This window comes from Pteropus medius, unplaced genomic scaffold (assembly GCF_902729225.1).
Source record: "Pteropus medius unplaced genomic scaffold, Ma_sr-lr_union100, whole genome shotgun sequence".
NCBI lineage: Eukaryota > Metazoa > Chordata > Mammalia > Chiroptera > Pteropodidae > Pteropus > Pteropus medius.
In genome coordinates, this window is record NW_024345601.1 from 487,643 (window position 1) to 559,731 (window position 72,089).

Consider the following 72,089-nt stretch of genomic DNA (forward strand, 5'->3'; position numbering starts at 1 on the left):
CTTTGAAAGTGAGAAGCTGAGAGGAAATGCGTCATCTCTAAGCCACACAGAGCAGCTTGGAACCTGGACACTTCCTGAGGGGGTGAATACACATCCCACCATGTGTCTCTCCCTTCAACATAACTGTTTGCCCACCTGAGCCCAGCCAGATGCCTCGTCTCCTACTGCTTTGTAGGAGGAACTGTGGACAGCTGTGCTCCAAATGAGGCCAGGAAGCACCTCGAAGTCCTCCAAGGTGGCTTTGCATCACAAGGGCCTCATTATTTCCTTGACTAGGAAGGCTGTGTTTGTCCCAGACCCCAGGGAGCTGATGAGGTGAAAATGTGGGAGCCCATTGGTGTTTCTGGGCTCTGCAGCAGAGCTCTGCCTGACAATGGCCTGAGAATGACTTGATGAATCTGGCTACATGGAAAGCAATTGCTGCTGGCCAAGATGATGTGTCATGCCGGTTCCTCTGAAACAGCACAGATTAGAGATCTGCCCTGAGCACCAAAGCCACAGGCAGTTCGTATGCCAGCAACTGTTTCCATGATGGACAATGTCTCTCTTTCTAAGTAGACCCAAGCGCTGCATGTGGCAGTGCAGCAAAGAATGCATGGGACTTGGGGCATCCTGGTGTGTCTGTCCCTGCAAGTCTTCTGCATAGGGCCCAATTCCTCTGTAAATGGAGGTGACAGCAGAGGAGAACCTGAAGTTTTCAAAACCATTCTAGAAATGATTGACAACAGAGAAGAAACTAGTACACTTGCCCAGATTATGTAAAACAAAACAAACTCACAAACACTAAAGGCAGGCTGCATTTTATGCTTTAAAATGGAAAAACTACTAAAGCTCAACATGGTGTGAGAGTGTTGCCCACAGTAAACATGAATGTTTCACAAGGAGGAACATGCCATGGTGCCAAGAGGAGGCAAGGTGTGGGCAGGCAGTCCTCAAGCAGAGCTGAGGCAGAACAGTTTCTTTGCCCTTCCCTTGCACTAACTGGTGGGTGGAGGAGCACACCAGGTGGTTCACTGAGACCCTAGGTGGCAATCCTGGGAGCCACCGTGTGCAAACCAACCTCTGTCATATTTTAAAATGCAACCCAGATGTGTAACATCTGTATCATAAAATGTACTTGGCCTGTATCTCAAAACCCCCCACAGCCACACTTCTGGAAAGTAGGGACATTCATTTTGCTTTTAACACTGGCTTATACATACAAGGAGCCCAATAATCATTTACTAAATTAAGAAATTCATAATATTGTTTTATCCAGAGCTAAATTTCAGCTTCCAAAATAATAGAAAAAAGTACAAATATTACCATACTCTGCAAGCAACCTTTTGCTGATTCTTTGATGATAGTTCCCGGGATTAGTTTATCTCATTCCTTAATATTTCAATATTTGAGACTCATTCAGACCTCAAAAACTAAGTTGTAAAAATACAAATCAGGGACTTTAAGAATTTTGGGTGGCTTTCCACAGACCCCCATGTGACTCCAAGGACTTCTGAGTGGCCTTCACTTCCATGGTGTTTCCCCAAAGCACTTTCAGAATGTCCATCACCACATGAATGAATAGTTACAGAAGCAGAAGTCTCTCAAATGGATTATTTGGTCAGATTTGTAAGATTAAAAATTTGATAATGGATGTGAGAACATGCTTTGAAAAAACCTGACAAAGCTCCATGTTTAAGGAAATATTTTAATATCTGATAACTTATGTCATGTATTCTTCACTTCCCCAAGGGTAACATTTCCTAGTATATTTTGTTGTGTTCTGTGATTTGGTGCCTAACAAGATCAGACCTGATGTAGCCACACTTTCTAATGGACCTGATCATTTGCTGATTGTCTCTAATTAGCAGCTCCTCTGGGAACCTCTTCAGAATCTTGATCTGCTCCCTAAGAGTTAATGATTTTTCACAAGAATGCTCAGAGAGGAGGCAGGGAGAGAGAAACCCCCGCTAATGGTTTTAGCATTATTGAGAATGAAGGCTTCTTTTAAGGTTGCATTTTTAGCAACTATTGAAAGGGGGAAATGTCATAAATTCTATAAAATTGTTAAGTAACTTTGCTAATCTACTTTAACAAAATGTTTACTTTAACTTGAAAAATAGAGCATAAAATATTTCATCAATGTAACATATATTTTTAAAATATACTTTAATTTATACTTTAATATTGGCATGATTTTGACAAATGGCAACATCTTAACCATTGTGCTAATAATTTAATGTCAGTGTTTATTTTCTAGTAGTACATTAATACTGGTGGGCTTTCCAGAATCTAGAGTATCCTAAATTCAATGGGATACATCTTGGGTAGGAAGCATAGTGTTTACTCAGCCCACTGGCCATGCTTGGTATGATTTCCCAGCTCTTGGGAATCATTCAAATTCTCTCCAAGAATCTTCTGCCCCCAGAAGGTTGGAGTATTACTACTTTGATGTATGCTATCATTTGTATTTTCTGAGTATAAAATGCAACAAAGTGAATAGTCTCACTTTCAGGCTGGGTATGTAAATCTGATAGTTTTTCATTAGTTAATGTGAAAAGCTCTGCAGTTTTCAGATTGGCTGTATTAGCACCAAGCATCTGAGCCTTTTCTTAAGTACTCAGCCCAACATTGCTCAGAATTGTCTTTCAGAGTTTCTCCCAATTCCCACAAGTGTGTAAGTTACTATTTAGAGGAATCGGTGGCCAAAATCTTCTGACAACCCACTGTGTATCTAGCACAATGTCAAAAAAAAGTACAAAACCTGCAAGTAAACTGTTTTTAAGAATTTGCAGTTCATTTGCAGTGAGAATGCATAGTAGGAAATATGTTAATGAAGAAAAGATCATTGACAGTTGTTGTGGGTAGTCATATAGCCTCAAATCAAATAGACTTGGGTGGGAATCCACAGCAGCATTTAGAAGCTGTGTTACCTTGGGCAAATGAGTTAACCTCTCTGAGATTCAGTTTCTTCATCTGTTAAGTGGAGACAATATTGCTTGTCTTGCTATATTCCTTGAAATATTAGATCAGATGAGAATAAAGCACCATATCTGGCTATGGTAGGCATTAGCAAAACATAATCACCTATTTCTGTTGCACTTGCTCTAATTAGTCCTTGAGTGGCTTTCCAAAAAACTAGCTGGAAAGTTCTGAAAGATATTTTCTGATTTTCCTGTCCAGTGCATTTTCTGATCTCAATAAATCCTTTCTAATCTTTACTACTATTGTCATACATAGCTCTAAGCCAGTTAGTACTGAGAAAACTCAACCAAGAATGACTTTAAGTGTCCCTCAGCACTGTCTTCCTTTGTCTGAGTTGGTTTTCACTTATTTTGTAATTGTCTCCAGCTGTCTTGGTACAGGTGTGAAATGTGACCCTTCAGAATGAGGTGGGGACAAAAAAGATTTTGTAGTTAGGGTTCATAGTCCTTTTATTTATCATCCTAGTAGATGTGTATCATCTTGAGTGCTGGTACCCAATCTTGTGGGCAGTTCACAGTACTTGTGTGGAGAGGACAGAACAGGAGAACATTCTCCAGGGAACAACAGAGCTACAAAATCCCGCCCATATACTCAACTGGTAGCAGATGAGCCCAGGGTGCTGATGCTTAAAATAAGGCCCTGAAATAACCAAGGAGGATGTGACATACTTCACCAGGAGTTGGAACTAATGCAATTATATTAGATGAGAGTGTCATGATCTTAAATGTTATTCACTTCTTTTAAAAAATAATGGAGAATTTCAGGTCACTGTTGATCACCAGCATATATAGGTTTTGTTTCCACAAAAGATAGGTTTTCTTTCATGTGATCCTGTCAAGTATCTACTTGGCTATAAGTCCTGATTCCTTTGTGAATTGGAGGAAAGCTGAGCTTGCAAAATGTGGGCTAGGACTCCTCCCCCACACACCTTAAAGGTGTAGGAAACCCATCCTCAGTGGGAAGCCTTGGTTTCCCCTCATCTAGTAAATAGATCTTAATACTGGCTGTACATCAAAATGACAGGGAAGAACTTCTTAAAAACCCATGTGTCCAGCCTTCTCCCCAAATCAGTTATATCAGAATTGCTGAGAAGGGAACTAGGCATCCGTAATTGTAATCATAATCCTCTGATGAAAGGATTTACCAAGATAAAACAGACCCTTCTCAGAACAGCTGCTGTTTATGAACCCACCTAAATGGTTCTTTTTCCTAGATGACTCTGTGGAAAAGGACAATGAACACCCAAGGCAGGGAAAGCAGCACCATTGGTTTGGCTATGGGGACCTGACATCTGTCTCCCAATTCCTGGGAGATTGGAAAGTTCTCTCTCTCTCCTCCAAGGGTCTTAAAGAAAGGAGAAATGGCTATACATTTTCAAAAGGTATTCCTTTCCTAATGTTAAGCTTTAAGAAATAAGCAGTACTTCTTCTCCCAAATACTATATTTGTATGTAAAGCTAGAACTATCAATATAGAAAAAAAGGAAATAAATATTTCTAGTTATGGTGGATCTTGACTTAATAAGTACTTCATTCATTCAATAGCACTCACAGCAATGCAGTCAACAGCTCTTACGTTTTACCAGAGGCAAGACATTGTCTAAATCTTGTGCTCCTTTACCGCCTTTAGGCATCCTCGTTCCTCCATGTGGAGGAATTGGTCTCTCAGTTGTTGAGGTGCATGTGTACCTGTTTGTGGGATTTCAGTTGAGTTGGAGAAATTCCTTGGATAATGTCCACTTGGAGAAATTCCACTTTCAGCCAACTCACCGACTTGTGCCTGATGGTCCACTGACACCAAGCCTATGGGATCTGTCTCTTTCTGGGTACCTACTTGAGAAACCCACTGAACACCAAAGGCTGCCCAGCTGAGCATGAGTTGAGAGCTAAGAGGTGCTGATGAAATAAGCTCACACATGTCCTCTGGATTTTGCTGTGAACTGCTTGTTCTCTCTGAGCCTTGGACAGAACTCAGAATCAGAGTTCAGGATTCCAGACCCCATTTACTAATTGTGTAGCTTTGGTGAAATAACTTTACTGATAAGGAAACTGAGACAAAAATGAACTGATAGACAATTCAACAAGAAATCTGTAGTTAGTAGGTCTTAAGAAAAACTATGAACACCAATGTTTACAGAAGCATATTCAAAACAGCTAATAGCTTGAAGCAACCCAAGTGTCCATCCACAGATGAATGGATAAACAAAATGTGGTATACACACAAGGAATAATATTCAGCTTTAAAAGTGAAAAACATGCTTACATATGCTATATAGCATGGATGAAACTCGAGGACATTACGTGAAGTGAAATGAGCCAGTCACAAAAGAACAAATATTGCATGATTCCACTTATAGAAGTGTCTAGAATAAAGACAAGTTAAATTCATAAAGACAGAAAATAGAATTATGTTGCCAAGAGCTAGGGGGAGGGACAAATGTTTAAGTGGTACAAAATTTCAGTTTTGTAACATGGTAAGTTTCTAGAAATGGATAGTGGTAATGTTTGCACAATAATGTGATTATTCTTAATGTCACTGAACAGTACACTTAAAAATGACTAAGATGGTAAATTTTATATTATGTGTAATTCATCACATACAAAAAAGACTGATTCTGGTTCAGCACTCCTTCTTTATAACTTTTTTTCAGTTTTACTCCCTACTCTAATTACATCGACACATATAGAAAGGTGTCTGGTTGTTCTAGAGAATGAGGGTTGGGACCCAGGGATCCAGAGAAGAAATTCAATGTCAATTGTTTATCAAACTTTAGTCATGTTATTTTATGGTTATATAAATAAGACTAAGAAGAATTATAAGAACATTATTAAAAATTATTGTGATATCCTGTGCTGTAACAATAACTTAAATGTCCAAAAATACATTTGTTTTCCATGTAATACGGGGAAAGGGCCCTGACTCACCATGTGTACCCAAAGCAATGTCAAAGCTCAGTGGACCTGAGCTGTATAGAGTCAGACTCATACCATATTTGCTAGACATACGTTTTTCAGGACAATTCCAGATCAAAGAAGAACAGGTAACTCACTCAAAAAGTTATTTCATACAATATTGACACTGCGTAAAAACACCTGGAAAGGAGGAAAGGATGCAGAGTGGTGACCAGTTTGCATAAGATAAACTTCAACTGACAAAATACAGGTAATCAAACAGGAAAATGCAAAATTGCTCATTAACTTCTGAAAGTCAATGAACCTGGTCATAAATATTCAACCAACTAAGGAGAATCCACCCTCAAGCCCCCACTTGGCCTCAAAAACACCAAAGAAGGCATTATCCTCCACAAATGACATAGGAAGGAGAAAGCAGCAAATGTTTCTCCACCCAAACTCCAATCAGTGTCAGCAGGCCCACAAAGGCAGCCCTACTCAAGCTGGACTCCCAGGGAGAAGTTGTCCACAGAACCGAAGATGACAAAATGTCTCCACACTTTCTAAAAATATTCTGAAGAACCAGAGACACTGCACTCATGTATCTGAGTGTGAGTTGTACACAGGTGAGTGTGTGTACTAATTGTGTGTGTCTATGAGTATATGTGAATGACAGTGTACGATTGTGTGTGAGGAAATGTATATGTGGGTGTGTGGCTGTTTATGAGTGAGTATGTGTGAGAACGTGTGTATGTATGACAGTTTATGTGAGTGTAAGTCTGTGAATTGAGCATAAGCATGTGTGTTCCCCAGTCTTGTTGAGTTGTCTATGTGAGAGTGTGCATGTGGAAATGTGTGTGAGAGTGTGTATACATTTGTACATGTCCACTGATGTGAACATATTTTTCTGTGTGTTTAGATTGTGTGCACATGTGTGAGAGTGTAGGTGTATAAATGTCTGTGGTTTTGTGTGCATATTTCTGTATATATATGAGTGAATTAGTGTGCTGTGTATGAATAAGTATTAATGTGTGTGCACAGTTATATGTGTATTTTTGTGTGTGTACATGCTGTATGTATGTATAGATTACTGTGTGTGTATGAATGTGAGCATGAATGTGTATGCATGATTTTGTGTGAATATCTGTGTGTGAGTGTGTGTATGTAACAGTAGATGTGCCCTGTGTATTCCTAGTTCTCTCTCAAGGCTGCCCTTGCAGTGACAAGAATGTGCAGGCACTGGATTCTGCCTCAGTAATTGTGAGCTCCCCTTACCATAGGCACATGTAAGACGCTTTTGTCCTCCTTTCTTTTCGGTCTGAAAGCAACTCTTGAAGTGTAACAGGGTTTGTTTGGAGAATGTCCTCTCCTTAGGTGAGTCCTGTTTGTTCTTGTGAGCAGCAGGCCGTGGACAAGATGTACAGCCCCTAGCTTTAAAATAGCTGTGCATATTTTCCTCTGTCCACCAGACACAAGAGAAGCCCTGTGGCCTCTCAGATTCATTCTCAGGTAAACACCCTGTGACAGGCTGCAAGCCAAAGACCAACCAGCGTGGTCGCAGCTGTGCCACACCATGGCGCCCGACACCAGGCCTGTGCAGGAATGTTTGCCGTCACCCCAGGCTGTGGGCAGCAAATATTTTCCATAGCTCCCTAGGGAGAAGGTTTCATAAGGAGTTTCGCATAGATCAATTCTGCTGGAATCTATGGCTGCCTTGTTCCAGAATTTATAAACCCCATGTAAGGATTCTCTTAAAAATATTAAATTGAATTCTTAATGCTCAATCTTACTTAATCTAAAGCTATAAACTTCTTAAATCTTGTAATACTCCTTCAATCTGAAAAAGCACTAATCCATTGCAGGATGAGGTCTTCAGGCTGGAAAGCAAACTGTGAGAGGAATCCAGATGTCCAACATCTGTTTACAGGCCATGACTCACACTCTGGGAAGGGGGGCCTTTTCCCTATGTACCTGGGGCACGAAAATACCTTGGCTTCAGCTCCAGGGAAATGAATTTGCTGTCTGAGCAAAACATTAAAGTGAAGCAAAGTTCATGACTGCTGAACCAAATGGTTAAGATTCCCCAGTAGATGGCATATGGAGAAAGAGTAGGAGTGGGCTTCTACCCATTTGGGAGGAGAAAGGAGTCCACCAACCTCTTTGCCATTTCTGTACCACTCGTCTGGAGAAGATCCAAGGGCTAAAGTTGGAAATAAACTTATATGGGGCTCTGCTTCTTCAAGGAAAATGTGCTGGCGATAGACAAGCTTGAACCTTTCTTCCAGGGAAACCTGCCTCCCCAGTCCTCTGATCTCCTGTGTGCTTTTGGCAATGGCTACAAGTCTCCCATCTATAAAACAGGGTTACTGATGGCATCCATAAAATGGGATACTGTGAGGAATGATGGACACTGAAGGAAAGCTGATGGTGTCATCTCTACCACTGAGTCCCATGAGGATGGACATTTTTGTTGCTTATTTTCTTTCTTCCAATAAACAATGTTAAAATAAAGTGAGAGGCAATGTGTTCATTCATTCCAAACACATACATAGATGTGCTATGTGCAGCATTAATTACACCAAATGCTGGAGATGAAGTAGTAATGAAGCACGTCTAGGTCTCAAGGAACAAAGAGGAGAAATGTCTTTCTGTTGTGCTGCATAGAATCCAACGTGGCACAGGGTTGCAGGTGGGAGCAGTTTCCTTAATCACCACAAAGGTGCATCCTACTACCCACCAGGGTTCCTGGGTAGTGTGGTCAGATGCATTTTCCAGAGATGGTGGCATTCTTGCATTTCCCATTCCCCATGCTGCCCTTCCAATGCAATCTCCCACTTCTCTGTGAGAGGTGGGGTATGAATTCCTGCCTCTATACCAGGCACACCCGTATAATTACTCTGCCAATAGAATGTGGTGGAAGTGATGAGGCTTTTCAGGCAAGATCATAAAAGGTAATATGATTCCATTACCTTTCTCTAGGGACCCGCAGCTTGAAAATCCTGAGACTTTGTGTAGGAAGACACCATGCTGTAAAAGCCTGTGAGACAGATGCACCAGGGGGCTTCTTGCTGTGTGCAGAATTGAATCCAAGTACCAGATGTGTAAGTGAGGAGTGTTCAATCTTCCATCTGAGGCCCCCACATCATGGAGCAAAGATGAGCCTTCTTCTCTTTGCTATGTCTGAATCCTGGACCCACAGGCTCTGTGAGCTTAATCTACATCATTGTTTTAAGCCATTGTTTTGGAGTGGCATGTTATACAACCACAGTAACAGGAACAGGCAACAGCATAAAACATTTTCTGAGGGAATGATTTCAACCTGGCTTCTGAGCAGTGAAAGATGTGGCAAAATTTAGAAGTCTGTTCTTTCCCATCAGACATTCTTTTATAAAAGCAAATGATATGGACCCCTTGTTACCTGGTTATGATATAGATCTGGAGAAATAAAAGGGAGAAAAAACATAACCTAAATCTAAAATTTTCCTACTGTATTCTACATAACATTGGTTCAATAGAATGTTAATAGGTGTTATAAAAAGAAGAAAAAAAGTGCACAAGAGAGAAAAAGAGCATTATATGATCAAATTTGAGAAATCCAGAGTGTAGCAGAGTTGGCAGTTCCTATCTACATCCCCAAAGCGACCATTTAGCCAATGCATGTTTTCAGCATCCTATTGCAGAAGCCTGAAAACCAGTGCACAGGGCAGGCAGGAAGTTATGTCACATGAGCATATGAAGTCAATGATGGATTAGAGCAGAGGAAAACCAGCACACTTTCCTCACCCACTGAGGTATCTACACCATCTACCAAAGGTCTTCAACTAGATTTGACCTTTCACAGGTAACCTGCTTAATAACACATGCTCCATCGGCTCTCCCTTCTCTGTCTCTCTTCCCTACTCCCTAACAATGCTTCCTGGCATCACCTCCTAATAACTACTTACAAGCGAAACCTTATATCTGGGTCTGCTTCTGGGGGAACCCAGACTCAGACACTAGTATTCTAGATTTTTTGTCCAATTCTTTAGAGATAGATATACTAAAGTTTATTGAGACTCTTTCCAAGGTGGACATTGAGAACTCAATGCTTCAGAAAACTATCTAACCATAAAAACCATTTTTTACTGAAATGGTTTTTGTGTTCCTATTCCTTGATACTAGCTTGGAGAAATATTGCCTTAAAATATTTCTTAAATAAGATTTCATTGGCTAAGTATTCTATGTGTCATAAATGATTTATTCAGTAACAATCTCCCAACTATTTTATGTTCTTTGAAACAGGAAAAAATTTTAAATCAGACTGGAAATTATGCTCGGTCACCTTCACACCAGGGAATTAGATCGCTATGTATAAATATGGGAGCTCCTTATATTTCCACACTTATGCTAATATTAAGCCTTCTTTAAAGGAATGACAACATTGTTTCTGAGAAAGGGAAGATGTGGATCTGAAACACCCATATAGTCTCAACTAAAACTGAAGAATTTTGACCCAGTGATACTATTGAGGTACATACTTCTCAAACTTGAATATGAACTGGCCCTCCAGGATCATGCAGTTAGAAAGTAGCAGAGCAATCCGGAAAAATGACCCCAGGGTCCATACTTTTAACTACCTTACTAATCAAACTACAATATCTATATCTATATCTATGTATACATCTTCCCAAGATTTTCACAAGTTTCCCAAGATTTTCACAAGTTTCTTTCCATAAAGGGAGAATACATGGAAGAGATGGGAATCCAACTGGAGATATAGGTATATAGATATAGATATAGATATAGATATACATATATCTCCAGGTGGATTCCCATCTCTTCCATGTATTCTCCCTTTATGGAAAGAAACTTGTGAAAATCTTGGGAAGCTTTGACTTAAATCTCTAGTATCAAAAGAAAGGCCCAGAGAACCAGAGAAATAGTATTCCATAATTTATTATAGTATTCCATAATTTATAGTATTTTTAGTATTTAGTAATTTAGTAATTATAGTATTTTAGTATTTAGTATTTAGTAATTATAGTATTCCATAATTTAACCAGGTTTGTGGTTAAATGAATCATGTCTTCTTTACACATATTAAACATTTTATATAAACTTTCTCTGTTGCCTCTACTCCAGGGAAATAGGATGGATGGATGTAGCTTTACCTGAGTAACACCTTTTTTATCCTGGTTCTTCTCTTGAAACTTTTTCCCTTTCTACTTGCCATAGTCTAGCAAAGACAAACAGGACAACTGTGTTGAAGAAAGCCACTAAAAGTTAAAAATTCTTAAATATACTGTGACAACCTGACCCTGCCTGGCCATTTTCTGCTCGAACAAATTCATTCCTAACTGACCTCCCACCCCGACCCCAGGACTCTCTGGCTGATGTCAGTTTTCTTATAGCTTGCCAACCAATGTTGTCCTTCCTTATATCTGTATCTGTGTAGGAATTCAGAAGTACAAAACTGTGTAAAACTGCCTGCTATGTTACAATCAGGAATCAGCCTTTGGATAAGAATCCACTGAGCCAGTGCCAGCATCAATAAACACTGCTTCCTGCTTATAGTCTTGGTGTCCCGTCTCTCTGTTTGAGAATTCTGCAACAATACAATTTTAAAAAATAAAGCCAATAGTTCTTTAAATATATTAATAGAATAGATAAATTGCTAAGAACAATAACCAAAAATAAAAGAATAAACAAATCTAATGTGAGAAATGAAAAAGAGGGTGTGACTGTAAACCCTAAAACCATTTAAAAGACAAGAAATTATAAACAACTTTAGCAACATATTTGACAATGTATACGAAATTGACAAATGTGGTTTTAAAAACTGATAGAAATAGAAATAAAAATAGAAAACTTGAGTAGTCCTATATTTTCCAAAGACCTTGTATCCATTAATAAAACCTTTCCATAAAGAACATCTCAAACCCACATTTTCACCAGTAAATTCTTCCACATTTTAAGGAATAAAAAACATTGATCTTAGAGCAACAATTCAAGAGAAAAGTGTAGTTAATGCTACTCAGTTTCAAACTAATTTAAATATCTAAACTATGCCTTTGATATATCTTCCTTCTCTACTTCCACGGAATCACCTTTTTACAGCTATGGTGTCTGGTATCTGTGGGTACTTCCTCTTCCACTCCCCTAACGTTCTCTCTTCAGCCTGGGTGGATCTTTTGTCTTTACTTTTAGTGATTCCTCCCTTTTCCTTAAATCCATGAATCCATCCCTGTTTCAGTCCTTATCACACCCTCTATCCAGCTCCTTGTTGAAATTAGGCCAAGTTTATAGCTACCCCAATAATAAGAACAATAAATGAAAGAAAAAAATACCATTATGATTCAACCTTTCTAATTAATAAAGCCTTAAAAATCTTCTTTCCTGTTATAATTTATAGGCATGCGTAAATTTCAATAGTTTTCACCACATTGTATATATAATTTTATAAAATATTATTTTATTCAAAAACAGGCTATAAATGTTCTTCCATGATGTCTAATAATTATAACTATTATTTTATCAGCTAGAATAAAATTCCAATCTGTGCCCCTCAGGTATATCCTCTTGAAAGCTCTCACTGTTCTCTAAGCATTTCTTTTGGAGGAAAAGAGAAGTAAGAGCCTTCTTCGCTCTCTAGCCATAACTTTCCCTTTCTTTAAATCATTTATAATATAAATTTATGACACATATTTACATACCAATTTTCTGAATTTGTACTACAGAAAACAACACAGATGTATATGAAAGTACATTTATTGCACTTTTTTATAGTTACCCAAAACCCATTGGCAATAAACCAAATTATTTAAATAAAGTATAGTATATTCTACACAATAAAATTTATTAGTAAGAATGAAGTCTAACACGATATGTCAACATGAAAATATGTCCATTTGTATATTTTAAGTTAAAACAGGATACAATTAGTTTATATAAAATGATCACATTTTTAATCTAGGAGCGTTACCAGTAAACAGTTATTTTTAGAAGATAACATTATAGGTCATTATTATACTTTATAAATTTCTGCAGTTTTCTTTTATTTTTACAACTAAAATATAATAACATAATCAGGGAAAATGTGAGGAAAAGGATACGGAGACATCATCATTCCACCATATTATAGGGATAGATGTCAAAATTAATAGTCGCTGGCAGGGAGCAAAGTATTTTGTTACCCCGGTTTATAACAAAGAATCATTTCTGAAATTCTGGGTGCATTCAATGATATGATAAATATTTATTGAGCTAATGTTATAACCAGGCACTGAAACAAGATTTCTAATCTCACATAGTTTACATTCTATATTGTGAAACAGATAATAAATTTGTGAACCAATAAGTAAATAAAATGATTGCAAGCCATGTTATTAGAAGTGAATTCTAAGAACAAAATACATATGATGATAATGTAGTGAGAAAGCAGAGACATAGTAAACTGGACAGTTCAAGAGGCCTCAACAAGGGTAATATATGAACTGAGATCTAGAGAGTAGGAGCGAGCCAGGCAGTAAAAGCCAGACAGGGACAGTACTAGACATGAAAGTAAAGGTCTTAAGGTGGGGGCGGTGCTTGGAGTATTTAAGCAACAACAAGAAATCAGAGTCACAAGAAAAATATAAAATTTGTGATTTGTAGGGCATACAATTTTTAGACCCATGTTTCTGAGAAAGAGAAGAGAGTTGTCCAAAGACCAGATGGCAAGAGAATTGAAAAATGGTCTCAGACCCCCATACAACACCAAACATCCTTGGTCAGTTTTGTTTTCTGGTCCAGCAGGAGTTCATGATTTATCTTTATACAAATAGCCTTTGCATTGATCTAAATACTATCTAAATACCATCTAACTAATCCTAACCTTTCTATAGTACTTTTTAGTTAAAAATTCTTATCATATTCCAATCTTCAGAGGTTAATGTGAAAAATTTTAAAAACTAGCATTCATTCGTTAACTATTTATTGCATACTTATGTATCAGGCACTGTTCTAGTTACTAAAAATACACAAAAGAACTAAATAGACCTAATAGCTATGACAAAGCTGGAATTCTTGTTAGAGAAACCAACAATAAGGTAAACCACCTGGTCTACAAGATGACAATAAATGCTATAGAGAAAAGTAGATTAGAGAAAAGAGGGAAATTGAGAGTTAGAATAGAACTACTACTTATTAATAAAAGTAATTGGCAGGAAATGTTCAGTGATAAGTAGCACAAACAAAGTCCTGAAGAAAAAGGGAGAGGGAGCCTATGAATGTCTAGGGCAAAGGTATTCCATTTAGGGGAAACAACAAGTGCAAAGGCCCTGGAGCACAGTCCACAATGAGTAGAAATGAGTTAATCAGGAATAACAGTAAATGAGGCCAGATGGGGAGGAAGTATAGATCTTATAGGGCCTTGTAAGCCATTATAAGCACTCCAGCTATTACTCTGAGACTGAAAAATTATGAAGTTGGTTATGAGATTCCTCTAAAGACTGAGACAGGAAGGAAAGGAAAGTCACAGTTTAGTTTTTATTTAACACATTCTATATAATTTAAAAGCTACTCTGAGTATCTATTTTGTAATTTATTAGATGGTGTTTAAAGAGACAACAGAAAGCAAGTTATGCATTATAAACATTCCCCCAAATATTCTGTGAAAGGACATGAGTGCTCCTGTTTGAATTTCAATTATTCAAATAATTTTTTATGTAGATAAATCATCATGCCTCCATCTTAAGTGCTAAATTAACAAGGATTTATCCATGGCCTCTCAAAATAAAATAAAGAAATAAGAAATATTTTTAATAAGAATATTATTAATTTCTTTAAATTCATAAAAAGAAATTTGTTCAGGACGCTTTAGGTCAAAAAGAACATTAAAACCTATAATTCTGCTCTTTTGATAAAAGTTAGTTCGGGGTGCTGATTGTGTTTTAAGCATCCCACATTACAATTAAGATGATTTAGATAATTAGAGGTCATGTAACCACCCTGGACCACATGGATAAGAACAAGGCAGAAACAGGGTTATCAGCCAACTTGACTCATTCCAAAACCTTCTTTTCCCATTGAACCAAGATGGCAGTTAATTCCTGTCTTCCCATTCTGAATGTTCCTTCTCTGTTACATGTGTATTGCCTCTCACTCTAAACTCCTTACCAGAAACTCCTATAATATTTCTTCTTCTACAACTCATATTTTTTACCAAGTAAAGAATTGATGTTCTCTGTTATTTGTCCATTGACAATCTTTCATTAATGTTTATACAAACAAGTATGAAACCCCAATACTACCAGATTCTTATGCTGGGTAGAATTGCTTATGCAGCACACTGAGCACCAACCCACCTTGAGAGGCAAATTAAAAAACATTCCTCATAGCTATTAGATGAGTTTGTCTCAATATATTAAATCATTAATTCACAGTCATATGACCATAAATACTAGGAAATCTTTCTGTTGTCACTTTGTTTTCTATTCAATTTTTTATTCAATCTTTCCATTTTTAAAAATGAAGAATAACATCACTTAAGCATGTATACCCTAAAGTGTTATTCATGTTCCATATTAGGCCTCTAAATTGTCCCAATCATTCTATTAGATAAGCATTATTACTATCCTCATTTTTTTGCAAGATGAGAAATTTCCAGATTTACTTGAAGACATTTGAGCATTTCTTCCCCCAAATGATCTGGTGTTTCTGATAGTAATTATGCCCAATAGTTGTATAATTTTTTCTTCCTTAAGCCTTGTTGATCCTGAATGACTTCCACAAATGAGCTGTCGGGCTCTGCTTTACCCACCTCTGCAGTTAGCCTCCCACTAATAAAAATCTTTGAATAAAAGATAATTGTCTGACAATGTGCTTTTAATTAAACAGGTTATAGAGTGATGTCAGCAAGAATGGTTGAGCAAGGTTAACTGAAAATTCTCTTGTCTACAAAAACAACAAGAACACTGGACAAAAATTATCAGAATAAACTTTTTCAGAACCATAAAGATTAAGCAAATGCTTGGGAAAAATCTGAGGAGCATTTATTAAAATAAAAAGGCTGATCTCTATAAAAACAGAGAGCTTTAAGGCATTTTAACTTGTCCTATTCTCATCTCCATCTTCTCAGATCTATGGTATCCTTGAAAACTATCAGCTCCACGATAGTGAAAACCAGCAGCCTAGCAAATACTTGAGAAAGCAGAATGGGGTTGGAACTCCTATGAAGCTTTATTCTGTGGAAATCATTATTTGAACTGTCTGGCAGTTCCCTTGAAAAGCATACTCACAAGCTCATCTTTATTCATCCCATCTCTAAAGTCTACCAATGCAAACAGACTTTTTGCTGGAGATATTTGTCAAAAACAATCAGTGACAATTTTTTTTAACATCATAAGTAGATGGGGCAATGAGAAAAGTTGAAGCAAACAACAAAACAACAACAATAATAACACCAGAGGGAGCTTCAAAAACTCCTACATATACTTAAAAATCTAGAAGGCATGTTCATGCTTCAGAGTGAGCACGTGTTCTGGGAAAACCTGAAAAGACTGTAAGCTCTCATATTTGACTGACCTTAAGGCTGTGCACAAGCTGGAAATGGAGGCTAAGCACAGTTGAAAACTGCCTATCTGAGCACTGAAATCACGCCCCAATACATATAGAAAACCTCTCACAAAGGCTGGGAAGCTTATTGGTTCCAAGTATTTAATGTTGGACTTATTAGACAAAGACTTTAAATCAGATATTTTATAGATGTTCAAAGACAATTTTAGGAAAGCATGTATGACTCATACTAAAGAAAAGGATGAGAATATTGTCACTAAATAAAGAATTTCAATAAAGAGATAGAATTTTAAAAAGAACAAAATAGAAACTCAAAAAGTTAAAATAATTGAAATGAAAAATTCATTAGAGAGGCTATAAAACAATTTTAAGCTGGCAGAATAAAGAAGTAAAAAGTTGTAGAACAGGTCAATTGAGATTATCTAATCAGAAGAATGTAAAGAAAAAGAATGATTTAAAATAAACAGTACCTCAGAGGCCTATGGAAATTCATCATGTATACCAAAATATGCATAATAATGGGAGTCACAGAAGATGAAGAAAGAAAGTATCAGAAGGAATATTTGGAAAAAATGTTTCTAAAATTTGATGAAAAATATTAATCTATATTTCCAAGAAGCTAATGAATATCAAGTAAAATAAACTCAAAGAGATCTTTACCTGGACATGCATAACTAATCTGTCAAAATCCATAGACAAAGAGAAACATTTTGAGCAGAAAAAAGAGAAGCTATGAATCATGTATAAGAACTCCTCATGAGATTAACAGCTGAAATTCATCAGAATCTATGAAGACTAGATGTAGATAGTGTGATGACATATTCAAAGTGCTGAAAGAAAAAAATTATCAACCAAAAATTCTATATCCAGAAAAACTATCTTTCAGAAATAAAGAATAAATAAGACATTCCTACATAAACAAAAACTTAATTTTTATTAACAGTATAAGAAATACTAAAGGGCATCCTTAAAACTGATATAACAGAATACGAATCAAATTCACATGAATAAACAAAGAGTACTAGAAAAGGTAATACATGAGTAAGTATAAAAGACAGTATAAACACTTTTTGTTGTAATATTTTTTCTCCTATATTATTGAAAAGGCAACTACATTAAGCACTAATTATAAATGTGTTGAGGGCCACGCAATACATAAATATGCAATTTGAATGAAAATAATAGCATAAAAGAAAGGGAGAGAATGGAACTGTAAAGGGGCAAAGTTTTATATAACATTGAAATTAAGTTGATATTAATTTGAATAAGATTGTTAAAAGTTAACATGTTAATTGTAATGCAAGGGCAACCACTAAGAAAATAACCCAAAAGAATATAAGTAAAATAAATGGTAAGAGAATGGAAATGGTACCCTGGAAAATATTTTTTTAATTCAAAAGTTGGCAGTAATGGAGAAATAGAGGAACAAAAGTCATAAGACATAACAAAACAAAAAGTAAAAAGGCAAATATAAATCCAACTATATCAATAATAGCATTAAGTGCAAATGGACTAACAATCCAATCAAAAGTCAGAGACTGGAAAAATGTATTTAAAAATGATCCAACAATGTGTTGTCTAAAAGAGACAAACTTTAGTTTCAAAGACACAAATGACTTAAAAGTAAATGAATGGAAAAAGATATAACCAACTGAAACCTGAGGTGGCAATACAAATACAAAGTGAAATAGACTTTAAGACAAGCACTGTTAATAGCAACAAAGAAGGACATTTTATGATGATAAAAGAGTCAATCATAACTTTGGGTGGTAAACAATACACATGTGACATATTATTGACTTATACACTTGAAACTTATATAATTGTATTAACTAATGTCACCCCAATAAATTTAATTTAAAAACAGTCATATTTTTAAGCTCTAGCAAAAATAAACATATATTCACCTAATAACAAAGACCCAAAATACATGAAGCAAAAATGGAAAGAATTGAAAAAAAAATAGACAAATAAAAAACAATATTCAGAGACTTCAATACCTCATTTTCAATAATAGATATAACAAATAGGTGGAAGTTTAGTAAGGAAATAGAAGGCTTAAACAACACTATAAAGCAATTAAATTTAATATAATACTCTACCCCAAAACAGCACAATATAGATTCTTAAGTATGCATGAAACATTCTCCAAGATAGACCACCTACCAGTCATAAAATAAGTCTCAGTAATTTAAAGATATGGAAATCATACAATATATGTTCTCTGACCATAATGAAATAAAATTAGAAATTAATAATAGAAAAAAAATCAAAAAATTTATAAATATGTGAAATTAAAAAACACACTTCTAAAAAACAAATGGGTCAGATAATAAATAATCATAAGATAAATTGGAAATTACTTTGAGATAAATGAAATAAAAAACACAATATATTAAAACTTACAGGTTGGTGCTAAGCAGTTTTAAAGAAAATTTTATAGCTATAAACATCTATAGTAAAAAAGAAGAAAGATATTCAATTGATTACCTTCCACTTTAAGAATACAAAAAATGTAAAGCTAAGTAAACTCAAGGAAGGCAGAAGGAAAAAAATACTAAAGCATAAGTAAATGAAATAGAGAATAGAAAATCAGTAGAGAAAAATCAGTGGAACAAAATATTGGCTCTTTAAGAAGATCAATGAAATTGACTTTTAGGTAAACCATCCAAGAAAAAAGAGGGGACTAAAATCACTAAAAATCAGAAATGAAACGGGATAGTACTACTAACTTCCCTGAAATTAGAAAGGATTAAAAGGAAGTACTATAAATAATTGTGTGCCAATATACTGAATAGTCTAAACAAAATGCACAAATTTCTAGAAGAACAAACTACTAAAAATGGTTCAAGAAGAAATGAAAATCTGAATAGATCTATAAAACATAAAGAGATTAAATTAGTAACCAAAAAAATTACAGTGAAAAGCCCAGTACCAGTTTTCTTCATCGGTGAATTCTATCAAATATTTAAAGGAGAATTAACACCAATTCTTCACAAATTCTTCTAAAATATATAAGAGGAGAGAATATTGCCCAACAACACATCCTTTAAGGTCATCATTACCTTGATTCCAAAGCCAGACAAAAATATCACACACACACACACACACACACACACACACACACACACACACACTTATAGACCAACATGCTTTATGAATAAAGATGCAAAAATCTTCAACAAAACACTAGTAAAATAAATCCAGCAATATATTAAAAGAATTACATATCATGACCAATTGAGAATTATCCCAAGAAAACAAACATCATTTAACCGAAGAAATTCAATCAGTGTAATACACCGTAATAACAGAATAAAGAACAAAATACTACATGATCATCTCAACAGATACAAAGAAAAAAAAAAAACCTTTGAAAAATGCCAACACACATTCTTAAAAAAAATACCCAACAAACTAGAAATAGAATGGAACTTCTCTACATGATACGGGTCAGCTCTTTAAAAAGCAAACATTTAACATCATATTTAAGATGAAAAACTAAAGGTTTCCCTTTAAGATCAAGAACTTGAGAAAGATGCCTGCTTTCACTACTTCTATTAAAAAATATGGTGGAGATTTTTACCAGGGAAATCGGGCAAGAAAAAGAAAAGACAATAATTTTGGAAAAGATGAAATAAAACTCTCTATTTCAAGATGACATGCTCTTATCTATAAAATTCTAAGGAATTAACAAAAATACTGCTAGTGCAAACAAATGAGTTTAGCAAGCTTCCAATATAAGTCCAATATACAAAAATCAATTGTATTTCCATATAATTTTAGTGAACAATCTCAAAATAAAATTAAGAAAGCAATTCCTTTTTCAATAGCATCAAAAAGAATAAATATATTGAAAAAATTTAATAAAGACAACTACAAGACTTATACACTAAAAACTACAAAACATTGTTGAAGGAAAATAATAAGAACTAAATAAACGGTGCTGAGAAAACTGGAAAGCCATTTGCAAAAGAATGAAACCAGGCTGTTATCTATTACCACACGCTAAAATAAACTCAAAATGGATTAAAGACCTGAATATAAGACCTGAAACAATAAAATACATAGAAGAAAACATAGGAACTACTCAAGGACCTTGGATTTAAAGAGGATTTTATGGATTTGACCTCAAAGGTAAGGAAAGTAAAAGCTAAAATAAATGAATGGGACTACACCAAACTAAAAAGCCTCTGCTTAGCAAAAGAAATTGTCAACAAGGTAAAGAGACAAACAATCGAATGAGAAAATACATTTTCTAGCAAAGCCTCTGATAAGGGCCTAATATCCAAAATACACAAAGAACTTATACAACGCAATAATAACAAAAAAACAAACGATCCAATCAAAAAATCGGCAGAAGACCTGAACAGACACTCCTCCCTAGAGGACATACATATGACCAACAAATATTTGAAAAGATGCTCACCATCACTAGCTATTAGGGAAATACAAATCAAAACCACAATGAGATACCATCTCACACCTGTTAAAATAGCTATAATCAACAGGACAAGTAATAACAAATGTTAGAGAGGATGTGGAGAAAAAGGAACCCTCATACACTGCTGGTGGGACTGCAAATTGGTACAACCACTATGGAAAACAGCATGGAGTTTCTTCAAAAAACTAAGAATTGATCTACCATATGATCCAGCAATCCCTCTACTGAGTATTTACCCCAAAGACTTGAAAACCCATATCCTAAAAGACATTTGCACACCAATGTTCATAGCAGCATTATTCACAGAGTCCAGGACATAGAAGCAACCGAAGTGTCCTACGATAGATGATTGGATAAAGAAGCTGTGGTACATATATACAATGGAATATTACTCAGCCTTAAGAAGTTATCTAGATCTCTAATTGCTATGCTGTACAACTGAAACTAATATATTATTGTATGCCAACTATAATTTAAAAAAACTCATTGAATTGTACAATGTAAATACAGGCAACTAATTGTCTATTACATTTCAATAAAGCTGGTAAAATAGAATTGAAAACAATGTGTACATAAATACTGGTACATTAATATTCATAGCAGCATTATTTATAATAGCCATTAGGTAGAAACAACTAAAATGTCCACAAACTGATAAATGGGTAAACAACATATTGTATATTTATACAATAGAATATTATTCGGCAATAAAAGGGAATAAATTACTGATACATGCTAAAACATGAATGTACATTGAAAAAATATAGTATGTGAAAAAGTCTTTCAAATTTATTATTTTTTTCAAAAATTATGATAAAAAATTATAATAAGAGCCAGACACAGACAGCCATATATTGTAGGATTCCATTGATATGAAATGTTCAAAATAGGCAAAGTAGATTACCAGGGGTTGGGGGGTAGTAGGAATAGGAAAAGATTGTTAATAGGCAAGGAGTTTCTTTTTTGAGTGATGGAAATGTTTTGAAATTAGATAGTAGTGATGGTCTCAAAATATAGTAAAAATCACTGAGTTTTTATTTTAAAACTATAAACATTATTGTATGTGAATTATATCTCAATACAAAACATCATGTTACAAAAGCTTCATGATCTTGCTATATACTAATCTTGACCCTCAACTGTAATCTTGCATTAAAAAGCAAGAGCTTTATGAGCTATTTTATGTTTCTTGTTTCTTAAATTCTACCCCAGTGCCCATAGTATGGGATCTAACAATTCATTCTCCCAGTAGATTCACTTCTCTTACACTATTGGAAGACCAATAGTAAGTGAAAAAGTCTTTCACTTTTTAAAGTCTTTCTATTCTTTTCACTAGACCACACATTCTACACAAGGCAACCCAAAATACTCTGCCTTCTCATATCTTTCTGCTACCATTTAACCTTAAAATCAAACAAATGGGTGTGAACCTCCATTTACGCAATCACTTGAAGCTCATGGTCAGAAGAAAACCATGCCTGTGATTTGCCTTGCACTGCTGGCACAGTCCCTGGGATACCAAGCTCCTCAACTTGCTTTCTAAATGCCACCGATCTCTTAAAAACTATCTTTTACAACAATGCTTTGGGCTCTCCTTTGAGGAGAATTCAAAGGGCCTGTTAACTGCTTTGCAGGCTTAATTGCAACCCATCCTCATTAGACAGGTAGGAGAATAAGGCATGAGATACCAGGTCAATCATTTTGGAATCAAAAAACTTTAGGTCTTGGGATAATATCTTGTCCTTTATCTTATTTTACAGATGACAAGACTGGCATATGAAAAGTCAAGGACCATGCAGGCAATTGTGTGCCCTACGACTCAGGGTAGAATCTCATTTTCTACCATGGCTTACCAGGTCCTGCACTAACTGCACCCTGGACACTTGTTCTGTCTCATTTTCCTCCACTATTCTTTGGTTCCTTCTATTTTAGCTCCACTGGTTTCATTGCTGGTCCTTGAACATGCAAAAGAGGCTTTCACTTCAGGACCTTTGCATATGCTGTTTTCTCTGCCTGAAATGCTCTCCACCCAAATATTCACATTATCTGGTCCCTGTTTCTATGTCACTTCATAAGGGGGACCTTAACCTAAAATTGCTCCCTCTAGTCCAATGTTCTACATCCCTTTAGCCTGCTTTATTCTTAGTCTTGGCTATTACCTAGGACCACACCCCCGCTTGGCTTCTTCTCCTTTCTTGTCTTGCTTCACACCCTCATGAATTCCCTTCTCCTGAGAGCCCTTTCCAAATAAATTCCAGGCATCTGAATGTCTCTCTCTGGCACTGTTTCTGTGAGCTTACTTAAAATGCTGTGCATGAGGGAGGCAGAGTGTATATTTAACAGTATTACCTGGTAAAGCTCTGTACATATAGACTTGCCCATTGAGATTGAATGTTTGTGAAATAATACCCAATAAAACTGTTAAGAAGTAATAAGCAAACCCTTAAAAATAAAATCAGAGCCTTAGTTGGTCACTTTAGTAATTATACAATCTTTGGTTAGCAATGCCAAATGTCTAGTTCCGGAGAAATGTTGGGCATCTGTGCATCATGTTTACCTAACTAAATGTGCAAGGCGATGGTATCAAACTCGGGAGATCACATGGGCAACAGCAAACAGTCAGCAGATGCATGCTATTTATTTTGTTTTTTTAGTCTTTTCATATGTTTTCATAAACCACCAGTTATTTTGCTTATGATTATCCCAAATTGATCTTCACTGAGGCATGTTTCCTAAGTTGCTGACTATATCATCTTCAACTCAAGGTACACTTATTATAGGCAAGAATCTTAACTATGTCATGCCTTTTGATAGCAATGCACACTGATGTTCACAAGTTGTTGCTTACTACACTACACTATATCTCCAGGGCATTTTATTTGGTCTTCCCAGAAACTTCAAAATATGTTATTGCCAATTTCTTCTGAAATCTCTTTAGAAATGTAACTATTACTTAAAAAGTCAAACACAGTTGTATTTAAAATCGCTTCTGTTTTTCTCTCCTCTCTGTTCAAAAGCCTAAGAAAGATATCTGATAAATCATAGAGTACATACACGAACTCAGAAAAGTAATTTAAAGAAAATTCCAAAAAGAAGCTTCTTTAGTGAAAAAGCTGATTTTCAGTTAAGTTGAGAGTTCCTCCATGTTAAGAATTTCTATCCACACATAGATCTATCATTTGAGATTCCACAGACCTGCAGTCACACAACTGAAACAGAATGCAATGTCTAGATCCTACCAATATTTCTGTGGAAATTTAGTTTTGAACTTAAGGATGACCATGACACACTAAACATGTGAAAATAAAAATAAAACAGATGTTACATCCTTCAAGGTAAGATTGCACTGTGGTCTAGAAATGCACACGCATTTATTTTCCCCAAAGCATGTTCTCTGCAATGGGAGTACCACAACAGGCTAGGTGGGGAAGGAGACATTAAAAATTATTTGGCCGATGTGTGTGGGGAATATTGTCACCCAAGACTCCCTTTTGTGTAGTCACAAGGAGTGTTAGCACATTGCTGGTTCTGAGCAGTCATAGTGCAGGAAAGGAACCCTTTTCATCTTGTTTAACATCAAGAGCCCCAAGCTTACTCACCACAAAACTTTTTTTTTTTTAAGGAATAGGTTTTAGCATCTTGGGAATGAGTGTTCTAAAAATCATATTTTGGTATTCACAGTCATAGAGAGCTTAAGGATTTTGCCTTCATCTGTTTAAACAAAAACTCGACATGTTGGACAGCAGCAGCATACACACAGATATTGAATTCATTTTCAGAACAGGACACTTTTCCACTTTTGCTACTTTTCCAGGAATAAATAATCATGTTCATTAAAAATGGAGAATGTTAAAAAACATCACTTTTGTCGGTACTTTTGAGTTGAGACTCGGTAACTTCAAGCAAAGCTGGATTTAACACATTTGTGGTACAGATGGTTCAAATACACTATTTGGCCTTTCTCACATTAAATAAAACTCTTTGAAAAAGAGGAGAAAATTATTCAAGAATTTATCAATGACTAAAGAGAAAAAACAGTGATATATATTCCTAAATTTCACATTTTCACCTTTAGATGCCAAGAATATTGTTGATATTTTTCTCAACTTTTGTTGAAATGGCATATTATTATGTTAATAAAAATATACTTTATATAAAAAATGATTATTTAAGTCTACTTGGTATCTAGATCTCAAGAAGAATATGTGGATTTTTAATTGCTCATAGTCTCTAAATCAAATGTGGGAGATCTTTAGTAAGGCATGGACCTCACAGCACATTCTCGTATTTGAAGTTTCATTTGGCTTCTTTGCATCTGAGTTATCAGGTCAACTGTTAACATGAATAGTGTCATGTAAACCTCAAATTTCCACAGCTCCAGCACTTAAGCCTCATCACGTAGCTTTTAGTTTTAATCCTCTCTGATAAAGGCCCTTTTGGTCAACCAAAGAAAATGAATTCCACAGCATGAATTTTACTATGACTAAAAATTGAGCAAGATTTACAGAAAAAGAGGGCAAAATCTGAGGAATCACACACTTAGTATTTTTTTCCTTTTCATTTCCTGTGTACTACTCGGCAAAACCTACTCCTAGACTTTTGTTGACTGTTTTACAAGATCAATAATATACATAAAATTACAGTGTTTATAGTGAGTTAAAAATGAATGTTTGAGAAACAAATATTTAAGAATATAGTCACAAAAGAAACTTAATAACCAGATAAAACACCAAAACCTTCATGATGTCAAAGCATTTTACCAGACTGCATTTTCTCTTTAGCCACATCCAGTCACCCCCAAAGTTAGGAGTGACCCAAACAAACAGCAGCACCATGAGTGGCAGGTGGCAGGACCCATCTGGCCTTTCTGCAGTGTGTATATTCACATCCCAGCCCCTGCCAAATGTACCCGTGCTTTATTTGACTGTGCCATGCCAGCACTGATTTCAGCATGCAGAGCTGAGGGACAACAAATAATTACAATGAGGATTTGTGGGGAGAAGAGACAGAAACACAGCAGGCTGCCTTCTTGGGGATTTTACATTAAAGAGGACCCAGATTAAGACAGAAAACCCTTCCATAAACCCCAACTCCAAATGTAAACATCATTTTATTTTTCTTCTATATCTTTACACAATTATATGTAAATTTATAGGATGAAAGAACATTTCCTAGATTAGTAATAAAATCTCAGAACAGGCTACCTTGACCTTCACTCTACAGCTATGTCTTAGTCATCTCAGACTGTTCAAGTGGCCAATCAGACCATCAAATGATGCTATTTGTTTATTTGTATATGGAACAAATGGTTAACTTATTATTAGAGTCATCCAGACAATAAGTTTATTTCAGTGTAGTACATTAAACTACATAGTGGAGGATGAGAGAAGTAATTTCTTATGATCAGGGAAAAAAACCTGAATTGGCCATCAGAATATTTAGCTCAATTGACTCTTAAATCACTGCCTATCAGCTAATATAACAATAAGCTAATCAATCCTAGAAATTAGAAAATAACAGATAGATATAGATATAAAAGATATGTACACACATATATACTTTATATAAAACAAACATGTAGATATATGTGTGTGTATCTCATTGGTAACTTTTCATCTTGGAGGGTTATTCAAATTGTTTGTGATGAAGGAAATATTTCCAGTCTAGCACCATTAACAACTACATTAGCATAAAAATGCCATGGGTGACACATTTTATAAATACATAAGAAGTGAGAAACTGATGATGTTTAGAAGGTCAAGACAGAAATATTTTATTAGTTCTAAAAGTGAAATAGGAAGCACATGACATCTACACATAAAATGAAACAATCAAGAAGGATCAAGGGAAAGAAGCGGGTGCAGCCACACCACCCATTTAGGACAACCTGTACATATAGCATCTCCTTCCTGATAACCTCTGGACAAATGGAGAGAGGGAGCCCTGTGCTATTTTATAAAATTGGCGCATTATTGATAATTATAACTCAGTAATCTACCCATTCCATTGTTCCATCCTCTGACAAATGGAAAGTTGTTCTCTGTAAAAAGCTCTTTTGCTCTAATTAAAACTCATTTATCTAGACTCTTTTTTTTTGATATATACACAAACTCTCTCTCCTCTACAGAGTATTAAAGTTTTATTAAATGCAGCAAAGAGATGATGGCTCATTTCCTCATAGGCCCTCTCCATCCAGCCCCTGGAGAGACAGCAACAAACAAGACACAACAAGCTGACCTCAGGGAGGCCACAGTCTGTAGGAAGGCAGCAATTTTCTGCGCTTGTCTAAAATTCTCTGGTTCTTTATTCTTCCTCATAAGAACAAGTAGAGGTAGGTTTTTAAAAGTTTAAGGAATAGAAAAGGGTAGAGAGGATCAAACACATGGCGGTGGAAAGAGATATGACTTTGGGTAGTGAACACACAATGCAATATAAAGATGATGTATTATAAAATTGTACACTTGAAACCTATATAATTTTGTTAACCAATGTCACCCCGATAAATTTAATAAAAGTTTAAAGAAAATCCCATCTTAAATAAATAAAAATTTTATATATAATGATGCATCTCTTCTCTAGTCCTTCCCTTCCCTTTGTTTTTCTCCAGCAAACCCAATTAAAGGAAAATTATTTGGACTGGTGTAACTCCATGTAACTATAAAATAGTACATAAATTTTTTCCCCCAAAATCATTTTCATAAAATGGAGTCCTTATGACTTGACAGGGCAGAAATACAAATGTCAAGGGTAGGTTCTGATTTGACAGGCCAAATGAGTTTTGGGTGATTCAAATCTCCCAGACCCTCCCCACTTGATTTTTGAGGAGTCATTTAAATGTGTGAGCAACACACTGCACTTGTGCTTTATCCAGATCATTAAATCCTCTGAAAATATTGTTCATGAATTAAGAATAGCTATTAGGTGGTGAATCTAATTAGCAAAGATTCAACTATAGAGTTCTTCAAATAGCTGAGTAAATATTTTCCAGTGTAATTGTGATAATTCCCTCTTATGCTTTCTCGTACATGGTTAGTGTTGTGGAGATAACTTCACAGACCAGAGCAACTTCTGTTCAAAACAAAGAACATCATTTCTTTGAATACCATTTCCTGATGCTAGGCTGTGAGGAAGGTTGTCTGCTTCCAACACAAATCTCCATTTGAGCTGTTTATGTTCATACATGTTGCACACACTTGTTGAAAATCTGAGTCCCCAAAATTCTTAAGCATTTATTTTGAAAGTTTATGTCCTTCTAAACAAGGCTTAAAGTTGCATGTTAATTGCTTTCCTATTTGTGTTTAATCAGAAACATTTAGAAGAGATTAAGTGATCCTTAGTTCTCTACTACTTTTTGATTTTATAGGTAGGGTTAAACTGAAGTCTTCTCTGAGATCATTTCTTAGGATGGAATAAAAAAATTTTTGAAATAAACTTTTCCTTTCTGTTTGTTTAGGTGAATCTTATATCAGCTCCATATTTTAGGATTTTAAAATTCATTTAAAATTTTAAAGCCAGTTCTTCAGGGTCAGCTTATTATCCAGGGGTTGTTCTTCCAGCCTTCCTCAACCACCTGGCCATTAACACCTCCATTAGCTCTGGAGTAGTAGGACAAGAAACAAGTAGAAGAGAATGCCACTCCCACCCCACAGCACTGGGTGCACATATGCTCTGTTACTGTGTTGCTGGGAAACAAACTTGAATCTGCAGGCTACCGTAGCCTCCCTCGACCCCCTCAGTGGTCTCTTGTGGGTGAGGACTGGAATAGAGATCCCACCCTCATTCATGCTGCCTTCTGTCAGCAGAAACCCCCTCATGTTTCCAGGAAAGCAGTTGCACTGTCCTCACTCCCTGCTTTCCCTCTCCCTAAGGCAGAGAAATGTGGCTCCAGCATAACCTTTGGGCAACTGTACTCTGCCATGTAGATGAAGGATCAAAGGGTCAAGATCAGCCAAGAACACCCTGAAAAAGAGGTTCCAGCTTTTGAGACTTATGATACAGACAAAACAATTGAAATTCTAAGTATTGCCACAGGGTTAGTAAAGGAGGCAAAAAGACCTAATAGAGCCTAGACATTAAGCCACTCATATATGGAAACTTGACATGAGAAACAAGTGCAGCTATGAGATCTCAAAAGAATAGCAGTAAACACTAACTGAAGCACTTACTGTACTCCATGTGCTGGTCTAATGCTCTCCACATACTAACTCTTTGAATCCTCACAAAAAGCCTATGAACCTGTGTGGTAGACAGCATCTAAGGAGGCTCCTAATGATGCCAGCCTCCTTCTATTCACTTCCTTGTGGGATCACTTTTCCCTGAATGGGGACTGGACTTATTGAGGAAGAGATTATGGCCTTTAAGGAATAAAATATGGCAGAAGTAATAGGATGTCACTTCCAAGGTTAGGTTATAGAAGGACTGTAAGTGCCATCTGGGGTGACCTCTTTCACTCTCTTACTCACTTGCTTTGAAGGAAGCCACTGTGAGGTGACGTGTGGAGAGGGCTGGATGGCAAAGAAATGAGGGATGCTTCTTGCCAATAGGTAGAAAGGAATAGAAGCCTTTAGTCCAACTGCCCATTGAGGAACTATACACTGCCAACAACTACATGAGTGAGCTTGGACAAAGACCCTTCCCTAATGACCCTTCATATGACACTGCAGTTCTCATCAATATACCTTGTTTGCAGTCGTGAAAGAGAACCTGAGCCAGAGCAACCAGATTCCTCATGCACAGAATCTATGAGAGAATAAATGCTGTTTTAAGCTACAAGATTTGGAGTAATTTGTTACATAGAAATAGATAACAAATATAGACAGGTCCTAGTATCATACTCATTTTACAGACAGTAAAACTGGTCACTCACCATTGGATTATTTAATAAATGGACTTAGAAAATTGTGTATCAATTTAGGCAAAAAAAAAAAAAGGTTTCCTACCACACACTACTCACAAAAATTAATTATAGCTGGTTTAAATATCTAGATGAGAATAATAAAATTTTAAATTATTGAGAAGAAGCTATAAAAGAAGATATAACTACAGAATATGAGATTTCTGGAGCAAGGTACAAAAAGTATAAATCACTAAAAAAAGTTAGATGACTTCAAATACATTACAGTTTAGTATTTCTCTGTATACCAAAATAACCTGCCAACTGAGAAAAGATATTTGCAACATATATAATTGACAGAGAAGAGTATCTAGAATATTTAAATTAATAAACTAAAACACAACTTAATAGAAAAAGAGGCCAAAGACATGAATAGACATCTCTGAAAAGAATAGAAAAAACTAATAAGCATATTAAAGAAAAGATGCTCAGGTTAATTAGTAATAAGAGAAGTAAAAGTTAAAACCATAATAAAATAAGATTTATGCCCAACCGATTGATAAAAATTTAAATTTCTGAGATTTCTGAGTCCTGGCAAGATGGAGAAGCAGTGGCTCTCTCCTACTCTGGTAGTGGGAATGTAAATCAGTGCAACACTCCAGAAGTTGGTTTGTCTAGTTCTCAGACCCTAAAAACCATTCGAAGAAGTTTATGCCCTAGATCCCAGTAAGTCCACTCTTAGTTAAATACCCTGAAAAAACTCATATAAGAATGTTTGCTGTGGCATTAGTAATAAAAGCAAAAAATATGGAAACCCAAAGGTCCATGGAATGGAGAATGGAGAATGGATTGAGGTAAATTCATACAATGTGATACTATACAGCAATGGAAATAAACAGAAATAGACACATCAATGTGAATGATTGAAGTATTAAACAAAGTGTTAAAGAATCACTTCTAGAAGGATATATATGGTATGATTGTGTTTTGATAAAGTCAAAACCAGCACAAAAGTAAGCTGTACATGAACTACAATTTCTGTGGTGCTCTTCGTGGGGAGGGGTGCAATGGATGGCAAAGAGTGGGGTCTCTAAAGTATCAATGATGCTCTGTTTCTTAACCTGTGTGGTGAGTAGATAGGACTTGGTATTGTTATTACATTTTTAATCACATATTTACATTACATACATTCTTTTGTGTATATGACATCTTTGATTTAAAATGAATAATCCAAAAAGGAAAAAAGGAAGCTCTTCTATCTTCCTGCTGGATTTGATCCAAAGAGGAGGTTAGCCGAATAGCATCTTACTTTCATAACCAAGATTGAAGGAGAGAGGACATAGAGGAAATACTGCTAAGAGATACAAAAGAATGTAGGGAGAGGAGAGGGAAAACAAAAGCGGAGGGAGAGAGAGCTGTGTTCTGGTTGCTGCATTCTCATTTCTGAATCGTGTCTTATCAACAGCCAGATATACCTTTGTGGACATTTCGGTCACCTGAGCCATCATTTGCTTGAACTAAATTATGAGGAGAAAGTTACTTACACACACACAGAGGCCTAATTGATCCAGAATTTCATTTTTCCTGCTAAACTAGCCGTTATTAACCTTGGTAGTACCAGAGAATCATTTGTGGAACTTCAAAAACCCCAGTGCTAAGGTCGAATCCCAGACCTATGAAATCAGAGGCTCTGGGGGTAAGCCAAGCAAGAGTCTGTTTAAAGCTCACCAGTTTGTATCACGATGCAGCCATGTGAATCACCAGGCTCTATGCAATGCTCTCACCATGCAAGTTTGATCTATGATGTGCCAGGAGCTACTGTCTGTAAGATAGAAATCTCCATATTGTGAGTCCAAAATACCTACTAAAGAAGACATAAAGTGGAATTGCAGGCTGCTGTCACAAGGACTGCTATTATCAACCAAAATCCATTTGCTCTTTTTCCAACAGTAATGGAAGTGTGACTGGCATTGTGGATGCCTATCTGACTACATTTCCCAGCCTCCCTTGCAGCTATGTGTGGCCATGTTCAGAGTAAAATGTGAGTGGAGGAGTGCACCATTCTGGATCTGGGCCTTAGGACCACGAGCTTTACCCCTCTAAACTTTTTCTTTTCCACTGTCTGAAACCTGACCATAGCTGCAGCAGAGCTTTGACCATGGAGCAGTTGACAGTGACCTTGGGGATGGCACAGAAACAAGATGGAAAAACCCTGGGCTCCCTCCTGCCACCTAGACAAATTCCATACAGACTGTTTTACGAGAGAGAAATGTACTTCTGTTCAGTTCTTAGCTAAGCTGCTATAACAAATACGCTCATAGAACTATGCAGTCCAAGATCATGGCCATTTCCAGGGAGACCCAGTGACTGACGGCCAAAGGGGTTCAAAGGGCTAGCCCTCCTGAACCTAGATAATCTGAATGGTCATTCTATCCCAAGTAGTTGCCATAAGGTTGGCTGAGCCTGCATCATAGCTCAATCACTTCCTCTGCCTACTTCTGATTCCTCTCCTCCCTTTCACAGGTGGTCAGTCCTAAGGTGCTCCTTAATGAGCATCATGTGATAAACTCAGTCTCAGACTTGTTTCCTGAAAAAGCCAACCTACAACTCATGGAAAATGCTCAATACATACTTGCCCAATGAAAGAACATATAAATGAATGAAGCAAGCCTGGATTTTCATTGTGCCAAAGAGAAAGCTGAATGTAAAAAAGTAAAAATCACAACAAAAGGTTGCTGATTACTTATTTCTAACAGAAACTATTTTGAGGAAATTCTAGTATTAAATCCCTTTATAGGTTTGCATATGATAAATAGAATTCCAAGTTATTACTACTTCATATTAAGTATTAAATATCCCAAACTAGCAAAGTTAATAAACATAAAAAAGTATCTGTATGTTGGTTTTATTTTGGCAAAACTATTTCCAAGCATGTCTTTTTTTTTCTTGCCACTCTCGAGGTTCAAAGAGAGATAGAGAGAGAGCTCATAGGTCCCTGAGTTCTCAAACATCCAACTCAGGCTCTTCTGTCAGATGTCCCCAACCTATAGCTGTGGCTCCCTCTCCATTCTCTATGGGGCCTCCTACAACATGGGCATTAAAATAGTGAGACATGGAGCTGGAGCACCACCATTCTTGATTATTCAATTAGTGGAGACTAGGAAAATAAATGCAAAGAGATTAAAATAAGGCTTTGAAATTTTTTGTATATTTCAATCAATAATTATTTTTAAATCAAATTTTCTGACAGGTGTCGAAAGTGAGTGATATTCCATCTCAAATTTTCTTAAACTTTTGAATATCCAATAGAGAAGAGACAGCAGGACAGCAGGTTGTCTTTCTAATATCCATTTCCTGGCCTTACTTAGTAAAGTATCCGTTTTTATCTGTGCACATTGGTACTCAGTCCAAAGCTACATGCCCAAAACTCCTTAACAGCCAGCAGTGACCATGCAAGTAATTTTAGTTTAATAAAGTATGAATAGATGTGTTACATGAGGGTTGAATCTTTCTTTCCCCTTCTTGTTGCCTAGAATGGCAAGGGGGCACCATCCAGAATTGTGAGTACAAGACCACCCACCAGGGTTGGTGGAGAGCCCGCTGGTAGAAACCTGGGCCCAGGATGACATTATGAAATTCCCATACCACCCTTGAATGGTCTGGATCTAGAAATTGTTTCACATGAGAAACTTACAACATTGATATCTAGGCCATTGTTTTGAAGAGTCTTTGCTACTCAAAATTTATGGCAATTACCAACTGGTAGACCTCAGAACACAAAAGTATAATTTTTTTTATGTGAAAAGTGAATGAAAATTTACTTACAAAAGTAATACAAGATAATTTAGGTATCTTTGAAAAAGAATAAATTTATATTGTGGCATTTCATAATTTATCATAAAACTGAATTATTTTTAATATTGTTTAGTTAACACCAGTGTTTCTTGGAGCACAGTTTTAGAAATCTAAAAGCATTCTTTAGATGTAGGAAAATACAGAAGTTCAAAGGGCCCATTAAAATTTGACAAATGGTTTCATGTTATGACATGTATATAAAATGGTCCTATATTGAATAATACAATTTTATTTATATGAAGAAACACACGCATAGGAAAAATGGATTGAGTGGACATTCATCAAAGTGAAAATGATGTCACTCTGGGTTAAGTGATTATTGGTGATATTTAATTATTTTTCTTTGGCCTAGTTCTGTTTTTAAATTTTTGAACAATCAACTCATATTTCTTGTGTCATTTGAAATGTTTCACAACATATAGTCCTTCTCTCTTAACCTCGCTCTTTCCTGTTATCCTGTGGAAAATGCAGAGTGTCCAGTAGTTTGACCAAAGTCCAGTGTCTATTCCACCTGAAGCAGGAAAACAGGTTGGGGAGGACAAACTCTCAGCTCTCCAAAAGCCACCTCCTCCTTTTCTTAGGTTAAAATGTTCAGATAATTTTGGCATTTTGCTCCTTTTCACTTAAGGTTAGCATTCTGCATCCTGCTTTTAACTACGTGGGCAGCTTCAGCGTCCTGAGCCCTAGAAAAAATATTTGTGGCTTGTCTGACCCAGACAGAATCTGCAGGGAAAAAATCTCCAAGTTTGTATGTAGAGAGATTTGCTACATCTCTAAGTTAATAGAGGCAAATAAAAGCTGATGAGCCAGAATCAGACAGACCGGGTGCAACCCTGAGCAGGCGAGTGTGTGGGAGTATTGCTGCCAGCCCCAGAGATACATCTGGTGTATGGCGAAGACCAAGCTGGCTGGTGTCTGACAGTGATTTAATACACAGCTCTGTACACTAAGAGACTTCAATAAATGTTGTTGACTGACTGCCCAACTGGCTTTGACCTCTCCTGAAAAGGGAGTGGGGATGTTAAATAAACTCAAGGTATTATCATAATAATACCTGCTGACCAAGAATGTTGTCCAGATGAATGTGTTCCTTTGGAAGGGTGAAGTGTGCTTCTCTGAAGAATGACACTGGGTGAATACTAAATTCAACCTCATTCCAAAAGAACTTGATGTTGCTTCAACTCTGCCTTGATTACAATACCAGCTAGAGGTCTCTTGATAATGCAAACACTGTCTTGTTGATACAGTTCAGCCAAAATGTGGCCTATCTGGGCACTAGAGATTTGCTCTGTCTTTATTATCTTGGAAACCTAGGGTGAAATGGATCTTAGAAGATTGAAAACTTCATCATCCACTAAGGCAAGATTGCACCGAAAACATCTAGAGGTGAGTCCCCCTCTGTCTACCCCTCACCCCAAGCCCAGCCCCAGGAAGAGAAATTCCCCAGCTCTCCTAGGTAACCGTTTCTAGTATTTGCACCATATCCACTATCAGGATGACCCCTTTGTGTTGAACATAATCCTCTGAGAAATGATTTGTCAATTATTGTTTCATCTTTAGTGGAAATAAAGAAAACTTGATACTCTGTGTTTCTGTTGAGATCCAGACAGACTTAAACCAGACACACAGACACACACACACACACACTCATTAATTCATCAAGTTGGGGCTTTAAAAAATTAATTTTGTCATTAATTCAAGATAAACGCTAGCTCTTCTCTGTGCATTTATCTTTTTCTAATCTCCCTTGTGCTCTTATTACCTACACAGTTTTCAACTCAAGCCAGAACCTGGTATTTATCGCAAAAAAACTAACACTTAAAAAGTTACATATAACACAAAGTAAATATCTTTTATGCAGTATTGGGGTCTTTCTCTTTTTGTTTGGGAGGAGGGGCAGCCCTTGAGATTGCAGACATGAAGGATAATTCTCCTGCCCTGTGATAGAGTTATTTGCTGAGTAAGCAGATTCTGTGTCACCTTTGCTGAGAAGTCCACAACTTTGTGGCTCTCTACAGAGCCCCAAGAAAACAGCTGAAAAAGGAAAATAAGTGAATCAAGTATTTTATATAACTGGAAGCCCAATATCTTTCATCGAATAAAAATTTTGTTTTGTATTAGAGTAGTTCAGTGTAAATAGAGTGAAAATCTACCCAGACATCAGTGATTTTCCTTTGATTTCTATTTGCTTATACTTACCTCATCCGTCCTGTGTGTCATTGGTATGTTATATATGGAACAGAATCGACCAGCTAACATTATCTCTTGTAATGCCCTTAAAATCTAATCTAGAAAGAACGATTGAACACCTGGTCAACAGACAAAGATTGTGATGATTTAAAGAGACTTAGGCAAAACTGAGTTTGCTTCATTTTTTTGTTTGTTTTTGTTTTTTTTTTAATGGCTTTCTGGAAGAAGCTTGTCTTGAAGTATGTAAGCAATATTGTATTAAATTACAGAAAGCTAATTTTATTTGCATGACGAATATGCTTGGGATTATGTCAGGGAAAGAATAATTTTTTTAGCATCCTGATTCACAACTCCCAAACGTTGATGTGTGTGAGTGATGAACAAGAAGACCCTTTTCTTCTCCCAGCTCAGTGTGCCACTGAGCAAAGGTTCCCTGGGACATTTTAATGACTAGGTTATAGAAGTAAAAACAAAAATATATCAACAACTCAATGGTTTCCCTTACTTGCAAGAGACTTCCACAGAGAGTCAAAAGTAGTCGTTTGTGTGATTTTTTACTAAATTGTCCTGCTAAGCATTTCTGGAACTTTCTATTAGTATCTTCTGCTTTCTGTGCTCTTCATAGTCTTTTCAGAAGAATTTAAAATGTTTCTTTTATAGCTCTTAAATCAGTCTGGTTTATGCATTCAGGTTCTTTATTGAAATATATCTTCTCAAATGTGGATTGAAAGAGCTGCACATCCCAACTTCTATAGCAGCTCCCTCCAGACCAGGAATTCAGATCAGTTGTGCTTTCCTAAATGCATTCTGAACTAAAAAGAAAAAAAGATGAGGAAGGAGAAAAAAAGCTATACATACAACAATGAAAATGTAAGTTATTTCTACATAGCCCCAATGCTTGTTTTTTGGAAACAGTGCAGCCACCCAGATCATGAGTGCAGTCTCAGAGAAATTGTCTGGGTTCATATTCTAATCCCAGCTGGCCTCCCACTAATTCAATATAAACTCTAGCAAGCTATCTACCCTTTCCGAGCTTCATCTGTCAAATGGGGATAATACTAATAGTCTTGAGAATTAAATGAGTTAATGAATGCAAAGCACTTAGTACAATCATGGGACTAGAGTATATGCCTTCAGGGGGTTCATGGTTCGTAGAGAATTTAAAAGCTACAACAACCTAAAATTATTATCACCATTCATTGGCAATTCTAAACATTGTTTGGAATAAAATATACCTCCCTGAAAAAAAAATGCTGGTCTGAAATATGTTCTAAACAATTGCTGTGTTACTGTTGAGTTTTAACATGATCATACATATATAAGCTTCAAATTGCACATATTTATTACCCAGTCTTTCTTAAATGGCTTATTTTACATGGAAATTATACAGTCGGCCAATTATACCATTGACCCTGGACATAGACAGACTCAGCTACATGTACTCATTTCTAGAGGAAGATCATTAGGGTTCAGAATTATTTGAGCTTAGTTTACTCACAATATTGCATTTGTATAGTGGATGGGCGGGAGGTTATTGATAACAAATTGTATAACTGAAAGCTTTGTGTATAAATCATTCCCTGAAACTTACAGAATTTATTTGTTTCTATTTTTCCTAGAATACGGTAATGTAATTAAAAAATATTAATTGATTTCTTGTTTCCTTTTTTGAATTTAATTGTTTTTATTTTTGTTATTATTATTTTGGCTGGCATGATTATATATACAAAGTTTAATAAAAAGTGTTCAATGTCTGTTTCTTTTCATTAGTATCATTAGTATTACTTGTTTTATTTCAAGATTATACCAAAAATAATTGCATCATAATGAGTTATTAAAAAATGATCTGCTTGTGGTGTCAAATCCACCATGTATTCCACTGCCTGGAATAGACTAAGCTTTCAATAACTGCTAGTTACTATTATGATTAATATTGTTAGTGTACAGTACTGCATGATGATATCCAGGAAAGGTTTTATTCATAAGAGCCCAGGGTAGGTATCAAAAATATGTCACCATCTACCTTCTTATCAAGGCTTCACCTTTGGTTTAAACTCCCCACCAGATACCATTCAGCACACCACGTTTGTCAAGTACTTTACCAACAGCTATGAGCTCTGCCAAGAAGCAGCCCTGGGAAGGAAGGCCAATTTGGTGGTGCCTGTTGTAGAGATAAGGAAACAGAACTCTACAGGGAGAAGGTCAGTAGCTTGCCAGGTATCAACTATGTGGCCCAGGAACAGACTTCAGCTTCCTGGTGCAAATTATTTGTGTACACTTGGCATCTGATACCTTCAGAGACATCAATCCAAATTTACATTTGGGGAAACAGAGGCACAAAAGGATTAATGGATTTAACCTAAAGCAAAAGAAACCGTAGAGGAACAACAACAAAAACAGTCAATAGTATGAATTATTGGGCTGAAATTTCCTTGAAGATATTATTTAGTGCATATTTAGAGTAACTGCCTCTTGGCTTTTACCTCATTTTGTCCTCGTAGCAAGCCTACAAGGTAAGTCGTAATAGTATTAACTCCATTTTACATAGGAAGAAGGACAGCCTGCTAAGGAGTGAAAGAACTAGGTTTTAAACCCTAGTTTATTTTATTGAAGTCACTGCCTTCCAAATACCACACGCTAATATCAGGGAGCCATTTAGAGTATGAAGGCTAATTTCTTTAGCTTGGATTTCCATGTTTTTAATAGACTAGCATATTGTACCTCTAAGCCAGGTGTTTTCACAAGATGCAGGGAAATAAACCAACACTGATGTGCAATCACCGTGTTCTGGGGACTGTGCTCTCTACCTCGTTCAGTTTTGAAGTTGTATGTCTACAGATTTCTTTTGTCCTGTTCTTTCTCCAGGTCTGAAGCACCTTCTGTCACAAGCATCCCATAAACTCTAAATCTTATGAACTCCTAATATTTGTATTTATTGGTGTTTCGATTCAAACTTATTTTTGCATTATCTTTTCTCCTCAGTGACATTTCCCTGTCTTCTGATTATCTGCTCAAATCTAGAACATATCAATTATGTATCTTATAAAATGCCTAAAACATTGTGATTGACATTAAGATTACAAAAGAGAACAGTAAGAACAATCACTATTTCCAATCTTAGTGTTTTATTCATGTTGGAATGTGCAACACAGTAATATTTATCACATCTCAAAATATGTAAGGTATTATTTTTAATCACCTGTTCTTCTAACATTTTTAGCTATAAAACACATGCTTACTTTAAAATTTCTGAATTTTTAAAATTCAGAGCACCATAAAGAATCCACCAAAATTCTACAAAACTAAACAACCAGTATTATAGGTTGGTAAACACCATCTAAGACATCCATCTCTGCATATAGACAGACAGAAAAATAGACAATCAGAAATATAGATAGACAAACAGGCAGAGAGACAGACAAATAGATAGGGAGAAAGACAAAGAGATAGCCAGACAGAGAGAAATAGATGATTTTATAAAAACTGTGTCATATTATTTATGACATTTTAATTGGATTAAGTAAAGTATTTTTACTTTAACCAGAGAAAAAGATAGTAAAGTAAAATTTGAGGAATCGCTAAAATTCAAATATTTTCCCACTGCAGAAAGTGATAGTTTCTAAATAATCCTCCTAAAAGTTAGAATAAAATTAATATAAGAATACTACTGAGATTATAGAAATTATTTTTGTAATTACATTTCAACTTTGGGCACTGACTACTATTATGAAAGATGAAGAAATTAGCAAAGTTTTATATATGTTTTTGTCCTCTACATCTATAATGTTTCTATTAATGAGAGGATAGTTAAGAGAGGAGAGGAGCACTGCCTTGCATTGTTCTCCATTTCCTGCCTTTGAATGTCCTGCAAGGATATGATGCTTTGACCTCCTGCAGTAATTTTGCAATCATGAGGGAAAAGCTGAGAGAATTTCAGAGATGTTGACCCAGAGCCTTGATGTCAGGGAGCCCTGAAGTAAGCCAAGTAGCTACCTACCTCCAGACTTTTTATATGAGCAAATTTGTTTAAGGTATCCTTAGCCAAATGTTTTGATAATTGCAGTTGGACATATCCTAGTAGACGGAGTATGCTATATCTCTTTATTTTTCCTTTATGTTCAAGTTTATTTATATAGTTGCTTTGACACTATTCATCTTGCTCATGCTTACAGTATTTCTAGCCAGACATTTTACTTTCCCTGACCTAATATAACTAAATTTTTCTTGACCTCTTTGCCACTCTTATTTGAATTCTGAGTGTCCTCCCCTTTGAATAATAATTTAAAAGCTGAGAAAGTCAATCTACATTTCTGCAGAGATTCTATTCTGAATTCAATGGGAAGTCATTGGAGGGATTCAAGATGGAAGAGATATGATCAGATTTAAACATTTCAAGAATTCCTCTGTTTGTTGTGAGTTGGGGAGAAGCATAGAAGGAGAATGCCCACTAAGCAGTTCCTGAAGTAGTCCAGAGAACTAACAAAGATATCATGGTGATTTGGACCAGGGGGTCAACAGTGGAGGTGATAGGGGGTGTTTGAAGGTAGAAACAAAGGGTCTTGAATGTGTTGGAAGGTAAGAAAGCAAGGACAAGACTTGGTTCGGAGTCTGAGCACCTACATGAATGGAGATTACTCTTAGTAAAAATAAACCCTGAGGAAGAAGGAAAATTGGACAAAGGAAGGGTGGAATGGGAAAGCAAGAATTTCTTAAGCAAAAATGAGAGAGAAGTATAACATGAAGGACTCACAATAGAGAATTCTTTTCTTTGAATTAGGCTTTTTCCCAATCTGGATTCTTCATCTCACCTGTACTCTTGCATGTTGAGGAGACACTGTGGTTGTCTACACACTGGGCAACATCCTTACTTGTTTTCCTTACTGGCAGAACTTCAGCTGTATTTGAGTCATAAGTAGAGCACTGGTCTACATTAGAAGTTTGTGGGAGGTCATGAAGACAGGACAGGAAGGACCGCACTTCACTTACTTTGTGCCAAGGAGTGGTGTTATGTATGAATTTGTTCAGTAAATATTAAGCCTCAAAGACCAAGTGAGATCGCCATTTTATTTTATCCTCAATTTATAGGCAAGGTTATTGGTGTTCAAGAAGTTAAGAAAACAGCCCTTTCTTATACGGCCCAGAAATGCAAGTCTGTCCCACCTCACTCCAGAGTCTATATTGTTCTAACATGCATCACTCACTTCCTCTAAGGCCCTACCAAGTCTATGGAAATGTTTCAGTTAAGTTACCTGAAGCAGGGTCTAATTACCCCATCTGCATGACCATCTGAGATGTCCCGGTAAAGTAGCAAAAATATTCCTTCTGTATACTTGCCATACCTGTGTCCAGGACAAGTCTCTTTGGGAATGGTGTTGGGCAATGACATTCTCTTCTTCATTAGAAGGACATGTAAGATTCACCCCCCACTTCCTCTGCTCTCACCTTCCTGCCTACAACAGTCCAGAGCAGGAACACAAATATTAAAAGAGAGCATTGATTTTTCAGAGTAGACTCTGGAGAGGAGACCAATGAAAAGGTACAATAGGAAAACAGACCTTAAAATTTGATGTAAAATGTTCATTCCTATGAATGGGAAAGAAGCTGATCAAAGGCAAAAAGCACCGACCAGCTCAAAGGAAACCTGTAAGTGTGAACTTTTAACAAGTCCCAAGTACTCTGAAATGCCTTTGTTTGAATGTGTCTTCTTATTACAGTAATAAGAAAGGTGTTGCTTTAATGACTAATCTAATGCAAAAATTAGTGGTAAAATTAAATTTTGAATAAACATTATGAAAAATCAAATATTAGAAATCCATTTCTTAAAAGCTTATAATAGTGACTTGTCAGTGTACTATGTGAGCTTAAGTAAGATCATTTCAGATTATGTGTACAGTGTTGAGCTATTTCAGTCTAATTAGGGTAAAATCATGTTTTCATTAAGCTTTATTCCTAATACAAGAATGCTATTAAAATTATTTTCATTGACATTCTCCTAATAAACTGGTTTAGAAACTGCATTTACATTTGAACAGGCAGTTGTTTTTAGAAGTGCTGAGGCCGTAGCGGGAAAGAATACTCTCTCACTTTTTTGTTTTCAGTTTTGCTACATTTTAGTAGTAGGTTTTTTGAGGGATAAGTTTTTAGGTCTTGTCAGCAACAGCAAACAAAAGTCATCAGGTACTTTAAGTCTATTCTTGTATATGGTGTAAGAAGGTGGTCCTTTTTTTTTTTTTGCATGTATCTGTCCAATTTTCCCAGCACCATTTATTGAAGAGACAGTCTTTACCCCATTGTATATGCTTGCCTCCTTTGTTATATATTATGTGATAGTATAGGTGTGGATTTATTTCTGGGCTCTCTATTCTGTTCCATTGATCAATGTATCTGTTTTTATGCCAGTACCATGCTGTTTTGATTGCTGTAGGCTTGTAGTATAGTTTGATATCAAGTAGTGTGACACCTCCAACTTTATTCTTTCTTAAGATTGTCGTTGTTATTCAGGGTCTTTTATGGTTCCATATAAATTTTAGGATTATTTGTTCTAGCTCTCTGAAAAATGCCATTGGTATTTTGATAGGGATTGCATTGAATCTATAGATTGCTTTGGGTAGTGTAGCCATTTTAATGATGTTGATTCTTCAACGACTTACAATTTTCTGAGAACAGTGAGTACTTTGCAGTACACAGAGTGCTGCCAAGAACCTTAGAAATTTTACGTAACATGGAGAAAATATGGCTCTTGACCCTTGAGAAGCTTACAGTCTGGGGGGCTGACAACTCACAGTCTAAGAGTTGAGGGAACAGCACAGTAGTTAAAGGCAAAGTCCTCATCCTCTTGTGCTATTGTGGATTGAATCATTTTGGAATTAATGTAATCGAAATGAAAGACAAGATTAGGTTTGATTGAGAATTCTTTCAGGCTCATATAGTTTTTAACATCCATCTTGGTAAAAAGAATTGATCTAATGAACAAGTGAAAGTAAAGACTAGATCTCCTTAAGTACAAGGCAAAAATAACTTAATCGTGGTTACTTATTTTTTTTGATCTTCCTCATTCATTTTAATGATTGCCTTGAATCCAAGTGTATGTGTATAATTTATTTAACCAGTTCTTATTGATTGACTTTAGATTCTTTCCTCTTTTTTTTTTTGTTTTTTGTTTCTTGGTTTTTTTACCTTTTTTTTTCCTTTTCACTATTCTAAACAAGGTTGCAATGAATAGGATATTTCCTAGTTTAAGCAATACCTTATTTCTTTTTTTCTTTTTTTTTAAATTAAGTTTATTGGAGTAACATCAGGACAAGTAATAACAAATGATAGAGAGGATGTGGAGAAAAAAACCCCTCATACACTGCTGGTGGGACTGAAAATTGGTACAGCCACTATGGAAAACAGTACGGAGGTTCCTCAAAAAACTATGAATTGATCTACCACATGATCCAGCAATCTCTCTATTGGTATTTACACCAAAGACTTGAAAAATCATATCCATAAAGATATTTGCACACCAATGTTCATAGCCTCATTATTCACAGTGGCCAGAACCTGGAAGCATGGTGGTTACTTATTTTAAAAAGCAAGCATTGAACAGTATTACACTAGTTTAAAAATAGGCCAAGTACTGGCTCTGAATTCCACTCATACTAGCATTGGTCATTTAAAATAGTGAATGTTAAATATGTGGGCTCTACATCTAACCCCTAGAAATCCCACCCCAGATTTTAATGTTCTGTGTATCAGATAGCCATCTTGTATGTACTATAAAAGTTTTATTTATGCCCCAGTAAATCAAAAGTAATGTAAATAGTCAAATTATAATAAGCTAATGACCTGCAGATTTCCATGCGGATGAATGTTGATATATCTAATAAATGGCAATTTTATCTGCCTATGTAAAAAAAAAATAGAACATCTTCAAATTTTGAATACTCATCACTTTAAGAAGTACACGTTTTCAGGTTTTACAGTCAGTTATCAGAAAAGCAGCAGGTATTCCTGTAGTATCTCGTTAGCATCTAACTCAAAATTATTTTAGATTACATGATTTAGAATACATTATAAACCCATCTAAAAATTTTCAATTATTCTGAAATGGTTCCACATTAACCCTAGAATCACTATTGGAAAGACTAACAAAGTAAAGTAGAAGAACAGTGAATCGACATGACTAAAAATATGCTCACTTTAAGAAAAACAATCTGGTCATCAGGAAAAATCACTACTACAACCTGGAAACACTCCCAAATGGATACTGATTCAGCCAAGGCACACACTTAGCAGGAAAACTACGAGATCAAGGTGAATTAAGGCCATCCCTGAGAAACAGCCTATAAATTTCTAGACTGACCATCTTGGACAGTGTAATTGGTCCAATCTCTCTCAAAGCAATTTCATACTATTCTACCCATATTGACCCAAAGTTTGATATTAACTCAAACCAACAAAAGAGCATAGTGGAGCAGAAATTAACAGATATGTAAACTCTAGCACATTCTTATTGCTGCATTAATTTTGAAGATGAGCACATTCTACCCACAACAGTGTTGTTCCAGGAAGCAGGGCTGGAGTAGTGGTAAATTGGAAGAGACTATTAATTGCACAATCGATAGAAAAGTAAAAATATGTTTAAAAACCTACAATAAACCTGTATCCAAAGGAGTCTTACATGCTAGTAATGTTCTGGACTTTGAATTCTGTGCTACAGGTTTGCAATAGACACACTTTGGCGTGGGTGTGTCTTGCTTCCTATCTGTCAAATGGTGAATATGCTTCACAGAGCTATGATGGTTTCTAGTGAGTGGTAAAATTCACAGAAGTTCCAGGTTACTCATGTAAGGGTCATTCCTTGTGCAAAGTTTGATATAGATAAAGTGGTTTCTTGGTCAATAATTTTAATTTCCTTCTTTTAAAGTCAGTGGGTTTCTTGTATAGTTCTGCTACAATTAGCTCAGGTTTAATTTCATCCATTTCCATGAAAGCAACACTTTGTACTGGTAAACCTTTTTTAAGCTTGTAGCATTTGAATTCAAAGAAGATAGCTGCAACTTTTGTTAATTTTACAGACTACCTCTGGGAATTAATTTCCACATTAAAATAAGCATATGTATCTTCTTTTCTTGAAGCCACAGGAGTATCTTGCACAGGAGTTAAATTTATGCCATTCAGATCCTTTACACCAACTGTGATATAGGGATCAATGCACTGCCCAGCATCTTTCAGACCAACATTCTTAATTCTGATAGTGAATAACATTATTCCTGGCTCTGATGACAACCTTGGTAATAATGTACCAAGAACTCTAGCAGGAGAGAAACCAGGAGACCCTACTCCAGCACCACCCTCTTCTTCATCTTCTTCACCAGGTGCTACAATTCTTCTTAAGTGAACAGGCTGAACGTCTAATGGGAATTCTTTATTATAGAATATTATTAAGAATGTTCTTTAGGATTGGTTCTAGCTTCTCCAAGTCTTCCAGCTTAAATTTATGGGACTACGTGGACTATAAAGATGCACTTCATAAGTCTAAGCATGTTGCAATTTTGCCTATGGTTTTATTTTGTCCTTCTGTGAACTTAGAATTATTGTGTTGAGCTTGGGCCTTGTTTTGTAGATGTCTTGCTAATATCTGATACTTGTATATTGCCTCCACCAGCTGGCCCTAAAAGTCAAAGTTGGAGCTTCTCCTAAAACTGGATCGCCAACACTGCAGCAGACTCTAAGTTACCATCAAAATGGCTGGTCCCCTTCCTGTGCCCTCTCTCCCTTACCCAAGTAAGGCTTGGCTCTAGAGCACCATCCTCCTCGGGGTTGGCCCCGACATTAACAGGGCCAAGAGGGACTGCTAAGGCCACCACCTCCACCTGCCAAGGACATCATCTCCCATTTTTGATGGGGCTGCTGTGATGATTAAAGGAGACACTACTACAGATAAAGCACACAGCTGAGAGTCCGAGGTACATCAAGCACTTTAAAAAAGTTAACTCTTATTATTGTCGCCATTATCATCTTCCATCTATAATTATGTCATCTGCTGCAACGATAATGCAGGTAAAGAGCAGCAGTTGTTGAGCCCCAAATTTTGCAAGTATTTCTTGATCATGGATCAACATCTGGCAGCCACTGACCAACAAAAATACAAGAAGCACCTTCCAGATGCCGCCTACCCTGTGGGCTGAGTTACTGGAGTATGTTTTAATCCAGACATTGTAGTGCTCAATGATTGCTGAGGAGAGAGTGAGGATGAGGAATGCTTATATATTACCAGGATGGCAAAGTTCAGGTTCACAGGCATTGAGCACCTAGAAAAACCATGAGAAATGACCATTTAAGCCAGGGCAGCAGTGGTGCTTCCTCCACATAGAGGATTCATAGGCCACATCGATTATGCACTGACTAATCTAATTTTTAATTTCACACATACTTGTTAAATGCTTCTCTTGTGCCAGGAGCCATCCCATGTCCTGGAGATACTTCACTGAACGAGGGAAAATAAGAATCCTGTACCCCAGCATCTAACCTTCTTGGGGAGAAGCAGATAATAAACAAGAAAAAAAATAATCCAGAGAGCTTCCGATGGTGATTACCCTTATGAAGAAAATAAAGGAGAAAATGTGACATATAGTGAGTAGCAGAGCAGGGCCACAGTAGGCTAACTGCTGGTGGGTAGTAAGAAGGTGGTACTTGAGCTCGGAACCAGAGCCCAGAAGAGTCAGGATTACTTAATTGTTATATAGTCCTATCCCTAGGGCTCCTAAGTCACTTCCCCACAACTCTCAGGACTAGAAGTGAGAGACACTAATAAGGAAAGAATGGAATTGATCTTTAAATACAGATTGACATTATCAGACAAAACCCAGATGGAAAGAAGATATTGGAATGGGCACAGGATGGGAAGAAGTTGTTCTGGAAGGAGCTCAGGAAGTTGTAAGTAACCAGAAAGATAAGGAGACTGTTAGGAAAAATTATCTATGGTTATAAGACCTTCCTTATGGAATTGCTTTTAAGCTACCCAAATGTCAATCAGACAAGTTTATGACTATGCTGGCTCTTAGGTGGTCTCCTACGACCCCAACTCCTGGTATTTGTGCCCTTGTATATCCATCTTCCCTTGAGTGTGGGCAGGACTTTTGACTTGTTTCTAACCAATAGATGAGTGATGAGCTATCACTGCCATGATTACATTACAAGAGAAGTAGACACTCTCTTCACTGGCTTTAGTGAAGAAAGGGAACTGAGACAGCCTCCAGCCAAGAATCAGCTAGAAACTGAGGCCCTCAATCCAATAGGTTGCAAGGAACCAAATTCTGCCAACAACATCATGAGCTTAGAAGGTAATCCTTTCCTGGTTGAGCCTTGAGATTAGATCACAGCCCCAAACAACACCTTGAATTCAGTCTTGTGAGACATCCTAAAGGATCAGGTAAGCTGTACCAGGACTCTTGACCACAGACATTGTGAGGTAATAAATGTATGTTGTATTAAGCCACCAAGTTTGTGATATTTTATTATACAGCAATAGAAAATCAATACACTGACATTAATGAAAATGGACAGGACTGCTAAAGTGTTTATAGAACCCACAAAAAAATCACTTGGAAATGAAGAAGTCAGGAGTATAATCATTCCCTTAATGTTCCACAGAACACTTATGTGACAGGTAAGACCTGAGCACAGGAACACTGAGAGTTAAGACTTGTCCTCCGTGCTTAAGGAACTCGGCCAAAAAGAGGTTGTCAGACAAATTGAGATGAGGGTGGGGAACATCCATGGTGGTAAACAGAAAGTAGTCTGCATTAATTTAGGAGATGTAGAATTATGGTCACAGCTGGACTTTTTTGCTTATCAAAAAATTAAATAAACTTGATTATAATTTTAAAAAATCAATACATAATGATTGTTTTTAAAATGAAAGTATTACAGAAGGGTATAAAATAAAAAGTAAGTTCTCCCTCTTCTCCTCTCAGATCCCCATTTCCATACCTAAAAAAGTACCAGTCATTACAGTCATTACAATTTCTTATTTGTCCTTTGAGAAATTGTCTGCAAATGTACAATGCACAGGTATACTCTTTACTATAAATTAGATTAAACTATGCATACTATTCTGTCTCTTACTTTTTTCAAGCCAATAATTTGTCATTCTTTCAATATCTGCACATTCCAATTAGCTTGTCTTTTTACATGGCTGCATAATATTCCTTTGTATAAATATACCTTAGTTTACGTAAAGAGTCCCCTGTTGCTTAGCATAGAAGTTGTTTCCATGTTTTTGCTATCATAATAGATACAATATGTGAATCTTTGCTCACTTCTATAGCTGTAGGAAAAATAACTGGTTGTGGGGTAGAATGTGCTGCCAATCTATCCTCAGAAATTACCCCCATTTTACTTTCACACTCAATCTAAATAGCCCTTTTAGCCATACTTTGGTCAATGCTACATCTTAAGAATTTTTAAAATATTTTCCAATTGAATGGGTTAAAATTGTATCTAGTTTTCTTTATATTGTTTACATCTGAATTTTTACAAACTCTTTGCAGGTTGAATCTACTTAAAGAATGTAGGGTCATAAATAGAGGTTAGACATGAGGAATGAAACAGAGATGGTTGGGGAAAAAAAGTTGTTGTCATGTAAGAACATTTACTATAGGGCATTGTACCCAAAACCCCACACATGGTCATGATCTTGGCACCCAGCCATCAAAGTTTAGAGCCTACCTTTTTTTCTCTAAATTTCCACATAGTTTGTTTAGGGTAAAATTAGGACATTATAAAAGAAGCAATATGAATCAGGCACAATTAAATTGTATATTGAGTAGTTAATGAACATCAGAAGTTACTGGTGACTGGAATGTCCTTCTACAGAAATCTTCAAGAAAGGAGAGCTTAAGTTTCTGGGGAAATTGTTATCCTATGTGTGGTCATGCTTAAAGATTGCAAGAGCCCACACATTTTCTCTCTACTTTCTAGTTCTTGAAAGCTAAAGAAAATTACTTAACAGGAACCTCCCTACAAACAAATAGATATTATTAGGAGAATAAACCTCATAGATTTATAAGAGAAAAAAAAAGGAAATGCTTAGTTAACATGTATTAATATTCTGTTTCAACTGTATTCAACAGCTTTGAAGTACCTATGAGCTCACCAGGCTATGGGCTCGCTGCAATGGCAAACACACTGAAAGTAAAGAGGCTACTCAGGTCGCTCCATCTTGGAAGAGACTTTGCCAAAGACTGGATTATTTTTTAAGTCTATTTTTGCAGCAAAAGGAAGCCACAGGCATCTGAACGCTGGCTCCCCAGTTCAACACCTAATTTCTGCCAGGACATGAAGAGCACCTTCTGAAACTGCACCTCTGGAATTTGGGTGGGTTTAATTTGAGATTGGAGCATTTGGGTGGCTTTTGTGTTTGTTTCCTACCCAGTTCTCCTTCATCTTGGTCTTTCTTTCCTCTGAAGGACACTGTGTGCTCACCACACTTACTCCTGATCATCCCAAAACACAAATTCAAATTCATTTTTTAAAGGCTAATGACTGAGGGCTTGTCCTGTATTTTTGTTTTCCCCCAGCTATAGTCTACCTATGCCAACAAAAATGAGGGTATTCATTTATTTTTAAAAACCTCTACAAATCTTCAGTGACTCTTTGAGTATAAAATATTCATACTGTGACTCCAAATTACAGCTGGGAGCATAACCACTCAACAAGTACTTTTAGTTCAGATTCATTTTAGATTCAGACAAGCAAGGGAAGGAAATACGGGAAACACAAAGTCTCCTTTGAACGAACGAAATCCTGAATGGAGAAATTAGTGGGAAAATCCTGCCATTTCAAACCAACCCTAATGCCTCTGCCACAAGTTCAGTTATTTAGGGTTGAGGAGCCAGCTATGAAAACTATAGAAGGTAGATGCAGGGTGAGAACTGAATTGAGGAGCTTCTTAGGTAATAAACTGATTTAGAGAATTAAAGTAAGTCAATTAAATATGACTGTGTCCTAGCTGCATCTACTTTTATCACAATTATTCAGCACTTTCAGGAGAGCTATTCTGAGCATTTAGGCTTATCTATTCCAGACAGCTAGAAAGTTGATTTTATTATGGATTTGGATGCCACGGGGGGAAAATGGCCTAGATATTCAAAACCCACTTCTTGATTTTCATGAAGTGCTACCTGGAAGGTCTGGTTGCAAATCATTTTGCAAATGCAAATCTCAATCCCAAAAGGATTTTTTTTATTTCAGTAATCCTTATAATTGTTGTAATCCTGGTACAGATATTTTTAGAAGAAAAATGTTGCTTTTCTCTAAGCCTCCCAGATTTTTCAAATGGAGACATTTTGCAAATTGGAAGTGAACATTTTATTTGATGATGGTTTGAGGGAAATTTGCCAGCATTTGTGAGGTCTGCTGGGCTATGAGATCTTTGAAAGGTGCAAACGTAGAATTATTAAAGGTGATTCTTTTTGCCAGTGAGGTTCTACTTTTCTAACATTTCAGCTAACCCAACTAAGCCCTTTCTGGGAAAGGCCACACCCAAGCTCATACCAGAATGGCTTCAGGGATCACATCACTGGAGGTCCAGAGGGAGGGAAGTTTTCAAGTTAGTAAGTATAGTAGCATCATTAAAGACCTGGATTTCATCATATTTTTCTCTTCTTTCTCTGTGTGGTCGGTTTCATATGGAGTGGCAAATTATTCCCAGCAACTCTCACGACTGAAAGCTTCTTTAGCTACATCCAGGAAGAAGAGTGGCGATCTCTTCAAAAGAGCAAAGCACTTTTTAAATCCAGACACCTCCAGCACATGTTCACTGAGGCTCTTATGGAGTGTAAAGCCAACCCCAAACTGGTACCTATGGCCAGGGGGTTAAGTTGAGCTAACCAGCGTAGGCCTGAGCCCCAGACACTTGCAACAGCCAGAGTGGGGCATTAGCATCCCCCAAATGCAAGGACCAAATGGAAAAGATATGGATACCTAAGATATAGAGTTACCAAGAACTGACCAGGAAAAGAAGAGATGGATGTTGTAGAACCTGCTTATTTAGAGAGACCTGAGTAGTCATAGAGCGGCTAGGACTCCTAATCTCCCAAAGCCAGGCAGATCCCAAAGTGGCCAGATGACTTCTTGGGCTGCTGGCAAGGTTACGACCACTTTAGCAGGAGGCCTTCCTGAACTCTCTCTCTTTCCCATGTCCACCCCTGGAGCAAATGTAGAACTGTGTCAGCCACCCCGTATCTAGCTTAGACAAAAGCTGTCCCCAGGAACCAGTGGGGAGCTGATGTTGAAAGGTTGTGGTTTGTAGGCCCTTGCCACATGGCCCACTTCATAGGCTACTTCACTACATGGCAGCTTACTTCTTCAGTCTAGCCAGGGAGAGCCTCTGACCTTAATGAGGATCCAGGCCATCTTTTAAGAGCTCACCTGATGAAGTCAGGCTCCTCTTGGATCATTTCCCTTTGATTAATGCCAAGTCAGCTGCTTTGAGACCTTAATGACATTTACAATTTTTTTCCCTTTGCCATATTCTTTTGGCTAAAGCAAGTCACAGGTTCCATCCTGGAGGGGACTCTATAGGACACAAATACCAGTAGGTGGGAGTCATGGGGAAGATCTTAGAATTCTGCCTCCCTCAGGCTGCACTTCTCTTTCTCCATCCACCCCCTCCCCGAATACAGTGCACCTGTTAAATTTTTCACAAGCACTACCAGCGTCATATGCCAAATCAGCGATGTGCTGACCTGTATCTATAAAAATGAGAATCTAGAGGATAACTACCTTCCGCCCACCTTGATCCATAACCTTTAGATATTTGTGTTCTACCCTGTAGACTCTTACAGTGTGCTTGCAAACCTATGTTGCAAGGACAGCAGAGCCAACTGAAGATTTTTGGCCACATCTTTCTTTAAAACATATGCCTAAAGCAGTGGAGATAGTAGAGCTTATGAAGTTACCCAATGACAGCCCTGCTTTGTGTTTCTAACTTCTCACCCGAAGGCACTCTAGCAGACCTGAATCAATTGGCATTGCAATAGGAGTCAAATATAGCCCAATAAGTAACTTTTGAGTGGCTCAAATTGAATACACTATGTGGCATTAAGGACTGGGATGTTTTATGGGAAAAACAAAATTGGACAAAACAAAGTTTTTCAAATTTTGTGCCCCAAGTGTAGTACTATCAACAATCAACATAGCTCATAGGCCTATGGGTTTCTGCTTATGTGACCCATAGCTGAAAAACAAAAATAATCTTGAAACTCCCAATGAGTTCTGATGGCTTAAACACCATTGAGAGAAAATAAAGAGGGCCCTCATCCCCCAGTTTTTCCCAGTCAAAGTTCTGTGTTGTTGACTTGGACAAGCCTCTGGAGAAAGCAGGCACTGCCATGGTGGGCACCTCAATCCCATGGTGGCTCCAGAGAGAAGGCTTAAGGCAGAGCCTTCTTCTGAATGAACACCAGAGGTGGAGTTGAACTGGAAAACCCAAACAGGTACAGCCATCACAGGGCCCAGAGATAAAACCGAGATAAAATTTTTAGGGGTCAAACCTAGGCAACAAAATTTTTTTTAAAGTTTCAGAAAAAGGAACAGAGAAATCAAAGACTGCCAAGAAAGAATACCTGAAACGGTCAATATGGTATAGATGTGTCCATCTCAAGGAGCTAGCACGGGAGGACACCATGTCAAAGGCCTTACGCCAGTCTCTTCTTAACATCTCAGTTCTTGTTCCTCATAAAGGACATTCACTTCTCAATAAGAAGACACAAAGCACCATCTCTTCACAGTGGAACTTTAACCAGTAGGACAATAAAATATTTCAGTGCAAATTCATTTTGCCTATCACTGCACCCAACTGTACCAATGCTAATAACCAGCAAGATGGTTGTCACTCACTATTTTATTTCCTTCACTGACCAACAAATTTCCTACCAATAATAACACTCTCTGTATTGATTCTCAAGTTCTGCTATCTGAACCTGACTTCTATTATAAGTGTGCTAATTACTTACAGTTAGCAGAACCAATGAAGTTCATCTAAGCCAGCCTCAGAAAAGGCAGAGACCTCCAGCTTTTCACACTTCCAAATTTGGCAGGTGGCAGCACAATGAAGGATGCCAAACCATGTAAAATTATTTTATTTACCTATAGATAGAGAAAAAAGCAAGCTGCCAAATCCTGAGCATCTTCTCTTCTCAGGCTCCATCTTGCCCTCTTCTCAGTTGCTTTGTTCCTGGACTGTTGCAATGTTAGTCTATTTTCCCTCTCCTAGTACATCTCTCTACGTCTTGGATGTTTCTATCAGATTAATCTACTACTTTAATCATGTGATTTCTCAGCTTAAAAACATCAATTACTCCCCATTCCCTATTCAATAAAATCTGGGGTTCTGTGCCTGGCATTTAGGCCCAGCACACTCTAAACAGAGTCTGACCTTCTTGCTCCACCTCCCTATGCCCTGCTCATATTCCTGCCCTACTGTCTATTTCTAGAACATATCTTGACCTTTCTGCCTCTACCTTACTGCTCACACATTCCACCCACATATAATATCCTCCCACCTCTCTCATCAAAACCCAGTTTAATCACCACTTTCCGGACCTTCCACTCTGAACCATTTCAGCAATATTTATGCTTCTCCTCTGGCTTCCCCAATTGCCCTGAAATAGGGTAATTTATATGTGTGCCCAGCCCTTAGGACAAGGACTGGATCACCCGTCATAGTCACCACATTATCTGTCATGCCCCATACACAGAAGGCACTCAGTAAATATTTGTTGGATGGATGAGCAAGAACAATTTACAATTCTAAAGTTATTTCTAACTTATTAGATTACTGTTTGGATTCATCATTTACTATAAAAGGAAGATTTACATATACATCTAATATATAGACAGTCACGTGCTGCATAATGATGTTTTGGTCAAGAATGGACTGCATATATATGTGGTCCCATAAGACTATAACAGAGTTGAAAATTTCCTATTGCCTAGTGACATCTTAGCCACTTTAACATCATGGTGTAAGGCATTATTCACAGGTTTGTGGTGATGCTGGTGTAAATAAACCTACTGTGCTGCCAGTCATATAGAAGTATAACACATACAATTATGTACATAATACTTGATAATGATATAAATGACTCTTACTAGTTTATGTATTCACTATACTATACTTTTATCATTGCTTTTGAATATATTCTGTCTACTTATTAAAAACAAAGTTTGATGTAAAACAATATGCCATGGTACACCAACAGCCTCATACATCTCATGTTTACTAAGTCTCTTAATCGCATCATTTTATCTTGTGTTTGATTTAATCTCATGTTGTTTTGTACAGTAACGTGCTAGACAGGCTTGTAGCTTAGGAGCAACAGGCTATCCTATATAGCTTAGATGTGTAGTAGGCTAACCGTCTAGGTTTGTGTAAGTGCACTCTATGATGTTTGCACAATGATAAAATATCTAATGGCGCGAATCTCTCAGAATATATCCTCATCGACAAGCGACACATGACTGTGTTTGTATATATAGGCATATCTCAGAGATATTTCCGGTTTGGTTCAGACCACTGCAATAAAGTGAGTCAAATCTTTTTGCCGAAGGAGAGTCTTGTCTTCCATTTGCAACAAATAAATAAATGCAACATATTTAAAGTGTAATAAAATGAAGTGCAATAAAATGAGGAATACTTATATGTTACATTTATATTTACTAAAGTTTATCTATACAGATATTTGCCATTTTTCTCAATAAATGGAAGCAAGGTTGAATATATAAAAATAAAGATAAAGAAGTTTAGGCAAGCATAAAAGTACATATAATGCAATGTCCAATTTTAAAAGAGAATGAAATATCAGGCATACTATTGTAATTAGGTAAAATACATATGAATAAGGCACCATCTAAAAGAAAAAATATATAAATTAAATGTTTTTGTGCTGGAGTGGTGAGATTTAGTTTATTGTTAAATCAATTAGACGATAATGTAGCAGGGGTGGCATTACACAGCACTGTTCCCATGTCCCAAGGAAAAACTGGTCTATTTCCTGTAATTGAACTCAACTTCGAGGTCCCTCCCACCTGCATTCCTTCTAAAGACTAGGAAAGGTGGAGAAAGCCTGAGCAAGCCTGCTAATTAAAAGTCACACCATCTCCTCTATTTAATCAGTCTCTGTCAGCTAATTATTACATTTATTCGAAAGTCACCTTCCCATCAGAACAATTTATCCCTTTCCTTCTGTCTCATCAAGAAGACTCCAGTTTCAAGAAATACTTACATATCCTCAGGTGTTGGGAGAGGCCCCTGGTCAGACGAGGAACTTTTCTAGGTCTGACTAATCCCACGTGAGGAATTGCTCCCCTTACTTGGTCTAGACATTAACCTTGGGTGTCATCATGAAGTGCTGACCCTGCCTGGTTCTTCTGGGAGACCATGGAGTTCCCTGTGCTGGAGTGTCTGCAAAACATGTACCTGGATCAGGGCTGGCGGGGAGGGGGCTACACACAAAACTGACTCTCATGTTTTGGAGCTACAGATCCTGAGTCCCAAACATGTTCACCTTCAGTTCCCGCTTGAATTCCCCACCGAACAGACTTGACTCCGGGGATTTCTGTACCCTTCACCCTAAAACATACAGCAGGCAAGATGGACCTCATCCCTCAATGATTGTATGCACTTGCCCCTGGGAATGCCTGGCTCTCTTCCTCCCATAGGGGCAGAGGAGGAAGACAGAAATACCAGGTCAAGACCTTCCACCCCAACTCCACTTCCTTTCATCATGTTCTACAGCTGCTCTCCCTTATTGGAAAAAGGAACATACAGTCAGATTTCTTCAGAGTCTCAGAAAACATAATCTACATGTTTTCATACCCCTCCCTCATCCAGGGATTTGACCTGAGGAGGAATAGTCAGGGCCCACCTATTACTCCTATCCCTCTGACCCTTTCAGGAACCAGGAGGCTTACCCTCCTCCTTGCTGTTTGCTGGGCAATGGTTCTACATCATACCCTGCAATCTTCCTTTGTCATAGTTATGGAAAGCTTTAGGGTCAGAATCTATCTGTCCTCATTCTTGACATATAAAGAAATACTTGAAGTTTAAAATATATTTTTCTCTTTCCCAAAAATTCACCTTTCAAAATTATTTCCTTGCTATGTACTTAACAAAAAGAACTTTGAGCCTCAAAGCTGGTTAATGACCATTTTATTCTGGACTTTTGGTCTTCAAAGTCTGGTCCTCAGAACGTGGATTGGCATTGCCTGGAAAATTGTCGAAATGCAGAATCTCATGCCTCCACAGACCTTCTGCATCAGAATCTGCCTTTGAAAAAGATTCCTTAGGTGACTCATGTACACCATAAAGTTCAAGTAGCATGGGTTTAGAAAAATCTACCTACCCCTCATGGGCTCACATTCATAGTAGACAGATTGAAAGAGAATATGGTTTACAAAATGACCAAGAAAGCACTGGTTAAATATTTTCAATAATAAGGGTTTGCTCTTAGTCGTCACTAATAGGTATGTACCCTTGTTAAAAAAAAAAAAAAAAAGATCTTGGGAAGAATCAAACCTTTCCTATGCCCTGAAAAACTGTAACTGGTTTATGAGAGGAGTTCTCAGAGCCTTTCAGCTTGCACCCCCTATAGCTCTGAGCACCAGGTTTTGGGCCAAAGCCTCTGTCCTCTTACAATATCATATCACAATCTCTGATCATGAGGGTGTCCTCACCCTCTTTAAAGGTTAAGCTTCTGAAGCTCAGTGAAATTAACAACTCACTCAGGGTCACCCAGCTCCCAAAAGACAAAGTTGGGAATAAAGCCTGGTCATTCAAATCTTTTGCCAATGTCTTTCCCAAGCTGCTGAGGAGAGTGCTAGTAAAAAGCTTGTTTCTCTGGTTTTAGAAATAACCACAAAAAGAATAGAAATGCTTGCCTTAAGTCAAAGCAATTGGATCTTCAGTGTAACCTTCTGTAGGAGAATAGTATGTGCCTCCAAGATATCAACTTCAAACATTAGGATTCCTGCCTCCCTATAATGGTGATGAGGAAGAAGGAGAGGGAGAGGGAAAATAACGACTAGTTAAGTATCCAGTTTTATTGGAGAAAGCATTAACTATCCTCAAAATAAATATATCCTTGCCACCCTTTTTCCTCCTGGAGCAGGCACCTGGCTGAACAGGTGGGCAGTGTGAGAGATGCAAGGCAAGACCTGCAGCTGCCCTGGATAACATCACCTCCCAGAGCTCTTCAAAGGGAGTTTCTGGGGCACCACAAAGCCTGTGTTGTAAGTCAGACCACTTCTGAATTTAATGACAATTCATTCAGCTGTTTCCACAACCTGCGATAGCCATTATAGAGAGAAATCTTGTACTTTTAAGGTTATAATTAATACCTTTAGTGGGCTTACTGTGAGCCATCACTAGGTGCATGACAGGTATGAGCTCCACAATGCTTAGAAGAAGGAATAACCATTATCTCCTTCGAGAGATGAAGAAAGCAAAGTCTTGGGAAGGCTAAATAACCTAGCCAAGGGCACCCAGTTTATAAGTGGCAGAATCAGAGACTCAGTCAAGGTCTTGATTCTGAATCTCATGCTCTTTACCACTGACACCCATCAGTTTATCTCCTCAATCTATGAAAACCTTTGGTCTGGACCACCTGTTAGAGTTGATGATAAGCCTCAGGGAGGAGCAACCCTGGCAGAGCCCTGAAGGAAAAAAAAAAATACTCCCAGCAGGGGGCTGAAGAGGGACTTGTGGGGATAGAGGGGCAGGAATTGCCAGACATCAAAGATAATGACTAGCAGAGAAGGTCCTGCCCACCATGTTGACACAGTTGCAAAGAAGAGGTGGTGCTGTCGAGTAAGGCTAAAGCAAAGCTGAGGTTTTCCCAGCCCCCATTCCAGCTCCTTTTCACACAACCCTCTGAGAAACAGTGGTTTCAATATGCACTAGGAGTGTGCCTTCATCTTTTCTCGTAAAATTTTAAATAAACTCAGCCATAGCTATTCCTGGTACTGGAGATATGCTACAGTTTTAGTGCAGGCCATGAAACATTTTAATGTAGAATTTCCTATCAATCTGATGACCAACCGTTCCTTTCCCAGTTAATCTTCCGGCACATTTTCCCAGAAGAAAAAGAAGTGATCCATGCAGTTGCCTACATAAAACCAAGAAAAGGATACCTCTGGGGTTTCCTAATAAAGAGATTATTTAAGGGAAAAAACCAGGCCCACTACCTACCCCTCAACAACTGCATACACACCTCCTTTCAACCAGTTACTGCTGGTCACTCAACTCATCCCTTCCTGCCTTCCCAAGTCCAGTCAAAATGGAAGCCTCCATTCTGACACTTTATGATTGGCTGCTGCTGAGCACTGATGTCCAATCAGTATGCTCAGAGAATACAGATCCTGCAGCAGACACCATCCTTTGGGATGAATACCAATTCTTCTTCAAAGACCACTGGAGAATTCATTACGAGGGTTGTTCTGAACATTCCTTCAAACATGCAAATTCTTTTAGCACTGTTATACTGGTGATTGAATAAAATTAAAGGCTCAGCTCTTTATTTTTATGCTCAGATCATAAAGTATGTAATATCTCGTGTGTGTGTGTGGAATTTTTAACCACAGGAAGTTAAAACTTTACTTATTATTCAGTACTGTCCAAAACGAGATTAGAAAAAGGGAAGTAGTCCTTCAGATGTTATCTAGGTTCAAAAATTAAAATGGTTAATATCTAGAACATAGAACTCAATTATAGAAAGGACCACTGGGATGGTAATAAAAAAAAAGAAAAGAAAGGGCGGAATTTACAGATGATTCTGAAGGGTCTTGTGACTGATTTAAGGTCCCATTAACTTCATGGGGATCTAATCAAAGGCTTTCTGTTGAAAGTAAATCTGAGACTCAAGAAGTGAGAGTTCTTACAAGGACCGGAGAAATTCCATCACTACTTTGTAGAAACGATCCTGGAAATCGGATGTCTTTCTCACACATGGTGGGAATTCTACAGTCCTGGTTTTTGCACCAAAGTGCTTAGAGTTAAATTATAAGAGCTTTCCTCTATGATCTATACCCTATTTGAGCCCCCAGGATATTATGCTTTCTGGCCTCTAGAGTTTAAGGAGTAGCTAGAGAGTCAGCCTTTATATGAGGATTTTCCTTGGTGATATAATTTTATCACAAGTCCCCTTTCACTACAAGTGAATCATCTCACCAGGAAGCAAGGCAAGAGTTTACTTTCTATTTAAAAGAGAACAAAGTTCACCATTACTCAGTACTTCAACTGACTCTTTCACACTGTTGGAACTGCATAGTTTTAAAGGTTTCTGCTCAGACTGGACATTTACACCAGCCTTCCTTCAAGTAATGAAAAAGCCTTATGGTTCAGTGAGTATTGCGGTGGAGACAGAAAAACTCTAAATGCTGTCAGCCCTCTTATTGACATTGGCCTCACTGTTCCTAGATGTTATCCCTAAAAGGTGGGGAAATATTACTAAATTCTGAGGCATTTTCCTGAGCAGCTCATTTAATAGTTCTAGAGGTAGTTGGCAAAATGTAACTTTTGGTGGATGCAGATGATTCACTACACATAAATCTGAAAATTCAAATTTGGAAGATTGATTCTCTCTTGAAGATGTTGGAATCATGCCCTCTCCATACCTGGGAATGCAATCCTGGGTTCAGGGAATGTGATAATCATTAATATCATTATACATCTACTTGTCCCTTCCCTCCATGTCACCCATGCTAAATGATATTATTTGAGAACTAAAGCAAAGTCACATTTAAACCTCACAACCATTAGGAGACACTTATCATCATTATCCTCGTTTTATGATTGAGTTGCTAAAGCTCACAGGGGATGAGGCCTCTGATCTCTTGCCATTAAGAAATGGATATGCTAGAACTTAAATGAATGATGTCAGGGCCCTGAATATATCCCATAAGCCCAGCTTTCATTTTCCAGCATCTGTAACTTTATGTCTGAGAGTGTTTTCTGGCAATAGAATCCTACTCTTCCCCCACCGAACTAGAAGTGCTAGAAAAGTAAGTAGTAGCTGTCCTCAGTAGTAGCTGTCAATCAAGGACTGACAGGATTTGGTGGATATATACCTTAGCTCCCTCCACACTTGGTAGGAATATCTCTGAAGTGTAAGTTCCAGAGGCCCCGGCAGTTTAAGCCTCAGTTGTCCAGAGTAATATAGCTCAATCACCTATCCTTTAGTGGCCGCCTTCCCTTCGTGGACTCACTTCCCAACTTCTTTTTAGTGTTTCCTGGGCCAAACACACTGTTTGCATTCAGATCCTTGGATCTACTTCTGGGGGAGCCAAGATTAAGAAACAGACCTTTTGACCACCAGTTCTATATTTTCATTTTACTTGATGCTTTCCTGTGTGTATCAGGTTGGAGTTTTCTGGAGAAACCACCAGAAGCCAAAGGTAGATCTCTTCTTCCATAACTAGTCTATCTCCATTACTGCATAGTGAAACCAGAAAATGTTGGCTCCAGATAAGCAGTCCCCAACTTAGATCAGTTCCAGTGTCTCAGCAGGGTTTCCTGAAGGCAGGGTCTAAGTTGATCACATGTCAGGTTTATAAAGAATCAATGGGGCCAATGCCTGGCAGAGAGGGTTGAGTGTGGAGGGAGAAAGTGGGAATGTACAGAGGGAGAAATTGAAGCCCCAAACCAGTCTCAGAGACCCCATGGGGAGCTCTGAGCCAGTGTAGCCCACAGTTATGTCTAGAGTTGGGCTGAAATGGCTGGGCCTTTGTATACTCTCATGCATTGATATTAGATGTTGGCTACCCAAGAATTGCTGTGACTCTAGAGCCAAGTTGACTCCGAAGAGGCTGACAGATTTGAGCGACCTGTGGATGGCACTATCAGCAACCAGCCAAGAAGCCCTTCCTCGATAAGGTGCAGCTGAGTGGTGATCTTGAGTCCAACCTTACTTCCCTCCACACTGCCAGGAAAACAAACCTTTGGTGGCTCCCCATCCTCAAGAAAAAAAGGCCAAACTCCTTAGCCTACAGATCCTCTGGCAACTCTCCCTTCTTCCAGCAGCGGGCTGCCTCTCCTGGATGTTCTTTCTCCAGCCATGCTGCTGAGTCAGGCCCCTGCTGTTCGGTCAGACCACACAGTTTGGATACACCCACAATGTTGGACATGCTCATTCATTCCCTTGCACTGGCATTTCCCTCCACCAGAGGAGGCTTTGGTCCCTTTGAGCCTTACAAACACTTCCTCTTCTTCCAGGGTTTGACTTGTCAATAGCCTCTAGGGCAAGAGGCACTGTATCTTTCTATTCAAGGAAGATCGTATCACTGCTATCTTGAGGGTGTATTACTTGCCGCATAGTATCACAATGCATTGTGTTTATTTCTGGTCAGCTCCCAACTCCTTGAAGGTACCTACAGCAAACCCAATGGGCATACTTGGAATTCAATAAATATTTGTCAAATGCATATTGGCTGAGCTACTCCAAGAACATGAATAACTGTGCCTTTAAATGAGAGCTAAGACCAGGATTAATTTACACCCTCTGTCGTAACTGTTGCAGAAATTGAAAAGAATGAGAGCCACATCAGGAGCTTGAGGATCACAGAATTCTAAATTCTTGAAGCAGTAAGCAAGGTAGAATCATGTCCTATCACTGCTAGTACTGGTTGCAGGCCAAAGGAAGAAGCTCCGAGCAGAAGCAGCTAGACTTGCTTCTTGACTAGAACCACCAGTATTTGAATTGGTTGATGCTCTTGGAAATGTTTTAGCATGACACTTAAATGCACAACCAACATGTGGGTACATTCTCTTTAAAGAAAATTAGAACATTACAGATAAGGGCAAAGTTTCTTTTACACCCCTCGCCTCAGTGTGCCTCCTTTCCTCCCTGGAGGTAACCATTACAGGGTATGGTGTGGATCTTGCCAGAACTTCCATGCACTCAAGAAACACAGTAATATCCGTACACAGACATGCACACAAATATTCATTGCAGTACTCTTTATAATAGGAAAATTTGCAATCCTCCTGTAACATATAATGTTGGTACACCACCCATCTTCCCTCTGTTCCATTTTTGCCATTTGGTGTGGGGCTTTCAGTAAGCTTTTGCATCCACTGCTCTATCAGAGCCTGCCCTTGGACTCCGGAGGCCACTTGGTTTTCTCCCACAAAGAGTTCCAAGTGCCTGGGAATGTATGACCCAAAACAAGGAAGGCACAAGAGTGAGACCTCACTTAAACCAGAGTCTCCTGTGGGATCAAGCTGCAGTTCTTCTCTGCAGGGCTTTGCCTGAGATGTGTCTTGCTTGAATCCTCCACCTTCCCTCACCCCCTTACTGACTTCTCTTAAGACTATTACCTTAATAAATTATAGGCACATGACATTCCTGCCCCCCTTTAAGGCTCTGCCTCTGGAGAAGTCACCTGAGACACTGACAACAGTCGATTGGCAAAAGAAAAATGGAATATTCATGTTACACATCAATGAAAAATAATGTCATTCTATATGTGTCAACATGGGAAGATCCCAAAAGCAAATTAAAATATGATATGGATATATGTGCTAAAATAGCATTGAAGGAAAAGAATATCACTGAGCAATGCTATTAGAAATTTAAGAAGTGCATACTCCTCTCCAACCACCCTGAGATGCTCCTGCCTTGCTTTCTGATTCTGTTGTCTTTTACCAGCCTGACTTCTGTTTTTCCAAGCAATGAGCAAAGCAGCTGCTGATCATGAGGACCTCCCTTCTCACCAACTAACCAGGTCCCATGGGAAAAGAATTTTGTATAACTAACAGCAAGGTTTCTATTCTTTTATGGAACAGGTGGCTACGTTAGTCAGCCTAAGAGTATGAGACCTTCAAGTTACCTAAAATAAATCCAGGCAGAAATCTAGGGTTTTTGTTTGTTCGTTTATCTAATGATTGAAACTTGGGAAATGTTCCACCCCAGAGCAGTTCCCCCAAGCCGATCTGAAGTAGCCAATGGAAGAACGGTGGCAGGCTGGCTCTGGCAGCCTACGGTCCTTCTGTGAAGATGAACGAAGGAGGCTTCTGCCAGATTCGGATCAACTGGAGAACATCATTTGGGTGGAAGATGGCTTTATGCGTGGAGTAAAGGGCTGTTAAGAGAACAGAAGACAATCAGAAAGAGGAATGGTGAGCAACATATTGCTGGGAAAGGTAAAGAGGGGAGTTGCAAAAATACTTGGAAGCTGAGGCTTTCTGGAACAAATGACTTCAGGAAGAGGACAGGAAAAAGAGGGATAGTTTTAGCATGTAGTAAAGGGCTCAGAAAGAATTAGAAGCAGGAAAAGGTTGGGGGTTATTGTCAGCACAAAATTAAATGCTGAATTTAGCATTCAAAGCCATGGAGTTGAAGCCAAGGTCTAGCTCTTGGCTAAGAAGAGTCACAAGTGGGTAGAACACAGTTGCTAATCATGGAACAGTTGTTGGCCTAGAGATCAGCACAACTCTTATATCACTCAGAGATGAGAATGATCTTTTCTAATATGTAGTGTCATTTTGAGCAAGTTATTTATCTTTCAAGTGGGTTCTTTTTGGTTAGAGTTGAGAGGACATATTGTAAAATATAGGACTATAATGCATCTCTCTGTGTAAGCATTAAGATCTTTCTTCAGTGTAATGCTGAAAACTGCTCAGGATGCAAGAGAGGAAAAGCAACATCGATCAGCTATTCTCAATATGCCAGATGCCAGACTAAGCCATTATTATGTGCCTTAATCCATTTTGTTTTCACCTAGTCCGTGAAGGTGTCTCCCTGCTATTATCCCATGTAGTAGCTGAGAAATCTGAAGCTATGTTGCAGAGGGTGCTAACGAGTCCTCACCCCACAGTGTACCCTGTGTTTCAGGCTTTTTAGATGAGAATCCACAGTAAGAAATGTATATTCACCTCCTGATTCAGATAACACACACGTTTATAATGGAAACAAAGGTTTTTCAACACTACTCATAGCTTTACTATGTGACATACACTTATTTTATTCTATTCCTTTCCTTTATTTAATGATAATTTCAATGAAGTAAACTGATGCCACAATATATTAATGAGCCATCAGTTGAAGTTTAAAAAGCATTCACCTAGGATTTGTCGTAATCTGATTTGTCCCTCCCAAACCAGTCCTCACAGGTAAACTATGAGTTTAAAAATCAGTCACATAACATTTATACTCTATTTTTCCATCTACTCATCTATCTAGCAGCCATCTAGCCAGCCATCTAGCCAGCTATTCATTCAATAAACATCTATTTGCATGTAGAAGTTGAACCAAATGGTCTGGGTTCTCCATTACAGGAATTAATGCTATCTTATCAATTCCCAGCTCACAAGATGGAGACATTCAAAACATCAAAGCGTGAAAAGAATCAGTAAATGGCAGATACACACCCTAGAAATGCCCAACAGAACAATTATAGGTGGTTCCAGAACTAACATCTTTGGGAATAAACCATTCCCCCTCAAAAAAAAAAAAAAAAAGAAAAAAGAAAAGAAAAAAAAGAATATCTTCCTTTAGACAGTTGCAAAGACAAAGAGAATAGTGCAAAAAAAGATAAGTGAAACAATCAGTCACTGTAGCATTCCAAGATGTCAGTGATGGAGGTCTCATGCAGCATAAAAATGAATGGGGAAATGAAAAAAATTGAAACCACATCATCCCCACAGCACTTTCACTTCTCACTTCTGAATTTGTTGTGAGTCCTGCTAACCATGACCACAAGCTGTTTAAAATTACACCGTTTGCCTTATTTAATTTTCTTCTGCAGTCATAAATATTAATTAAGCTCAACCACAGAGAGGCTGCATTTCAATCCATTCACTTCCTGAGGACCATAAGCAATTAAGACCCACAGCAATTTAAGTACTAGCTAGTTCTTTAAGTCTGCACTGTGGCATTCACTTTTTTATTTTTAAAATTAGGTCAGATTTATTAAAACTTAGTGGTTTCTTTTTCCTACCTAACTTCTGGCCTGTGGGTGTTCCCAATTGATTCTCTTCTTGCAAATATGATCTATGCTCCTGGAGTGAACTTGCTCATTTTATCTAAAACAAGATGCAGAAAAGTGTATGTTTTGATTAATAAGGGCCAGAAATATTTATGTGCAGCCTGTGAGCTATCCAGTAGCAAAGACCATGCGTTTCAATGTTTGTTTATTTAATATTATTTAATGACAAAACATTAGATACAATTGTAATAAATGAAGAATATATAAAGTAGAAAGTGAAAGTCTTCTCCCAACAGCTCCCAGTCCCAGCTTCTGGGGATGTCATTGGGAACAGTTTTGTATGTGACCTTCAAATTTTTTCTATGCATAGATAAACAGTCAAAGTTCGTTTTTATAAAAATTAAATCAAATTACCCATATTTGCAACTATTTAACCCTTCATCATAAAACAGATATAATTTCCATATGATTTCATAGATATTTATATCATTCTTTATAATGACTGTACAATATCATACAATAAAATTGGGTTATTGTTTATGTAATCATATTCTTCTTGAATTATGATCTTAGGCATATTGTAGAACAACTATATGCATGTGCGTGTGCACACATTACAATAGCTGAAAACTATCTGAGAGCATTTTCGTTTCTCCCATCCTTCTGATATCTTCTCCATCTTACTAAAGGAATGTTTATTCAGAAGGAAGAAAACATTATAAGGTGGAAATAGGTCAAGATTTGGGTCAGAGAGCCTGGGCTGGGATTGAAGAGCTGGGTGACCTGAGACATCTCTCACTCCTATTCCCAGGGCAACCCACATGGGAAAGGCTTGCTTGAAACATCTAGCCTGAGGCAGATATTAGCCCCTTCCACAGGATCTCTTCGTTCTCCAAGATCCACGTCACTTGGGGTACACAGAACTTGAAAAGTGAACATAAAGAAAAACTTCTGTATTTCTAAATCCAACACGTTAAAAGGGAGAAAAGAATGAAAGAAACAGGGAAATATGGATAAATCTTCCCTTTCCAGTTTCTATGTAACTCTAAGGATTGGGGAGTGAATCTCAGGTCTAAGATGCAGAACTCTCACCAGGACCAGATGTTCCTCTTCATTAGCATTTAGTTAGCACTTTATTTTGAAGACTTAGAGGAATGAATTTACCAGGTTTCACTCTTAAAAGGAAGAGCTAAACTCAGGATTTTGAAAGCTATAGACCTATTATGTAGACTACTCTGGAGAATATTATGCAGCACTTATAATTTTTCATTGTGAACAATACATTCAAAGTCAGCTATCTATTTCAATCCTTTAGTCTGACAGAGGCAACATATAGGGAGATTTAATAGCTGGGTGCCAAAGGAAGAACTGCAAAATAAAGTTATACTTTATATCCATTCCATCCAGGGATCTCAAAGCAGCTTAACACAATCTTCTCACCAGCTTTCTTACCCACAGTTCACACTGCTTTAACATCAAACATAGATTAAGTACTTGGTCTGAAATTCTTAGTGTGTTTACATTAATCCTTCATGTGCTTTTATTAATATGGTAGAAATAAGAAGGATTTGCCTACAGAAAAAAACTTTCCCTCCCTTTTAGCAGTTCTTACCTAGAAGGAAGAAGCCCCTTTCAGAATGAATGCCTTATTTAAATTCCCACTACGGGAAAGATGGTCTTAGCACTAATTATGAGTGCATATTGCAAATAGAATAAACATTAAGGAAACATCCTGATTTTTCAAATTCTGCTCACTGTTGAGACTCAGATTTTAATTCCTAAATATTTCTTAATATGTATGTTAGAAGTTAATTGGGTGACAAAGCAAGGGAAACTGTGTTTCTTAACAGGGAGGTTAATTTGGGTGTTGTCTGTGGGTTCAGTTTTCAGTACTCCAGGTCATGTTCTGTTTCTCATGCAGGCAGTGCCAGTTCAGCATCAGGTTAAATTCTGTGGAAGAAAATCCCCATTCCCAGTTGCTGTCACAAGAGGCCTAGGTCCTTTCCAGGAGGAGGACATGCAAACCCCACTGGAAACTCAAAAAACAGGAATCTTCTCATCACTTCCTCTTCCTTTTGATCTTACTCTTTTACTTCTTTAAAATGCATATTGGGATCTACAGGCTGGGGAATGTTTGGGACAGGATCAGGGCAGGCTCAGTGCCTTGATTTGAATCAAGGCAGGATAAACCTGGGATCCCTGGGGCCTCTTCCTTAAGGAGAACGAGTTAAGGGACCTCGGTAGGTCTTAGCTGGTGCAGTGTGATTGCGGCTGAAACTTTGCTTAGGCTGTTTTTCCAAGCTTGAAAAATGACAGTTCCCATGTTGCGAACTGATAATTGCTGCATACCCCTTCTCTTCCCCAGTCAATTAGGGAGATTCCTCTTTCCGGAAAACTTGGCCCACGAAAGAAGGTGCGGAAGGTGTGTTGGGGGAGCTAACAATGTGTGATAGGGGGCTCTGCTTGGAGTGTGTTTATTTCAGGCTTCAGAGTTCTTAGTCCTGTGCGCTGGGAAGGTGAATCCTGGTGGTGAGGAAGGCCAATGTGGCTAGAGAAGAGTGGGAGGGGAAAACTGACAGACGGTGAAGATGGACTTAGCACTGCTCATTTTATCAAATCACATCTCAACATCCAGCTTGGGACAGACTGAAAGATGAGTGAGAGAATAAGGCCTTTAAGGCCTGTAGTCAGAAACCGGCAGCAGCAACATCACCTGAAAGCTTGTTAGAATGCAAACTCCCAAGCACTTCCCCAAGATCTGCAGAATCTGAATCTGCATTTTAACAAGATCCCCAGGGGTTTCCTATGCACATAAAGATTTGAGGGATGGTCCCAGGCCTGGTTAACTACCCCAGTCCCAGTTGGTCACTATTTCTGTAATAACTTACCCCTCCCTGTAAAATGAAGTTCCCTCCTTTTCAGGATGCTTCATGATCCTTCTTCTGGAATTACTTTGGAAGTAAAATTGACAGAGAGAATACGGACACATACCTTACAGACACCTGAAGGCTGAGCACTCCCTATGTGCCAATCTCCGTGTTCTCACACACACAGGCCAGGGTTCTAAAGCCAGGACCCACTGCTAGTAGGAGCACTTTCCTGCCACCCTCCTCTGTCTTTTCAAAGCTAGAATCCCCCAGTACCTGTTTGATGGAAAACCAATACTCTAGAGAGATTATAAATGTGGGACAGGATTGGTCTACCACAGTGCTCCTGTGTGGCTGCACTCTGGTCAGACGTATTCTGCTGATGTCATGCTGACTGCTTTAAAGGACTGAGACGTTGGTTTTCCTATCAATTCTGGGTCAACACAGGCAGAACTCTTAGTGTACCCTCCCAGCAGATACACTATTTCTGAAGGGTGAAATGTGGATTCATTTTGGAATGGGATTTTAGCACTTGTAAATTCCTGGATCATGGCTGAAAGGAGACTTGAAAACATAGGGAAAACAAATTCTGCTGGAAGCTCTCACAGAAGAAGGGAGGAAGTAGAAGAAAATAATCTTTCTAAGCACATGGCTTTGCCTACCTTTTTCAGGGCCGTATCTCTACCATCTGGAATATAGTAAGTACTCATTAAAATAGTTGATTAATGGACCAAAAATATATAAACTTGTCTTCATTGTCACTGTTTGATATTAGAGCAAGTTGTATGTTATTCTTTTATGTTTACACAGAGCCCCCCAACCCATATCACTTTGAGATGGAAACAAGAAGCAGAACAACTGCTTCGTAAGCATGAGACTAAAATCCAAGCCTGGCTAAACTCTGATCTCCACATCTGTCAGATGCTTCATCCTTTCATACTTATTGGAAGTGTGTTTGTTTATCCAAGTAAGTAATCAGTAACTCATAGATCTATTGGGGCCACTTCTGAATTACCTCTCTGTGTAAGGCAAAGAGTTCTTAAGAAGGAATGCTAAGGGGCTGATTCTCCAGGTCTGTGACTGACTCTCCACCACTCCTGTTCTTGATGAGGTTTACTGCTTGCCTTTTCTGCAGGAATTTCCTCCAAGAATAATATCCAAATGTATGAAATAGCTCGAAGGGCCACAAATGCAGATGAATCTAATTTAGGCATCCCTCAAAGGGCAGTTTATTCTCACTCCCATTGACATGTTATTATTGCTACTAAAAGTTGCTGTTTCTTTATTTTTATCTCTTTCAATTACTTTAATTGCCTGCTATAATAGTCCCACATACCAGAAATGTGCTTAAAAACTCAAGAATGGCAGACAGGATGCCAAGTATATACCAGAAATATCTGTCAAAACTTGGACCTGAGTGGGCAGAGAACTGGCCTCCCCACAGACCCACACCGATGGGAGTGGAGTCAACTCAACCATGAGAAAGCCCATAAAAGATGAACAATCCATAACTACACTCAGCCTTCCAAATAGCTCTCCAATTCTATGTGCATGGAGAAAGATCTGAGTGCCAAATTATTCCTAACAGTATCCTGAGGACAGAGTCTCTCTTTTTCTCCTGTACCATGTTAGGTGTTAGGAAATCACCATCTGTGGTTGGTCTGAATATCACTTCCTGTCGTCCCTCAACTCAAGAAAGAGTACAGTCCACCTTCCAACACAGGTAAGAAAAAAAAGCTAATTTGTTTTTCAGAAGTCAAACCCTCCGTCTGTGGAATGATGGCTTCACTGATCTCCTTTAAGTGTGAGAACTGATTGAATATCTGTACAAGTTATTTTGCTAAAGTTTCTATGACACTGGATCTAATATTCTTATTACATATTTCACCATAAAATAATAAAAAGTGTAATAATAAAATAATAATGATACAAAATGATACCACTATACTGCAGGAAAAAAATGTAGATTGAAGATATAATTCTACCACCCAAACACAATTGGGGTTATTAACATTGTATTTATTTTACTTTATCATTATTTATTATTACTCATTTCCCATCTTTTTTCTGTGAATCTTGACCAGGAGAGGTAGATTGTATGCAAGTGCACCGTGTATTAAACTTACAATATTGTGTCTTGTTCCCCCCCAACCCCTACCCCCCCACTCTTGTCAGCACTTCCCGGAGTTTTTGCAGAAGAATGCAACATGCTGAATCTTTCCCGCAGTCTTTCCCATAAATCTCTTTTGAGAATATACTCTTAGCTTACCTTTTCAATTGTGCTCTCCATAAACAACTTGTGTTTTGGCCAGCAAAAGAGTATCTGAAGGTATGCTGAGTGCCAAATAGACTACTTTTAATAGTCTGATTTTTCAAATGGAATCTCAGAAATAACAACCCACACAGAGAAAGTGAAATGTTGACACAGCTATATGCCTTTTCTTTATTAAGACTTGGGATGCACCCTGCAAATTACAAGTTGTGAATAGGGAGGTGTGGGCCTTTGATTTCTGCCAACCTAAACGCATATTTGAAAGCGAAATGCATATTTTCACAGGATTTTGCCAAATCACCTGTCTCCTCTATCTTAATTTCACCTTAGACCTGCCCGATTATGCCTTAAAGCAAACCTTGTCCTGGATATATATTCTCTGAAGGGCTACAGGAATTGATCAGCAGAATGAGGCTTCTCCTACTTTTGGTATTTGACGGGTTATCGCTTAGTGAAGTTGAGTTCTGTTTATCAATGTCGCTTTCCCCAGACTAGTTTCAGATGACAGAGGGCTCTGGGAGGAAGTTTTGCTAGGGGATGCGAGATCTTAGCATCTTCTTCCCAGGAAGAGTAAAGGAGGCCCAGGTTTGAGCCCAAATCATATTCACTGGGGTAGCATCCAGAATAAAAACAACGTGCTAACCCCAAGCTCAGTTGTCGATTATAAGACGGCTTTATATGGAACAGAGGTAGCACCTAACGAAAAGGAAGAGGAGGGCATGGGCCAAGGAAAGCTTTGTGCATCTTAGTACTAGGTGGGTTTAAAGTAAAGGGGAATTAGGGGAAATATCTGTTTTCAGCCCGAGTTATGCGCGAACTTTTTCCTGGAGAGAAGTTCCCGGAGCAATTTACAGCATTCCAGCCTGAGGCTGTCTTGCCAGACGCTCTGAATAAACCTTTAGAAACCAAAGCCGCCGGGTAGGACCGGGAGTGTGTAGGGGAGGTAGCGCCTCCGAAGACGTCCCCGCTGGGGAAGGAAAGCGAACCTCAAGCTGGGTGAACGTCCCTGCTCCCTTCACAGCCCCTGGTCCCGGGTTTCCCCCTACTCTCCAGAGTCCAGGACTCCTGGCTGTGTCGCACGTAGCCCAACCCTACCCGAGTCCTAGGTGCCTCCAGTGGCGGGAGGGGAGGTCGGTTTGAGTTTATGGAGAACTTCGGGGGACTCCAAAGAAATTCCAACCACTCGTAGGCGTTTTCAGAGAGTCTCGGAGAGGCGGAGAGAAGGTGCGGGATCTCCTGGGTTGCGGCGTGAAGAACGCAGGGGTAAAAGAGGGCTCGAGTCGGTCCCCGGGGCCGCGTGGCCGACAGGGGGCGCCCGGTCACTTCGGAAGCTGCAGATTAGTGCTCCCGGGTGCCGGCAGATGCTGGCTACCGAGAATAGGGGAACTTGCAAGGTCCGCTCCTTAGGAAGGTAGTGTCCCTTCCTCCAGCTCAAGGAATAATTTCTAGAACCATATTTCGACCAGGAGCTAAAAGGGAAGAGGGAGTGGACATTCACATACACACATTCACAAGCCAGAATATTCTTTTGAGTTTTCATTCCATACACACCAGGAAGCTGTCTGTCGTTTTTTCGTCCAGTTTGTCTATTTGTTTGGCATCTCTTTTCTACTGAATATAAGAAACACCCCGTGGGGAGGAGAAAGGGCTTTGGTGGTGGTGGCGGCGGCGGCGGCGGCGGCGGCAGACGTGTGTGCCTTTCTGTCCTAGGCTTGCACAGAAAGCTTTGAAAACAGGCAACTCCACTCTTGAGCGCCAGTGTTCACCCCTCTTTCCCAAGCCTTCGGGACCTTGCGATAGATGCTGATGATCTGGTCCATCTGGCTCCCCTGTGCACACTCCCCACGACACGCTTCCCGGATGCACGGGGTCGGTTTGCCCCTCTTGGGAGCCCTCGGTGGTACACAGGTCTTGGGGCATCGCAGATCTTGGCTTTGGGGATCCTGCCTTGGCACTCGCTTAGCGGGTTCATGAACACTCTCAGTATGAATTGGTCGAACCATTTCAGCGCAGAGGGCAATGCCAGCAGCTGCATCTTTGGTTCAAAGCGATGCAGGGCCCGAGAGACCTGAGGTAGAAATAAGAGGTGGGAGTCCCCTGCATCCACTGCTCTTCTTGGCTTTTCTTCTAGCCTGAACCACACCCAGTACTTCTGTTCCCAACGCCCAACTCCCTGCCTGACACCTCGCCTGTCTTCGGCCACCATTACGCACAACTCTGGAGAGGTGGGACAGGTGCCCACGATTTCCTAGTTTTTCTCGATCTCT

General features: G+C 38.0%; 1 protein-coding gene and 1 pseudogene across 2 annotated transcripts in view; both read right to left on the bottom strand.

Annotated features, from left to right (window-relative positions):
- Positions 1-44,547: 44,547 nt before the first annotated feature.
- Positions 44,548-51,158, bottom strand: LOC120611959 (axin interactor, dorsalization-associated protein-like; annotated as a pseudogene).
- A 19,341-nt stretch (positions 51,159-70,499) lies between these two features.
- The window catches only part of LOC120611838 (uncharacterized), a 2,800-nt gene continuing 1,210 nt past the window's right edge, over positions 70,500-72,089 (bottom strand). The window contains exon 2 of one of the 2 annotated variants that reach the window (XM_039874339.1): positions 70,500-71,890. In XM_039874339.1, coding sequence (XP_039730273.1) covers positions 71,827-71,890 — 64 coding nt within the window. In that variant the 3' untranslated portion in view covers positions 70,500-71,826. The other variant, XM_039874340.1, reaches the window with a different exon arrangement.